The 71,761-nt window shown below is 34.5% G+C and overlaps 7 protein-coding genes across 9 annotated transcripts; 3 read left to right on the top strand and 4 right to left on the bottom strand.

Moving 5' to 3' along the window:
* Window positions 1–3,863: 3,863 nt before the first annotated feature.
* LOC126702152 (transcription factor TCP14-like) lies at window positions 3,864–5,642 on the bottom strand. Its single transcript, XM_050400809.1, has one exon. It carries the CDS (start codon window positions 5,344–5,346, stop codon window positions 4,126–4,128), a length of 1,221 nt encoding a protein of 406 aa, XP_050256766.1. The 5' UTR covers window positions 5,347–5,642; the 3' UTR covers window positions 3,864–4,125.
* Window positions 5,643–16,578: 10,936 nt separating this feature from the next.
* On the top strand, window positions 16,579–18,093 carry LOC126704162 (cytochrome P450 98A2-like). The gene has a single exon (XM_050403188.1). The coding sequence runs from the start codon at window positions 16,579–16,581 to the stop codon at window positions 18,091–18,093; it is 1,515 nt and encodes a 504-aa protein (XP_050259145.1).
* A 525-nt stretch (window positions 18,094–18,618) lies between these two features.
* Window positions 18,619–20,747, bottom strand: LOC126703444 (flavonol synthase/flavanone 3-hydroxylase-like). The gene is made up of 3 exons (XM_050402399.1): window positions 20,261–20,747; window positions 19,237–19,558; window positions 18,619–19,028 (listed from the first exon to the last, which is right to left on the bottom strand). The coding sequence occupies exons 1-3, from the start codon at window positions 20,617–20,619 to the stop codon at window positions 18,756–18,758; spliced, it is 954 nt and encodes a 317-aa protein (XP_050258356.1). The 5' UTR covers window positions 20,620–20,747; the 3' UTR covers window positions 18,619–18,755.
* Window positions 20,748–23,556: 2,809 nt separating this feature from the next.
* Window positions 23,557–30,385, bottom strand: LOC126701491 (NAP1-related protein 2-like). Its single transcript, XM_050399621.1, has 10 exons — window positions 30,105–30,385; window positions 29,221–29,343; window positions 29,075–29,125; window positions 28,822–28,893; window positions 28,551–28,667; window positions 28,401–28,462; window positions 27,622–27,682; window positions 27,402–27,458; window positions 27,226–27,270; window positions 23,557–24,051 (listed from the first exon to the last, which is right to left on the bottom strand). The coding sequence occupies exons 1-10, from the start codon at window positions 30,234–30,236 to the stop codon at window positions 23,959–23,961; spliced, it is 813 nt and encodes a 270-aa protein (XP_050255578.1). The 5' UTR covers window positions 30,237–30,385; the 3' UTR covers window positions 23,557–23,958.
* Window positions 30,386–33,872: 3,487 nt separating this feature from the next.
* LOC126701735 (splicing factor U2AF-associated protein 2) lies at window positions 33,873–46,710 on the bottom strand. 3 transcript variants are annotated; one of them, XM_050400076.1, is made up of 16 exons: window positions 46,508–46,710; window positions 46,054–46,181; window positions 45,830–45,944; window positions 44,707–44,814; window positions 44,279–44,413; window positions 43,968–44,200; window positions 43,165–43,395; window positions 42,927–43,019; window positions 42,814–42,852; window positions 40,300–40,389; window positions 40,113–40,215; window positions 39,939–40,019; window positions 38,289–38,365; window positions 37,218–37,298; window positions 34,999–35,090; window positions 33,873–34,236 (listed from the first exon to the last, which is right to left on the bottom strand). In XM_050400076.1, the coding sequence occupies exons 2-16, from the start codon at window positions 46,156–46,158 to the stop codon at window positions 34,206–34,208; spliced, it is 1,614 nt and encodes a 537-aa protein (XP_050256033.1). In that variant the 5' UTR covers window positions 46,159–46,181; window positions 46,508–46,710; the 3' UTR covers window positions 33,873–34,205. The 3 variants fall into 3 exon arrangements, with proteins under 3 accessions (XP_050256033.1, XP_050256032.1, XP_050256034.1); XM_050400075.1 differs by having other exon boundaries at window positions 33,873–34,217; window positions 46,508–46,709; XM_050400077.1 differs by having other exon boundaries at window positions 33,873–34,217; window positions 44,279–44,507; window positions 45,830–45,939; window positions 46,508–46,709.
* Window positions 46,711–51,284: 4,574 nt separating this feature from the next.
* Window positions 51,285–51,728, top strand: LOC126704161 (uncharacterized mitochondrial protein AtMg00310-like). Its single transcript, XM_050403187.1, has one exon. The coding sequence runs from the start codon at window positions 51,285–51,287 to the stop codon at window positions 51,726–51,728; it is 444 nt and encodes a 147-aa protein (XP_050259144.1).
* Window positions 51,729–54,800: 3,072 nt separating this feature from the next.
* LOC126702999 (uncharacterized) lies at window positions 54,801–55,807 on the top strand. Its single transcript, XM_050401884.1, has one exon. The coding sequence runs from the start codon at window positions 55,018–55,020 to the stop codon at window positions 55,585–55,587; it is 570 nt and encodes a 189-aa protein (XP_050257841.1). The 5' UTR covers window positions 54,801–55,017; the 3' UTR covers window positions 55,588–55,807.
* Window positions 55,808–71,761: the final 15,954 nt, after the last annotated feature.

Here is a 71,761-nt window from a genome sequence, read left to right as displayed (position 1 = left end):
TTTGGTGTAGGCAGAGATCAAACCCCAAATCTCTTATACAACCATCAGAGACTTTACCAGTTGAGCTAACTCTAACCCACATTTTAATACTAATTATTTAAATTAATAAGTTTGGAAACTATTTCAAAATCTAAAATTTTTCTTATAATTATGTTTTGCAAATATGATTTCAAAACATGATTTTATTAAAGATGTTAAATAATACTTAAAATCGTGCCTTAAAAACATGTTTTTTTTTTTTTTTTATGAAAAAAAAAAGATTAGATTCTCAAATAACTTTAAAGTGATACTAATTTATATAATATTAATTTATGAACTATGCTGAATGACTTCTTTGTGCATTAGATGCGTCTGAGTTTCTCTCTATTTTTTTTTAAAAAAAAATAAACAACTCAACAACTCTGTGCCTAGCTATATCACTCACATTTTTTTATTTATTTAAATGTTTATTGGTGAAAGGTAGTCAATGGTTTAGTTACAAATGGGAAAAGGTTTCAATTGGTTGATTTGGCTGAAATAGAGGGACATGTACAGATTAGGGAATCAGTGGACAGTGGGGATGAATTGATGATTGAAATCTCTGCATTATGGGAGGCAAAATATTAAAATATTATCAGATAAATCCAAGAATAATTATAAGAATGGAAAGCAACGGTTGTTAAAGAAGATAAGAATGACGTATTGTCATATCACAACTCACATATATAAAAATAGTTGATTATTGATAGTGCTGAAGAATGTTTCTCATTTTTTTTTAATGGATAAAATATAGTATTTGGACTAATATTAATCGGGTTCAAAATTTTTCAAAATTGATTAATTTAGTGTGTAAACCGGTAAATTCAAACTTGAACTCTAAACCATTACTCATTTTTCTCCTCATTCTTGTGGTGATTAAGAATCAAATTCGTCAATTTTAAACTTGACTGACATTAGCCTAAACTTCAATAATTCTTTAATGTTTCATTCATACCATTTTATTAAAGTTTCTTTCTTCAAAATTAAAAAAATGCTTTTGTTTTTTTTTTTTTTTGGGAAAAGTTTGTTCAGATTTGTCCTCCCAAAAAATTTACGGTCACCAGCGTCACGTAACTGACGCACCTGATGTATTTATTATTTAATGACAAACTTTTTTTTTTTTTTTACCCATAAGTACACTTTTTCAGAAAATTTGTAAACCCTTTTTTTTTTGAAATTTTGTTATACCTCTTAAGTGCACTTCAAAACATCTCTCAGGCTCTTTTACGTGCAGTATCATCATTAAGAAACCCACAGGACTTAGCCACTTTTATGGTTCATTTTCATAGTTTGTTGAAAAAAAAAAAAAAAAAAAAAAAAACAATGGACGACCCACCCATAACTTGAATTTAACTCATACTTGATGGCCACAGACATGTTCTGCGTATTAACACCACACCAGCACATTATTACACTGAAATCAAATCACAATACAAAAAAGAGAGAGACAAAATGACAAGAAAAATTAAGGGTTTGTATATATGTTTGAAATGAAAATGTTAAAGAAAGTCTTATTGTATTAAGTTGTGTAAAATACTGTATAAGGGATTGCATTTATGTATGCAAAATATGAGAGTTATACAAGTAACGAGAGTATGTATGATACAATAGACCTAAAGTATTATAGGCATATATTCTAATGAAAGAGATGAAAAAGGGAGAAAAAAATACTGGAGGGAAAGATGAGCGAAATATATTAATATTTAATACATTCATTACCTTCGTTTCTCTTCTCTCCTCTCTTCTTTGCTCTCCACCCTCCATCCAAACATAGAAATGATAGAATAAGTACTTGATTTCTTTTCTATTTTCACCACCCAAAAAAAAGTATTACGTCCCACATTTCCACTAGTGAGTAGTTGTGACCAAAAATGATTTGAATTGCCTGTGCATCAAGAATTAATGTTCACGTTTTAAGGCAAGTTGGTTAGAATTTTAGAACATACCTTGTGCTACTTTAAATCCCTACTTACCTTTCACTTTATGCATTTGATGGATGCAATCTGGTCCAGGGGTCAGTAACCATCGAAACAATTAATGAGGAGTAGTGATTGCCACTATAAAGTATAAACCAGAAACTCTCTCAACCATGCCATTATAATTATATCAGAGCTCTAATCATGATAAATTCAAACTCGTGTATTGTTTGAGAATTGAGAATTGAGATTTAAAAATACAAGTATATTGACTAAAAAAAATCAAGTATATAACCATTTACATAATTGTGGCTTCTAGTCAAAAGCATTCTCACCAAGTCATCTAAAATAGCATAAAACCCAAAATATAGTCAATTAAGCCCAAAAATCATCAGATTATGATCTAGTTATGCAAATTAGGGTTTTGCTATGGTACTTATGCAAATATACAAGTCATTGTAGCTTATGCCAAACAATTTTTTTGTTATTTTTTTGCATTTTTCAAGGATAAAGAAAAAAAGTCGATGGTAGTTATTGTGTGTAAAGAGAGAAAAAAATGAATAAACAAATAAAATTTTTTTGATATTTTAATGAAATAAAGTAAATAATAGATAATTAGATATGTGTGTTTTGAAAAATAGTTAGCTAAAATAGAAAAAAGTAAGTTTTTATTCTAAAATTAACAGTAATTATTGCATATTTTGATATAAATACTTTTAATTTTATTGGAAAGTCTCTTGTCGTCAAATAATAAGAGTTGATGATCAGGTTGGCAAGAGAGAGAGAAGAGGGGCCTCAGAGAGAAACAAAGGGACTAGAGAGAGAAGAGATGTCTGAGAAAGAATGAGAGGAATGAGAGAGTAGAGAGTAGAGACAAAGAGAAGAGATAAGTCTAAATGAGGAAAAGATAAATGAATAACGGAGGTGTAATGATTTAGGGATTAAGTTGTCTTTAAAACTAAATTAGCCAATTTTAAAATATCTTGAACCTAAATGGCATTAATCCCAACCTCAAAAAATGTTAATGTAATTTACCCAAAAATAAACAATATACAGAAGTATAAAAAGTTGTATAGCCTCAATAGCAATGCCAACTAGAAAGTAATAAAACATGTTGAAGGGGGGAGACAGTAACAACTTGGACCGTGGAACTAGAGATTCCATATCTTTCTCCTCAGCAAGACCCAATCATTCAATGTGCCCATCAAAAGGGAATGGCCCCACAAAAACGAATGAACGGTCTAGATTAATGAGCTGATGGGGTGGGGCCATTTTCTGAGTGGGGTCATTAACACCCACCACTGATCTCTCTCTCTCTCTCTATGGTGCCAGCAACTGCACCATAAAAAAAAAAGATGGAGAATGATCCACCTGTTTGTCAGTGACATTGTACATTGGTTTGGGCAATGACCAGCAGCTGGGTCCCACCCACCTGAGCCAACACCTGGAACTGATAAGGTCTGGGCCCCACCTCTCTCTATTACCCTCTCTCTCTCTCTCTCTCTCTCTCTCTCTCTCTCTCTCTCTCTGAAAAATCTTAATCATTGATGCAGTAAAACAATTGAGAGATTCATGGCAGAGATTTTTTAGAATCAGAATGATCATAAAGCAGTGTAAATTTTAGGTAAAATTTTTTCAATATGCATCAGTAGTTTTTTGTTGTTGTTGTTGTTGTTGTTAGTACATTGCAGTAACACTGTTTTATCCCTTTCACTACACAAACTTTCTGGCTTGTTTGAGATAGGGAGAGATGAGAGAAAAGAAATAAATATATATGCAAAACACAATTGCTAGTTAGGTAGGAGTCTTTACCATTTCATGCAAAGAAGTCATTTTCATCAACATAAAAAAGCGTAAATTACAAAGTTACAGCTTTGGGGGGAAAAAATAAAATAAGAAAAGAGAAAAAGAAAAAGATTGCACAAACAATGATGATAAGATATTGTGTAGTAAAAATAAAAATAAAATATTAAAAAAAAAACCCAAATGAGACTTTCAGCAAAAACCAGCCAATACCCATGTTAAATAGTGTCTTCCCAAACCCTAAAAACCTCAATATTAATCACACAAAAGGGAAAAAAAAATTGGGAAAATAAATAAAAACTCAAATTTTTAAGAGCAATCAATCAGTCCTCACGTGTGTTACACATCAAACTACTACACATGTGGGGATGAGCTTGATGATGATGATTTATGAATGGTGACTAGTTGTGTCGTGCCGATCATCGCTACCACCACCACCACCATGATGTGAGTGAGACCCACTCGCCTCTGAAACACTAGGCCGATAAGGATTGAGTCCCGCAAGCATATTCAAGTGTCCATCACTCATATTATTACCCCCACTGCCACCGCCACCACCACCACCACCACCTATTCCCGACCCCAATTGTTGACTAGGCAATAGGGCCATTGGGGCAGGAAAATTCATAAAATGTAACCCACTAGACATATTTCCCCTATACAAAGCAGCACTATTATTAACCGAAGGAAATGTCCAAATAGGGTCACCACTCATAACTTGGTTATTAGAATTAGCAACCATCCAAAAATTCGCCGGAATCTGACCGTGGCTGGCCGGAATTGCTCCGGCGCTAGACTGCAACAAATAGCTCCCCATTTGTTGCTGCTGCGACTGTGGAGACAAGTCCTGTTCCTGTCTTCTCTTCCTCCCTCCTATACTCTCCTCTGTTGTCTCCGACAAGTCCAAGGATGACGGGGCGTCCCTCAATTCTTGCTTAGCTTGTAACATGGTGTTGAGGTTACTATTTGTTTGGAAATTAAGAAGCGTGGAAGTGCTTTCTGATGATAGCCCAATACCTGGAAACAAGCTTGATGATCTCCTTTGCTGTTGTTGCTGATGATGTTGTTGGATATTGAAGCTTGGATTGAAGTACGAGGATCTTAGTTGAGAAGGTACAGACATGCTTGAACCAGAGCTTCTTAGAGAGATATTTAGAGAAGTGAAATTAGCTGGGATAGTACCGGTACCAGTGGCAGCGATCACAGCAGGCTCAGCTTGTTGAAGTAGCCATTCAATGGTTTCACCATCGGACTTGTGACCCAGTTCACGTGTGAGCTGAAAAACCCTGGCGGCACAGAGTGCCGGCATTCGGATACGGCGGCCGCGGCCATCAACTTTTGTGTGGCGGTCCTTGGTGGAGGTTCGCTTCGGTGGTGGCTTTTTTGAAGCTTCAGCAGCAGCAGCAGCAATAGCTGAAGAAGTAGTAGAATTTGTGGGTTGAAGAGTGGTGGTGAGAGCAGTTGTACAAGTGTTGTTGTTGTTATTGTTGGGGTCTTGGGATATAGCTAAAGAAGGGTAAGGAGAAGTGGAACAAGGTTCGTCTTCTTTCTTTTCTAGCAATTGGAATGGGAAATTTGGACGGTGGAGTTGTTCATCACCTCCATCCATGATCGCATGGAAATAATAGGGTAAGTGTGAGAGAGAGAGAGAGAGACTCTAAAATGCTTTTTTATGAGAGACTGTGAGTGACCCTTATTTAATCTTTTGGTGGGTCTCTCTCACGCTCTCTATAAAACTATAAAGATTGTTTTTTTTTTTTTGGTTGGGTTTTGTTTTTCTTTTTAGGGTTTGTGGGATGGGCTGGAATTTTTGTTTTGAAGAATTGATGTAGGACTAGGGTATAGTAGCTCTATAGAGAAAGAGTGAAGATAAGGAAGGAAGAAGAGCAAGCAAAGCTTTAAGCAACAAAGATAATGAGTGGGAATTATATGGGTGAGCTTTAAAAAGCAATAATAATAATAATAATAATAATAATAATAATAAAATAAAAAGAAATTGCTTTGTTGTTGTTGGGATGAACTTTTGAATTATTTTTTTTAAAAAAATTGAATTTTGAAAAAAAAAAAAATCTGGGATTTTTATTATATATTTGTGAATGAAGAAGAGAGAAGAGGGTTCCTTTTTTAATTTGTGGTTGGACAGGCCCTTTGGTTCAGACTCCACGTGAGGTGCTCTTTTTATCATTCAATCCATAAAGACAATGGTGGCCAAGGTGGGACCCAATCCCAAGTCAAAAAATTGAGAGACTTGGAAAGGAAAGATTATCGGGTGGGTCCCAACCTCATTCAAGTAATCATTTCGTTCTGCCTTTGGCCTTTGCCTTTTGTGCTGCACCTTTGCTGGGGGACTTTGGGATTCCTCAACTTGGCTTTGCACTTTGGTCTTCAACTTGATTATAGGGCATTTTTTATTTTTCAAAACCTTAATTCAAAGTCTATCTCTCTCTTTCTTTGTGTTTGGGATGGGTTTATTATTATGTTTATATAGGCTAATTTGCTTTGCTATATGCATGAGCATGAATGGGTTTTGGAGTTTTTGGAATTGGACATGCATGCTTGGGAATATAAAAAAAAAAAAAAAAAAAAAAAAATGTATGGAAGACACTAGAATGAAATGAACAGAACAATCACCTGCCTTTTGGGGCAGTATAGAGGCTATATTGAATAATTGATTGGCCCATGACACAATCAATATTGTGTGTGTGTGACATGACTCAATTAAAGTGTGTGACTTGACTCAAAAAACATGCAATTATCTTTCACCCCATCCCATGGATCCAGTTTACTGAGTCTCAAAAACAAAACAAAACAAAAAAAGTTCTTTTTTAAAGAGGAAATATAGTCCTTCTTAATCTATTCAAAAAACAAAAAATAAAGAGTTAAAATTGAAATGAGAGAAAACTGTCAATTTGATGGGAAAGAAACAAAGAAGTAAGAGTTAAGAATGCTAGATTTCCCAGCTAATTAAAAACCCAAAAAGATTTCACAAAGATGGAGAGGTTTCTTCCATTAAAATATGCACAACCCTTTTGTAAATATGTCTCTCTCTCTCTCTCTCCAAACTATTATTCATGGTTCAGCCTAATACAGTTGTGTTCCTATAAACGGTCTTTGCTAAATATCATGAATTCATGATGGTTCACGTGATAATTACAATAATTACTCCGTTCCATAAAAGCACAGTTCGATGAATTTTGAATCGACCCAATTGGCAATTTGGTATGGTCAAAATAGTAGGGAAAAACAAAATTCAATTCTAACAATATTTGCAATATTCTGTACAATATATTCTTCCCAAAATAAATATTTAGAAAATAAAATACCACTCACGAAAAATAATTTAAATGGCTCTTTACTCTTTGATTTTGACAATACATCATATCAAGGAATTTGTGAGATTGTGAGATAGAGAAGGAAAAGTTAATAATGTGGTAAGGAAAAGTAGTGGAAGCCAAGAACTCTTTTATACCTACAAATATATGAACCAAATTGTTTATAAGTAATTGAAGTTCAACTCGATAAAAACTAGTTTATTTTGTTAGTTTATTAAATAAACAAGCTTATGCTTGATTTTAAGGTTTGTTTAATTTTAATGACTTAAGCTCGAGCAAGACACTGCTCACCTCTCTTAGGTTTAAGTAAACATGTGTGCTAGTTCATCAACAAGGCTCATAATTCATAAATAAAATAAGGAACATGAAATATTGTGTGATAGAGATATGAAGGGAAGTTCTAAACACTTGTTTATATATGTTTATTTATTTAAGGACAAAACTTAGGTACAGTACTTTAGGTGCTGTTCCTTAGGTTCCCTTCTTAAGATTTAGCCATGTGACTATTTAACTAAAAAATACAATTCCATCGCATAAGAAAAAATCTACATGGCAGGATTTTAAAAAGTGAACCTAAAGAACAACACCTAAATATTGTACCTAAGTCTTGCTCTTTATTTAATTACCAATCAAACAGACTCAGACTGGATTTTAAGGCTAAATGAGTCAAGCTTGAACAAGGCAAACAGTGTGTTGTTCAGGCTTACAAAAATAAATTTTGTAAACTAATTTATAAACAAGGGTGGTGATCATCTAGGCTCATAAGCAACTTGATATTACAAAAATATATCTAAAAAGTATTGATATATTCTTGTTAAACTTCAACTATAATAGTTTGGTTTTCTTAATTCAATTTTTATGTTTAATTTGGCTTTTAATTATGCGCAGTTTGCATAATTGCATACCCCTTTGGGCCATTACTTATCATTGTGTCCAGAATGTTTGGTTTCTTTTTCTTTTCTTTTCTTTTTCTTTTTTTTTTTTTTTTGGAGAAGAAATGTTTGGTTACTTGGTGCTCAAGTGGTGCGTTTTATAAAATTTGTAAACTTGTCAAGCTAGCTTAACAGACTTATATTAAGTAGAAATCAAACTTAGGTTTAAAAGTTCAACATAAGCTTGATCCGAGCTCAAGCTCATTTAATTTTTAACAAACAAAGCCTAAGAAAGTATAATGCTTACTCAACTATTTAACTTGTTTGCAGCTCTAAACTCTTGGACGTAGGGTTATGATTCAAACTCAAGCAACAAACCAAGTCATTCATAAACAATTTGAGCTTGACTTAATAAAAAGTTCGTTCATGCTTGTTTGTTTATAAACAAGCCAAGCTTAAGTCTAAGTTTTAGATTTGTATATTAAATAAGCCGAGCTCAAGCAAAATATTCATGAACAGAATTGTGAACAATAAGGCTTGATAAAAAACAAGTTAAGCCTAGTTATGTGCTTAGTAATAAGCTTGATATGAGCTTGAAAAATAAAATCATATTTTACTAATCCTTTACTTAATTGAGAGTAGGGAGAGTTGGGACCATTTGTCCAAATTAAATAAGCTTGATAATATGCTCATATGAGCTTGATAATATATTTATATTAGATCTTGAACTCAAAAACTTGATATATTACTCGAACTTGATAATAAATCAAGTCAAGCTCAAACTTTTTAACTTTTTGACGATGTTAAGTTCAAACATTATTTTTTATGCTTGGTTCAAGCTTGAGCTTAAGCTTAAACATTTTTTACTTTTATTTTCCAGTCAAATTTAACACGTTCAAAATCTCCACACACACAAAAAAAAAAAAAAAAAAAAAAAACCCCTTGGCTTGTTTATTTGCAGATGAGATTGCTATTAATTACAAGACGTCTAAGGCTTATCCTCTATTTGCTTTTCTTATCGCATTGAAGAGTTTAAATTAGAATGAGTGTTTGTGATTGACTGATTGTGATTTGACATGACTTGTTAAATTAATTTATGCAAAGCTCAAGTGGGAAATCATTGGTTTAACTGTTAAAACTTTGGATCCATTGTAGACACACGATGAGAGGAAATGCATGTGATTCTAATGGTCCAATGAAAAGTATAAAAATGACCAACGGGAACGAAGTCTCGTACGATTGGTGCTTTAAGTAGATGCTACTTACTGCACGTAGCTGGGTCGCCCTTGAGGACAATCAAGAAAAAAGACGACTAATGGCTTCAATAGTCTCCAAATTTTTTTCATGACAATCATAAAACATACAATCATGACCTTACAGTAAGTAGGGAATAGGGATTGATCATATATGGTGCAAGCCATTCTTATCATGCATGTTAATTTGTTAGGTCTCATTTAAGGTTTATTTGTACAATTGTGACATTAATCTTTCATTTACTTTTACACATTTGAGCAGTAAAGTTTCTAAGGGACATCTCTTTTTTACCCCCTTGCCTTTTTCTAAGAGTTTATTTATGATTTGGATATATCTTAAATATATCTTATTTTATTTAAAAATTAGAGCTTATGTGGCTTCGATGACTTTTAGTGGATATGAGTGTTCTGTAGAATACGTGTACTTATACCCATGTCGACAATTAAAATGTTATCCATAATACTTACAACATTGTGTTCCATGAGTACACTAAGCCCATTAAGATTGATTGTCATTTCATCGATCATCATCTTCACTACAGTAGCTTGTATTTGTACTCGGTTTCCTTTAAAGACCAACTTGCTAATATGTTTACTAAGTTTTACCGGCCAGGCCATCTTCATGATCTCATCTTCAAACTCAAGTGAACTTCCTCGATCACCTCAAGTTTGAGGGGAATGTTAATATATTTCACATATCTAGCACATGTTGTACATCATAGTCAGCCATTGATATTATTACTAAAGTCAAAGAATTGTTCTTGATTTTAGTGTAATGAAGGATTCCCAATAGATCAACTTGTGTGTGTATTCACCTTGCATGACACCATTGATACACATAAATACAAAGATTATTGAACCTTTCCACTTTGTTCTTTCTGTATTATTTTTTATTTTAATACAAACAATTCACATTAGGTTTGTAAGTTAGTATTTTCTAAAAGTAACAAATTTCATCACATAATGCTTCATGATAATAATGATTTTTTATTATTATTATCAATGTTGTGGAAAAAAACTATGAATACGTCATGTGATTAAAATGCGTTAGTCTTTAATGGAAAAAATTGTAAAATATTTAATTATAACAAAACTAAAGTGTAGAAGGTTAATTGTATACAAATCAAAAGTCCTAAAAAACTAAATTGACACACACATTAAAACTCCAAGGATGATATTTATTTTTAAAAAATTGTTCCTGAGTTATTGGTGAAAATAAACTTACATTTTAAACCAAAACAAACCAACCCTTACTTAGATATTCAAGTCAATCATTTTACATTATGGATATGAAAGAATAACGACCAAATGGTAGCCTTGAAGTTGAGGATATAAAAGAAAACAAAGTGTTTGTTTGGCAAAAAGTGTTTCTTCTAACTTTTTAAATTATTCGTTTAGGCTTTTTTTTTAAGCCTCACTTTTTCTTGCTAAGATTATATTACTTTAACTAATTTTTAATAAATAAACTTCTAGTAAAAATCTACATCTATATTCTCGTAGTTAATATAACATATAGTGATGATATTTATGTGGGTTTTAGTTAGTTCAACTGGTAAAATCTCTATTAGTTGTATAAGAGATTTAGGATTTAATCCCCGCCTATATCAAAAACTGATCGGTGTCTTAGTCTAATGATAAAAAGTTATCATTAAGAGCAGACTCCATAAGTTGAAATTCTCTCTAAAAAAAAAAAAAAGTTAATAAATTTATGTTTCTCCTAAAAAAAAAAAAATTATGAATCCAATTATATTATATTAAGTACTTATTCTTTTTATTATTATATAATCTAAAATTGTATATTCTTTAACTAACTACTGTTCACACATGAATTTTATCAAGTACTATTTTTTCATTCCTTTTAAATTACACAATGCTTTCCATGGTTTAAGTAATTCTTTTCCAATCAATTAGTACAACAACTTCCTTTAATATGATTAGCTCAAAGATGGGACTCTAAATTGTCAATCTATTTTTTTTTTTTTGTTATATATGAAAATTTTAAATAATTTCTATGTGTCAAAGAAGAGGATCATTTATATGTCCCTAGTCAATAGAGTTCTTGGTGCGTCTATTTTAATTTAGTTTTTACTTTTTACTAGCCTAAAATTAGCTTTAGATAATCTGAGCTGACAGTCATATTAACAGTAAAGCTTTGAGTTAAAACTTAAAGGGCTTCAAATTATTCTCGAACTATTGTCGTTGAAAATCAATCAATAAAAATCAGGGGTCTGCAAAATACTTATGATTCCAAGGATCTGCAAATCAATCAATCAATAAAAGTCAATTTTATAATATCAAGGGTCTGCAAATTCTTACATTTCGGTCGTTTTTCTGTCATGGTAAATAAAGAAGTACGGATATGGACCCAAACACAAGCTTAATAATACTGTCATTTTTTAAAAATAAGATACCGGTGAAAAATACACATATTAACTAATTATTAAATATATTTTTACTTATATTATTAAATATTTATTTTTACATACCATGTTAGACATATATCAATTTAAGAGTAATAATTTATAATAAAGTGAATTTATGACTGATAAATAATGTTTAAAAATTAAAATACAAAGTAACAATAAAATCTAAAATATTAAATAAAAGATTATTAAATAAGTACTCAAGAGTAAAATTAAAAAAGATTAAAAAACAAGTGCACCTTTCGTGTACTTTGTCATATCCTACCATTATTATTATTATTATTTTAAAAAGAAATAGTTGAAATAGTTGTGCAAAAGTGTTATCGACATATCTTATATTTGATACAAATACAGTATCTCAAGTGAAATACTCGTGCTTCCTAACATTTAGGAGTCAATTGTAGAAAGTATAGCGAGAACATCACTTCCCTCCAAAATAAATTAGATTTCGGATAAAAATTATAAGTATTTCCAACAAAACACTTTTTTCCGTTGCAAATATTTCAATATTTAACGAACAATCAACGATGTAAGAGGTTTGTTGTCAAAAAAGTAATTTTTTTCCTATGGATTTTCTTATACAATGGAAAAGTTCCGTTACAAAAAGCAATTTTTTTTTTTTTTTTAATACAAGATAGAAATTCTACTCTAACCTAATTTAAGTGTATATGTGTGTGAAACTCTCTCTTAGAAACTTGAATCTCGACCTTTACCCTCCACACCCAACAAGTACTTATACTTGTGAAGTGACTACTACACTAAGGGTGCCTGGTGATTAAAAATAACAACTTTTTTTTTCTTTTTTTTGTAGTGTATATTGATCATCACAACCATGTATTTGAATTTATTAATTAAATTACAATAGTTAATGAACTGTACCTCATGAATTATATACTATCATTTTGAGGTCTATAATTTTCATAACTATTCTTTTGTCCAGCTAGCCCAATGGATTTTTTCAACCAAACTTAAGTTGAAAGCAAAAACTTTCTTTCCTCAAAAAAAAAAAAAAAAAAAAAGCAAAAACTTTCTGTAATGGTGCCTTTTTTTTTTAAATACCTTTTCGAATATTTTTTCCATGGCATATTCGAATTTTAAAAAGATTTATGATTTTCCTTAAAAAAAAAAAGATTTATGATCAATTTGGATTTTCCATCTTTCTCAGATCATAATATATGTCCTAACCTGCACATATCTTTTTTATCTTTTTCCTCAAGGAATAAAATATAGAAAAATTGGTTTGGAAACTCAAATCATAAAATATATTATTCCATGACTCATTTTCAAAGCGTGTAACAAGTATCAATCTATTTTTTTTAGAGGATCAAAGTGAAGCATATTCACATGTGGGCTTGCTAGGTCTCTGATGGTTTGGATTGGTACGACGATGAGTTAATATTTCATGTTGCATTCTTCGATCTGTACATGACGCTTGTGGGTTGTGGACCTGTGTTGCCGAGAAACATGGACCACATATTAACCATTGCTGCCTTTTGTGAGACCACACATACTTGCCACTTCTGTATACCACTGAAGAAGACATCTTACATATTTAGAGAGTTTTTGCTGAAATCTATAGTAGCTGCTAAATTGCCAGTTTTTTTTTAATTTATTTTTAATTTTTTAATGGGACCCAGAGATTATCCTGGGAAAATTTATGGCCCTAGCTCACCTAATAATATAGAAGATCCATGATTATATATTGTGCACCCAGAGATCTGGTTCTATTTTCATGTACAAAGATCATATTAAGAGAGTTAAAAGTTGGGTGTTTTTCCTAAAGAAGTATAAAGAATTTGACTTCTAGACCAATCCAAAATGGTCTAACATGTTTTTGCATGCCCTATGATATATATATGGGTAAGTCAAGCAACTCTTATTAATCACTTTCAATCATCAGTACTTCTGGGCCATGTTAATGGTTTCTCAATCACAGTGAGAAGTTATCTTCGGCTTCAAAGCTTCCAGCTTTAATATTGCTTGGCAGTTGGCACTACCATGAGCAGGGTGCTTCAATTTGTTGGAGAAATTTGGTTGGAACAGTCCTGCAAATAGACAAATGTGAATATGATTTCTAGGCGCAATACACAGCCATGGAGACACTCCCAAGTTAAAAATATGACTAATATTGATGCTTGACCTGCACCTAAAATCCCACATGGAAATTGAGTTGTTGATAGAACGTTTCGATAATTAGGGAAGATGAGATTTAATTTGAACTTGAAACGCTTATTGTGAATGTCAATATAAGACTTTTCGTGGTTTATAGGATGAGATACAATGCATGTAATTTGCATGTCAATTATATGTTCCACTTGGGGTTGTAGGTCAATTAATGCATCCATCAAGATTATTGTCTCGAATACCTTGACTTTTAGGAGAAAAAAATAAAAATCTTGCATTATTGAGGACAGAGATATATCGAAGCAGCAATATCTGGAAAAAAAGATCCGATAGTGGAAGAAGGCGATCCGGGTTTTCCCAATTCTGGCCAATCCACTTGGTTGTCAAATACAATTACTATAATGTGGATTGGTTGATGTGTCAGTCAGTGGGTGGTGCACCCAGCAACTAGTGAAATAGGTTTGGGCTTGGATTACCCAACCTTCATAAGGAATATTTAGTGTCAATTTGGGTCTAGACCTGGCCTAATTACTCAACCTCGAACCTAAACCCAACCTAGTCAATATTCATTTAGCTTAGGGCCGTCTTTCTTTTTACAGCAATATTAGAGACATAAAAAAATTCACAATTTTTACTATAATTACTCACAAAGTGAGTTATTACTGGTGAAGGTGTTGACTCACCATTTTATATCCACCACTTATAACTTTTCACGTGGTAAAAATTGTGGATTAATTTGTGTTCCTAATATTTTTCTTCTTTTTGTGCTGATTGAAAATATATATCATTTAAACAAAGTTTAGAATAGGCCAGACTCACAATTGATTAATATTATATTCCATCAAAAACTAAAATAAAAATCTACTTCATGCTAGTTTTTAGTATACCACCGACCTTAAATAACCAATCATATTCATATATACTAAATTAATTGGATATGCAAATTTTATAGATCTTGAAAGTTGAATTTGGGCTCAAACAAGAAATACCCAATTTCGAAGTAGATCACATTTTGCTAATTTGCTTTGTTTGATAGGATTGGTTAATTAATTTGTCCTATAATAAAAAAAAATAATAATAATAATAGTGGGGAAGAGAAGAGAAGAGAAAAGAAGACAGCTGGAATCTTTTAGGTCCAAGGAGTCTAAAAGGAGATAGGGTTTGATCATATCATATCACTTCTTTCCCATTGTCATTTTCATTCATTCACCAAGGTGGGCCCCACTAGATCCCTGCTGTGACTCAATTGGATGAAAGGACATTTATATGATCCCACGCTCCTTTCTTCTGTGTGTGCATCACGCTCTGTAATTTTTTTTTTGTATTTTTTGTATTTTTTTGAATTTTGGCTAAAAATAATAAAAATGTCAGGGCTTGCGTCATTTTTGGTTTTTGGTCAGTGGGCTGACGTCGTAAAGCACGTAATAATGTGGAAGATTCCCTCCTCATTGTTTGGATTAGAACGTGATGGGCTCGTTGCAAAACACGTTTTGTTTTTTGGTTATTATTATTATTATTACTACTATTATTATTATTATTTTCCCTCATTTTTACATCCTTGCCCTAACCCTGATTAGTCATGGATTAAAGTTCCAGTTGATTCAGTGAAAAATATTTTCAGAAAAAATCATTTTGGCTTGTAATTTTCAGCATTTAATGCAACAAAAAATCTTGATCAATCAAACACATTTCCTTGTTTTTAATTTTCAGTATTTAGATGAATGTGGCTTCATTGGGTCTCAACAGCAAAATCCAGCTATATTTCCTTGACTTGGCTCTACAGAAATCTCCAATCTTTTCTAAGTAAATTAAATTGGTGACAAAGAAACCTAGTCATTCGGAAAAGTACCATAAGTCAGGACAAATTTTTTGTTACAACTTTTTCCAAATAATTAGTTGAAGTAATTTCAGCGGTTGGTAGAAAATAAATGTATAATTCGTGTAAGAGTAATTGTTAGTCACTCATAATCAAGCGCTTAAACAAATTTTGGCAAAAATTGTGTCCTTAAAACTTATCATTTGAAATATCGCAAAGTTCCTTCGGTTTCTATTTCCTAATAAATTAATAATCTGTTTTAGTCTAATAAGTTTTGGACTTGTACTCGATTCATGCCTTGGACATAAATTTGGAATGAGGTTTTTATTTTTATTTATTTATTTATTTTTTTTGGAAATGAGTTTGGCATGCTTATTGGTAAGGAATCCACAAAGTGTCAAATTACAAGGCTTGGACTGCCAATTAGATGGAACTATCTCAGATCAACAGTCCACCTTGGCTAGGGTTTTTCAAATTCCCATGACTTCTTTTGGGCTTCTAAACAAATAAGAATCTTCTCTTCAAAAAAAAAATAAATAAATAAAATAAGAATCTTGCAAAAATATTAAACATTTCAGTATGAGAACAATTGCATGAATTTTTTTTTTTTTTTTTTTTTTTTTTTTTAAATTGTGATGCATAGTCAATTTCTAAAACGTTTTTACCACTCCATATTTCTCAAATTGTTACAAAAGGAAGTAAAGAGTCAAAAAAATTTCTTAAATAATACTATTTTACCAAAACCTTGTTGCCTCTACTAAGAGAATTTTGAGAAAACGGTTGGGCAATGGAAGCCTTCACATATTCATGTCTTTTAAAATATTAAACATGTAAACAACATGAATGCATTATTTTCATGCGTTTATTCCTCAATCCAGGGTCTTGAGTTTGTCATGAATTGTATGCTTGTGCAAGAAAAACATAAACAAAATATTGATATCACTATCTATATAAATCCCCTTATGACCATTTCTTCAACCATCATAAAACTAAGCTTTTCACCATTTTTTTTGTTTTCATAATGTCTCTCCCTCTTCTACTTGTATCAATCACCTTGATCTTCCTTGTTTTCAAACTCTATAAAGGGATAAGGTTCAAGCTCCCACCAGGTCCATATCCATGGCCCATCCTAGGAAACCTTGCTCACATCAAGCCAGTTGGGTGCCGCAATTTCAATGAATGGTCACAAATTTATGGTCCAATCATGTCTGTGTGGTATGGTTCAGATTTGAGCATAGTTGTGTTAAACTCAAAATTAGCAAAAGAAGTACTCAAAGATAATGATCACCAATTAGCAAGTAGGCCCAGGAGAAGTCTAACTGCTAAGGTTGTCAAAGATGGTAAGGATCTTATTTGGGCTGATTATGGCCCCCACTATGTAAAGGTAAGGAAAGTTTGTACCATGGAGCTCTTCTCTCCTAAGAGCATTGAAGCTCTTAGGCCCATTAGAGAAGATGAAGTTAGAGCTATGGTTGAATCAATTTTTAAGGATTGCACCAATCCTGAAGGTTATGGGAAAAGTCTAATGGTTAGGAAGTATTTGGGGTCAGTGGCATTCAACAATATTACAAGACTAGTATTTGGAGAGAGGTTTGAGAATGAGGGTGTCATGGACCAGCATGGATTGGAATTTAAGGCAATTGTGGAGCAGGAAAGGAAGGTTGGTCAATCACTTATTATAGCTCATTCGATAAAGTTGCTAGGATGGATTTCATGGCTTAAAAAAGGAGAAATTGCCAAGCATTTGGCACACAAAGATGCATTCACTAGGACTATCATGGAAAAGCACATACAATCATGCAATAAAGGTGGTAAACATTTTGTGGATACATTGCTTACTCTTAGAGAAAGAGATGAACTTAGTGAGGATACCATAATGGGACTACTTGGAGACATGATCACAGCAGGCATGGACACCATTGCTATAGTTGCTGAATGGGCCATGGCCGAGTTGATCAAGAACCCGAGGGTCCAACAAAAGGCCCAAGACGAGCTAGACCGCGTAATTGGGCCCAACCGTGTGATGACCGAATCGGACTTGTCAAGTCTCACTTACTTGCAATGTATTGCGAAGGAGGCCCTAAGGTTGCACCCTCCAACACCATTGATGCTACCCCATTTGGCTGATGCCGATGTCAAGATTGGTGGCTATGACATTCCAAAGGGTTCTCATGTTCAAGTCAACGTTTGGGCCATAGGTCGTGACCCAGAGGTTTGGAAAGACCCATTAGAGTTTAGGCCTGAAAGGTTCCTTGAAGAAGATGTTGATATAAAGGGTCATGATTTTAGGTTGCTACCCTTTGGTGCTGGGAGGCGTATGTGTCCTGCTGCACAACTTAGCATCAATTTGGTCATGTCCATATTGGGTCACTTATTGCATCATTTCCACTGGGACCCTCCTGGAGGGGTCCAATTAGAGGAAATTGACATGTTTGAGAGCCCAGGATTGGTCACTTACATGAGGACACCGTTGCAAGCTGTTCCTCGTATTAGGCTATCACCAAACTTGTACAAGCGTAAGGGTGTGTGTGACTAGGGATATGTAATTTTGGGTATTGGGAATTGGTATACGAATCATGCTCTGTTCAGAAACTTGGACAAGCATGTTCCTCGTTTCATGTTGTCATCTCTTTCAAAAACGAAATGCTTCACAAATTTGAATTCAGTTATATGGAATTAGGGATAACTAACTAGGAGAAAATACTGGAGTATTACACACATTTGAAATGCTGAAGTTGTGATTTTTAAGCATATATAAAATTGTGTAATAGGATGTGTATAATAAATACTGGGTCGTGTTAACAATTTACCAACTCTTAGAAAGTGCCTCAAATTCCTAATTGTTTTGGCTTGGTTTAGTTTATTTATTTATTTAATATGATAGAAAACTTTATCCTCATCAAGGATGTAACTTTTTTATTTATAGTTCATCAACGAGTAGATAACTTTTTTTATTTATCAAGCAAAATGCATTAAGATATACTTTGGTTCAAGACTCTCAGATATTGGGAAAGGAAAAGTATCGTCCACTTTGCTTGGTTAACAAGACACAATCAAGACAGGAAAAAAAAATATTAATGCACCTTGCTCACATTAACCAAACCTAGATCATTCCACAACCACACAACACAAGCATACTTTAATTTGAAGCATAAAATACATCCATTTGAAATGGAGAGAATCCTAATGCATTAGGTTCTAGGTGGTGGATATTGCATAGTGAGTAATGTGAACTACGTCTTCAGGTCTGGAAGGTGGATGGGTCTTGTTTCTCATCCTCAACTGCTGGTACTCCTTGTAAAGGAATCCTCTGTACTTGGGTGGCTCTCCAATATCTTTGGTGAACTGTGATAATGGTTCAACGTACTTGTCTCCTTGCAGGTTATAGAAAAAGGCATACGAGTATCGGCTTCTTCCTTCAGTTCTCACTACTCTATGAGTTGCACTCTTAAATCTGTTGTTGCTCAACACCTCCAAAAGTTTCAAAAAAAACAAAACATATTATTTTTTAAATTTATTTCAACATGTTGTTAGTGGGAATATTATAGAAGTACAAATAAATTCTAATTACCTTATAATTGAAGTCATGTCCTTATTATATAATATATAGATACGATAGGATTTGAAACCTATTTTATGACGACTGAGAATTAATGAAAATGTGAATATTGGACTATACCTGAATGACATCGCCTACATTGACAACGATTGTGGCCTCTGCAGGCGTTACCGGAATCCATTCTCCATTTTTGCAAACTTCTAGGCCTCCTGCTTCATCTTGAAACACAAAAGTGATCAAATTCCCGTCTTCATGTTCGGAGAGACCATTATTCTCAATTTTAGTTGCCGGGAAGTAATGCAAAGCCGTCATGAAATCCCAGCTCCTATCATGATTGTATTCCTTGAGGAAGTGGGGAGGGAGACCCAAGCACTCATTTAAGATGCTCTCCACAAGCACACCAGTTCTGGTTAAGTGGGAGAAAATCTCTTCAAATACTTCCCTGTCAAAATCAATATATTTAATAAGCAATGAACAATTCCATCATGTTATCATTTCTCATGCATTTTATCTATATTTTTAGTTAACAAATTGAAATAGTTTCCTGAACATATAAACAAATAACGAATTATTTGATCTAGTGGTTTCCAAAGCCTAATGAGGTCTTAGGTCCAAACCTTCTAACCAGTATCTCTGGTATCCCTATCATTTCCTAGTGTATGTGGGATGGGAAATTACACACCCGCGAAATAATCAGTTGCTAGAAGAGTTCTGGACACCACCATTAACAAATAAGAATAACAATAAGAGATTATTATATAAACTTTTTTTTTTTTTAATAAGTAAGAATCATTTATTATATATCCTCAATCTAGTTCAAATGACAAGCTCGCCTATAACATTGCTAAATCAGCTTTTTGTGTATTATTGAGGGAAATATTCTCATCTTCTCCATCCCTAATCTTTTCCTAGGGAAATAAATTTAGATGGCACTAGTTTCCTTTCTATGTAGTTCCTTTTTCTACTTAATGATAAGTATTATTAAGAATAAATAAATAAATGAGAAAATTTCACTATAAGGATAAAACCTAATCCAAAAATTTTTATACTGATAAGTGATAACAGTCAGTAATCAACATTATCAAAAAATTTATTCTTGGTGTGTGATTTAGTTTGTCGGTGATGCAAATAGTCTTAGACATACCTGAATTCAGGTGGGTTTTTGGGGTACACATTGAAGTTGGACTGGGGTGGAAACAGTAGCAAGTACTCATTCTTGTCCTGCGAGTGTTTAGGCTGCCTACTGTAACCTGCAGGAAGTGGTGCTTCAGACCCAGGACTAGACTTGAGCTTTTCCTCACCAGGGTACTCAAAGAATGTCTTCGAGAGGTGAAGGGCTTGGCTCATTAGATCATGGGGCACACCATGGTTCACAATCTGGAAGAAGCCATACTCAGAACAGGCTTGACCTATTGCCTCCATGGCCTTGTTCTTGTCACCCTGATGATCCCCATCTCTAAAGAAAGGAGATAAATCAACGGTGGGAATGACTGAGCTAACCATTTCTGCAAATTCTGTTTTACTAGATAACTATGTTTTGCGACTCTTGCACCACCATCACTTTTATAAAGTTGATAATTTTCCTAGCTAGCACACTAGCAGTCAAATCATTTTGCCTTCACCGAATGTCCGTTTGTCACCAAACATACTGGGTAAGAGTAATGCTACGAACACAAGATTTTTCATAATAAATTTTACAATTATTGAGTTGACAAGTAGGAGCAGCAAAATCTGACATGACCTGAAAACATGACACTATCCAAAGTTAGCAGGTTATGGGTTAGACTTAACAAGTGTTTCATATATGAGTTGACACAACTGGTCTGTTTAACAAATATGTCATGTTTGTGTCCAACTCACAAAACTCGTTTTACCCGTTTAACTCTCATTTTACCAATATACCCTTCAAAACCTTAAGTATATAAACTTATTAGTTGTTGTGGTAGATAAAAATATTGTAATTGATTATTTGTGATATTGAGATATGTTTTAGTTTTAAATGATTATTTGTAATGCAATTAATATTAACAAATTTTATTTGTTTGGTTTTTCATAGTTCAAATCAATCAGGTTAAAACTTTTTTTTTTCCTTTTCGCTTTGATAAAATTTGATAAATGGGTCAACAAAACTGACCTATTTTATAAACAAATTGTATTAGGGTTAAGGAATTTTGACCTATTTAATAAACATGTCAAGTTAGTGTTGACCCATATAGTCGAATACTCATAAGTCGACACGACATAAACCCGACACACGAAAACGAATTGCCACTGCTATTGACAAGTTATTATTGATCCATCATCAACAACAACTTGTTATCTCATACCGTTGAAAAAAAAAAAATTTAAATATATATATATATATATTATATTCTCAAACACCACTTTATCTATTTTATCAACGCATTTAACAATACACCCAATATCTTTTTTTTTTTTGAGAAATAATACACCCAATATCTTAGTTTTTATTTTTACATACAACCAAAAAAAATAATATAAACTATACAATCAAATGATATATAAAAATTTGTTTCCCTCTTCTCTCCCATCTCTCTTCCTCTGTGTCTCTCTCTCCAATAATATATATATATATATATATATTTATGTTTACAACCCATGATCCTAAAAACATATAGCAATACATTCCCGAATAAAAGAGATTTGAAATGATGGTTGGTAAAATAGCAACCGGGGGTTTTACGCCTATAATGCTAAAGCTAATTGAGCAGCATCTAGCCAAGAGAGGTTTTTTTTTTTTTTTTTTTTTTTTTGTTTTTAAGGAGCCAAGAGAACAATTGATACACGAGTAACACAACATGTCAACATGACAATTGTCATACTTGTGCAGTGTTGTTTCTTGGGAACCTGGATTTACCAGCAGAATAATTGATACACGAGTAAAACCATATGTCAACATGACAAGTTTGGATTTTGGTGTTTTCATCACTCATCACTAATCATTAAGTTTTGATTATCCATCACTCAAAAAATGATGGGTTCCACAGAACAATTACTTGTTTGGATTTGTTTTCAGATTTTGTTTTCATCACACAATTCTCACCAAATTGAATAATGAGAGTTATGCAAATTAGAAAGGCACAAGTTTTAAGTGTTTTATGAGTTATAAAAACGGAGTAACGGTGGCATTTTGGTAATTTTCATCCCACCACAGGGGCTCACGGCAGAGACTTGTCAAATCCAATTCAGACCTTTTCCCACTCCCACACCAACACTCCACCCAACGGCTAAGCACAATACCCTCCCCCTTCACACGAAAAAGCAACAGACCAAAATCACCCAAACATCTCTCTCACCTTTCTTCTCCATCTACCTTCTACCTTCTTCCTTCTTCATCCTTCACCTCCAGACTCCAGTCATGCCTACCGAGCCGACGAGATCATCCAACCCCAAAGGCAGCCACAACCCAGACCGACAACGACCACGGCGAGACCTTGACCATCATCGGCGGCAAGTGGGTGACGCTCGTTGGTGTTGAGGCTGCGAGAGGAAATTGTTGGTGTTGTTGGTAAAGTGAAATTTGGGGTGAGTGGAGTTAATAGGGGCCGGATAGGGGTTCAGGTGCACAATATGTGGGTCCTAATTTTTTTAGCTTCTTATGGAGTGATGAACGATAATATTTCAGTAATGAATGAGCATTTTTTTTCTTCACCCGAACAGCCCCTTAATTTGTGATACTTGTCCAGCGTTGTTTCTTGGGAACCTGGATTTACTAGCAGAAGCCCAAAACTTTCAGTTTCCTTTGAGTATCTCGAGTAGGGAATATTTTTATTTTTCGTATTCTTATATCATCAAATAGTTTAATTTCAAATTTCAAATTTCAAACACCCAATACAATTTCTGGATTTATAACCTTTAATCCAAACCTTAAAATGAATCCATTTAAAAGAAAATTAATAATTTTTTTCTCTGATTTATAAGGAGACAACGGCCCCACTTTAATTTGGTCTATTGAAATATTTCAAAATCCACTGATTTTTTTTTTTAAATGATATTTTTAAAAGTTTTGGAATTTTGAAAATAAAAACAATTAAAAACAGAAGTTATGATAAAATGGTAAATATGTATTATTACTATTTTTCTCATACAAGAAATGCTAAATCTAAAACATTTTCATAACAAATTCAAAGTTATAAGTTGTTATTGATGGTTAAAAAAGTGATGATAGTGTAGGGAGCCAAAAAAATAATAAAAATCAATAACAACTTGACATCTACAATTTATGGTGGTAATGTTGTGAAAATAGAATTACTCATTTTCTCACCATGACAATTATTTCATTACAATTAATATTAATAATCAGGTGGCTAGCCGATACGCAGACCTATTACACCATCCCTTATTGCACCGGGTCTGAGCTAAAAAAAAAAAAAAAAAAAAAAAAAAGATCGCAATAACTATCTATAACATGCTAAAAAATAGCACAATTTGTGGATAATCTGGCATATATAGGATACTCGAACAGCTTTACACCAAGTACCATGATTTACTCCCCACATAAGTTATGATAAAATGTAACATATAAAGCTCATATACCATTTTTTGTCTTAAGAGACTGGATATTAGGGAAGGAACCCACAAAAATAACCCCATAAAATAGCATAATATGGCCTTAAAAAGTACAAAAAGAACAAAGTCAGAAAATTACGGACTGGCCGCGGTGGCAGTCAGTTGCCTACACGATAGAGAGCTATCATAAAGGAGTGAAGATGGTGTCATCCTCACCATCACAGGATACTTCAGCAACTAGTAGAGACCACTTTACACAAAGCTGTTACCAAAGCAGTGAAAGCCACAAGTGAATGCACTAATGAAGCGAGATCACTTGCCATCGTCCTCACCACCATCGTCATCATCATCCTCATCATCTTCTTGGTCATCCTCATCATCTTCAGAGTCGTCGCCTTCCTTTCCCTGCCATAGGGAAGACAATAGTTCATTGGCATTGATTCAGCCTTGAAATATAACAGTCCAATATTCACATTAACATGGTTATAGGCAATACAGAAAGTCCAAAAAGCATTCAACATCAAATATAACTTCAGAAAGCATAGGACTCAAATACAAAAATATAGCTTCCAAACAGGTCTGGAAAATAGAAAAGTGATGGAAAAGAGATAAAGGCAAGCACTGTGTGATTGTATGTATTGTTAAATATTTCAACAGTCAATTTTTAATTTTATACCTACAATTTCAACAGTCAAAATTACTGATGGGATAATTACTATTATAATCAACAGAATTCCTTGCTGGTAAATTAAGAGTTTGCAAATATTCAGAACTAAATATCTGCATTGTGAAGTAAAATCAATTTTGGAATTAGAGGACTTATCAGACATTTCATTGCAAAGTTTTAAACAAACATCCTCACATGACGAATTGAGTAGGTACAATATAATAAACCTTTATAGAGAAACACATTACATAATTGAGAACAATATATAGCAAGAGGGATTACATAGTCCCTCTCTATCCATTTCAAACAGAAATTTATCTCAGTAGATACTACTCCAGATATAATCTTATATCATCTATTAACATCCAAAAAATAGCCTTCCTTTTTCTTTTAAAAAATAATAAAAAGATAGATTATGGTTTCAGGCATGGAAATAAATATTCTAGTGTCAACCCCACAGGTAAACTCTTTCAACCTACATCATCCAAGCATGTTGCAAGTACTGATTCCAGCTTTGACATATCTTTGAAAACTAAATTTTTCATTAACCAACTAAAACCCAGAGTGTTATTTGACCTCCTCATAACACAAGCCTCAAATCTACTACAATTAATACTCTATACCAACTGCCAATGAGTGTAGCTTAACTAGTACTTCCTTATCCAATAGTAATTGATTGGAGGGTTAGGTTGTGGGTTCAAAACCCACTAGGTGCATGTATAACTTATCAATCAAAAAATATTTTATTTCAACAAATAAATTTGATGAACTAAAGAACCAAATTGGAGGAAGTCATGGTGAAAACTGTCTTTGATAAGTAAAATGCCTGCTTTCAATGACCGAAACAAACAAAACCACTCAAGATGCAACTCTTAATGACAAATTTTCATCTTAAATTCATGGAAAAGACTAACTATACTCCATGTGCAGCAATTGCTTCCATTTGATCACCATCTATTCGTTCATTTCCATCAAGAGAACCAGAGAAACTGATTCACCTTGGTTTTTTGTCTACAATGAATAATAACTATGCTCCAAAAATAGTTGCAAGCCATCAATGAGGCAAGTATTCTTTGACTTAAAGCTTACTCTCAGTATAACAATTCATCAAGATATTGCTCATTACCTAACTGATGAAGAGAGGCTGAATTGAACATCTATCTAAAAGCCTCTTAATGATAACTTTACTGTATTCCCACCGGTGAGCCCAAAACTTTCCTCCACAGCTATTCAATATACTTCTAAAGTTGACCTTTTATAATCCACGACCAGCAAGTACTTTAATTTTGTATCACCATTGTCATAAAAAAGTGTATTGTGTGCTAGAAACCTAAGCATATTCTGCTTGTTGTCCTACCTAACAAAATTGATTAGGAGATGACACCTTTTTTTGCTAACATGGGTGTCCAAAGTTTTTCAAGCACCTGACTAATCCCCCCTTAGTGTGTAGAGTTTTGTGCCACATACCAAGTAATTAAAGCAAGAAATCCCTTGGTGGTGGCCCAAAGATGTTGGCTAGGAATTTTGAATCCAAGATCTCATGGTCATGAAGCCTTGGGAACTACTAGACCAACCCCTTAGGGTTGGGTGACAATGCTTACATCCCATTTGAAACAAGGGAAAGGAATGCCAAAAGTGGAAAGGAACTGGATAAAAAGGATCTTTAAGGGATATTCCAACTATTACATTATTTGGGAGTTTGGTGGGCATGAATGGAATGGCTACGAGGGAAATGCCCTTCCATTCCCTCCTAAACATTCCTCCAAAAAGTGGTAGGAACAGTCATTCCTTTAATAAAGCTCGTGTGATTTGAAAAGGCACTATAAAAATGTTTAAGCTTGAAAGTTTGCATGATAAGAAATCTCTCAGATTGACAAAAGAATCTGTTTTACCTACTCCAATCTCTATCATAGAAGAATAACAAATCACTAAATTATGATAAATTCATACTATCCAATTTTTTTTGTTTGGGTAAGCCATTATGAAAATCTTGTTGCCATATAAACTGTTCATTAAATGGAGTCAACTCACCTTGATTTCCTCAGCCATATACCCCTTCAAGAGAGAGAGGAAAAAGCCAAGATCCCACAAACATACAATGGAACCTAGATCACAGACCCTCTTTTTCAAGGAAATATATGAAGCTAAACCAGAACCCCATAAATCCGGTTCAAATGATAGTGGATTTTATAAAATTACTAGAGTAGTTTTAGTCAATTCATCTACATCCACACCTCCTCTTGCCATCTTGATATATTTATTCATTTAAGGCTAATAAAGAAAAGCCTAGAAGTATTTAGGAAGTTCATGAACCTTGAATTCACTGCTAAAACTGTTCTAGATCACTTAAATAACTACATTTTTTTTTACGAGGAACCCCCTCAAGGTATGGGCCAGTGGGACTGCCCCTAAGTGGCAAATCCCGGATGCCTACACCCCCCCACCGAGCAAGCATCGGGTAAATCGCGAAATGCCTCAGCTAGGAGTCAAACTAGAGACTTATAGAATTATAGTCTGTCCAGACACTCTCCCTTACCGCTGGTGCTGAGGCACCCCAGGTGGGGGCACCTAACATACTACATGAAACTCAAATGTCAGCTTTAATATATTATCAGACTCGTTTTTTTGGATAGGTCTTAATATCCTATCAGACTCCTAATCTCTTTTCATTAAGCATGTTTCCTAATGATAAGCACCCACATCTTCTCTGAACTAGATGATATATTACCTGAAAAGGTATCAATTGAATCTGCAAGCAATAACAAACTAGGATTGACAAAGCACATAAAAGACAAAACAATAGCTCTTAAACAAATATTAATGAACATGAAACCCTGCAATAGACAACAGCACCAGAATTACAGAAATTATGCCCTCAAATTATTCACATCAAGATCCATATCTTCATTTACCTCTTCACCAGGCTCTTCCTCATCGAAGTCTTCTTCATCAGCTTCCTATGTCAGAGAGGTCATCAATTATTATTAGAATATAATATTATGTAAGTAAAAAGGCCAAGTACTTAATAAAAAACCCATTCATGAGATATGGGATTAAAGGGAAAAAAAACCAGGGAAAAAGAAGTTACATTATTGAAGTAGGTGAGTGGATTCGGCCATAAATCCTCCTTGATGATCTCTGCAATCTGAAATTTTTTGGAAGTGAAAGCTTAGTACAGCAGTGCAATGAGAGTAGTAGTAGTAATAGTAATAATAATAGACATCTCCAGTACCTCCCAGCATTGGAAAAAAAAAAAAAAAAAAAAAAAAACTCTTGCTAGAATTTTTGTAGACTAAAATAGAACTTACCTCATCATGAATGTCATCTAAGTCATCTTTCTCTGGAGTCTCTGAAAACCAGCTAAAGAAGCTGCATCCAACATGGCAAAGCATGAAGTAATAGTGAAAGTGAAGATGTTCAATTGATCTAAAGAATGTCAAGGTATTAATCTTATCCATAGATTGAAAGTTGGAGATAGAAGGAATAAGCGTTAGTAACACTTAATACATGACTCTGGCAACCACTAGTATTCTTCTCCTCTCAATCTAGAGCTCAAACAAGGTAAAAGAACAATAACAATGAGGAAATATTTGACATTTTTTAAAAAAACTTGACGGTAACAATCATCAAAAATCAGAGTACTGACACAAGGCATAAAGGAATCAAATCATGTAAGCAACTATAAGGGAGGGCATGCCACATGCTTTTTCCACCTTGCAATAGCAAATTACCAATGCAATATTGTGGAGCATGTTACTGCAAAAATCAAATACACCTTACATTCCCATAAAAAAAATTTAAAAAAAAAAAAAATACACCCTACATGAGGGATACCAACCAAAAAGATTGACCAGGAGCCAACCGCAACAAACAGAACAAGTTTCAATAATCAGGTTAATCTTAGCACATCGTGACCCCCAAAGCCCATTCGACTAGAATTTCAGAAGTGACTAAAGCTAAATTGTTATTACATCCTTGTTTGCATTATTGTTACAGTTACATTTTTTTTTTTTTTTTGGTTGCACAAAATGGATTATTATGCCAATGGATTGGCTGAAATCCAGTTCACAGGCTGTGGAAAACCAACCTATCTTCAGTGGCAGGCCGCTTGTTCCCTTTCTTCTCATGGTTAACTCCGTTTTGTATGCCCTTCACATACCATTAATGCAATTAATCACCAAACCACAACAAAAGAGACAAGTATAATATGGCTAGTAGTAATATAAGTAGGCCTTACCATGCCCTCTTTCCACTTTATTGATGTGGCTGTAATTTTTGTTGCTCCTTCATCATCAGCATAAGTGAAAGTCTTTGTAAGCTTTGTATCTTCAAAATAAGGGTTTGGGTTAAAGTGCTGCAAATCACAGAAACAAATCCATTACAATTTATTGCTTTCATTAGTTGAAACATTGCATAAAATTGACAACTACATCAAAATGAAGAGTTAAAGGAACTAATTTTCCATATTTTTCTATAAGAGTAAGCATTTAGAAAAGAATTAAACTCACAAATGTGATAGAGTAACCCGATTTGACATCTTTGAAATCCTCCACTTCCAAGGAGCTTAGATGCTTGAATATCTATCAACAACATAGGAAATAAAATAAAGCAAAATCACAATGTAGGCACATTGAGAAACACCAGCTAAATAATAAGATACTTAAGAAGAATCCTTGTGGCATTGCTCATTGATTAAGATTGAAAATTTTTATCATTGATTAAGATTGAAAATTATTATTAATGCAGGTACAATGCCCAAACCTTTTGATCATCTTCTGTCAATAGTTCACTTAGAGCAGGATGACTCAAAAACTGCATGAAGTTGGAAACAGAAAAATTAAATAAAATATATAACAGCAAACATATTGCGTTTTTCATTAAAATAGAGAGAAAGACAGATTACTAACAGCAGTTAACCAGAAGTCTGGAATGGATTTAATAATCTCATTCCGCTTATCATAAACAGGCCCGCGTATTTCATTATACTTCTGCTCCACTTCTAGGACCTTATCACTGGCCTCTTCATTGATCTAGAACATTTTATAACCCATGTTAGAACATTTTAGATTCAAGTGATGAACAACGAATCAAAAACAACTCAAACAAGAACCAATTGAAATAAAAAAAAAAAAAAACAAAAACAAAAAACAAATCATGTGCAATATAGAGCATATCCATGGGCTGCCCCTCGGTCCTATCCAAATTCAATTGCCATCTCGTGCAAAATGAACGAAATTGATTTGTTTTCAATGTTTGGGAAGGGGGGATTTGAACGCTGGATGTCTCCCTTGGAAACACCAGAAAGTTTCAGTTGAGCTACAAGGCTCTTGGTGATAGAAATCGATTTGGATTGGCGTGAATTGCGTGAATCCAAGCAAAATTTAAGCATCCACCATCCACGAAAAACTCAACACACCCAGATATTCCAATGTGCAAATTGTTAGTGTAGAAACCCACAACATACAAAACACATAAAAATCAACACTATTCATTTTGCTAGGAATCCAACTAGCAAATTAATTCCTGAATTAGCTTAATTACCTTCACCCAGATTAACAAAAATCAAACCTTTAAGTTTGTGCACTTCACTCATGCACTTACTAGAACCAAATTAGTCATTACAATTAGGAATCCACTGCAATTAATTAAAACATTACCAGGGCAAAAAAAAAAAACCCAGATAGTCAGTACTCAATTACACAATCCTGTTTGGTTTCCGAGAAAATTTAGAAATGCGAAAAACACGGAAACACAAACAAAAAAAGAGTAAAAACCCAATTGAGTAAAAAACCTTTTCGAGCTCGTCTTGGATCTCCTGGAGCTTTTCGATGGAGAGGACGAGCTTCTCATCGATGGTCTCAGAGTTGTTTTCCTCTTCGCCTTTCTCTGTTGTCTTTAGCTTCTTCCCTTTGTCGGCCACCATTGTCGCTCTCTCTTCTCTCTCTCTCTCTCTCTCTTTAGCTTATTACCAAAACCCTAGCGCTCTCTCTCTCTCTCTCTCTCTCTCTCTCTCTCTAAAGCTCTTGCTTTTGATATTTTGCCTAAAACCCTAGTGGGTCTCTTTGTCTCTTGCTCTCTCGCTTTTGTAGGTGTGTGTGATAGAACAAAAGGGTTAGGGTTTTGGGAGTTTATATCTCCTCTAAGAATCTGGATTTAGGGTTTAGTAGCTAGACCAATAGGTGATGTACAAGTGTCAGTATTAGGGGTATTTTAGTCTTTTTGTATTTCATATTGTGGGTAGTTTGGGGATTCAGTACAATGTTCTTTACCAAAGTGTTGAACGACAAGTCGACAACCAAGGACTAAGGTTGGATTCGATGTAGGGGATCAACGCACCAACGGTCCAGATTAATGTTGCTTTTTTTGAAGTATCAGACTGACTATCAGTGATCGTCGAATGAAAAAATCTTCGGTCCGTATTAATGTTTCTTTTAGAAGGTTCCTAATCTTCCCATGAATGAAAATCTTCGGTAAAGTCTTTTGCGTGGAATAAGGTTTCCGTTTATATCAAAAAAATTAATTGATGTTTTGATTTGAAAATAAAAAGTAATTATCATGAATCAACGGCATAATTTTGAAAGAAAAAATAAATAAATTTTGGGGTCATTGGGCTAGATATAAACCCTATAAATCTCTAATACAATCCACCTCGTCAGCGGTTGATGAGATTTTCTAAATGTTTTAGTAAAGAGTAAAACAGACACCATTTTCTTATAATAAAAAAAACAAAATAAACTTCGTTATAAATTTTTTTTTTGAGAAACAACTTTGTTATAAACTTTGAAGTGTTGTCCTTCCAATTTATGGTTTATGCCTTTACTAGTATGTTACTAATATGATTTTTTTCAACAAGAAAAAAGAAGTGATATATACCGGAGGATTTCAACCTATAATGTAGGTTGCATGATGACTCTTTCAATTTTTAAACTGCATTTGTAAGTGTAAGGCAAAAAACCATGTAACAAATTATGATTAATAAAGCATAAAATACAACATGTGGCATAAAGCATTTTTTATTCACTAATTAGTAATCATATAAGACATAAGTCATTTTCTCAAAAAAAAACATAAGACATAAGTCATGATTTTTCTTTGGAGAGCTTGCTCTGAGGCTTTACCAACAAAGGAAATCTGAAGAATAGGAAAATCCTGGAGAATGCAGATTGCAGCTTGTGTTCAACAACTCAAGAGTCCACATTTCATGCTATACACAACGAGCAATTATCTTTATGAATTTCAGCAAAGACCTCAGGTATCTATAGCAAAGACAAGACAGAAGGAAATCAAATGGAAGCCTCTAGCCAGCGACGAGATTAAAACTAGTTATGATGGGGCAACCTTTGAAGATACAAGTGAAGCATGGATTGTAGTGGTAGTTTGGCTTGACAGTGGAGAAATTTTAGCTGCCCATTATGAATAAACTCCATTACCTTCTTCAGTAGAGGTTTTGGAGGCTTTAACAGCGCGAAGGGCAACTCAGTTTGTTGTTGAATTAGGCTTACATCACTCGGTTTTTTAAGGAGATTCAGAGTTGGTTCACAAGGCTCTCACAGATGGTCCCTCTCCCCGCTTAGTTATCGGTCATATTGTTAAACACACATTGTCTATTGCGAGTTCTTTTAAAACTCATTCATTCTCTTATATTAAGAGATAAGGTAACTCTGTAGCCTATGCCTTAACTAGGAGAGCTAAGTTTTCTTATCCTTTGTTAATTTGGATGGAGGATATTCCACCATACATTTCTCATTATGTTGTTGTTGATTTTCTTTCTGATTGAATAATAATACTTAGTTTCTTTCATTAAAAAAAGAAAAAAGAAAAAAAACCATAAGACATAAAGCCAAAAATTACAAAATATTGTGGAGTAAATTCCTTAAATTATTGCAAACATAGTAAAATGTATTAAAAGAATGAACAACATTCGAAAAGAATATAATATTTTTAAAAATATTTTTTATTTATTAAATTTGTCTCTTCTCTTTTTTCTTTTTTCTTTTTGGCTAGGTGAGAGGCCTTACCTTTTTTCTTTTTTTATTATTATTTTGCAATACTTTTAGACAATTAGATATAATATATTATATTTTAGGAGACCTCCTTACATAGCCGATTGCACTTACACTACTAGCATTCCCTTTAAATAAATAAATAATAGGGGAAATGGGCGTGTTAAGTGGACTTTTGGAGTTTTCCATTGTTACCTCAGTCAATAAGGAGATTCGTTTTTATTTCTTCAAAGATTTTTTTTACTTTAGATTATATTTATTAATTTTTTAGTTATAAGAAAATAGTTTTAAACAGTTAATTGAGTACTTGTACAGAATGATCAACATTGACAATAAACATAAACATTAATTGAAAAAAAAAAAAAAAAAAGGAAACTTTAGAGACCAAATTCACTTTTTGTATAATTTATCTTTTAACCTATTCTTAATCAAATCCAAGGCACACGAAAATTGCTCAATTTAAAAATCATGCACTATTATGTTGAAGATGTTTCCTCGTTATATAATTTTCGAATACGACTTGTGTTCAATGCATTAGTGTATTAGATATGTTAAGATACAGACATGTGTTTAGTGTTTGGATCCGACACAATCCAAATCCAAATTTCATCATTTCTTTTAATGCTAAAATTTCCATGTCATGTGACTGACCATTGTTAAATATGAGATTCTCAACAACAACAAAACAATTATGGTTAAGATGATGTATTTATTTACCTAGAACAAACATTATCATTGTAGATCTGATAATTAAAAAAAAAAAAATCATAATTGTAATTTGTATTAAATGCTATTCCCCCTCCCCCCCCCCCCCCCCTCAATATTTGAACTAGAACAATAGCAATTAGTAATAATGTCTACTTTTCAGATTTTACTTGGTGTAAATAGCAAAAGAGAATTTTTTTTTTCTCATCATAGAGGATGAACAATTACTATTAAATGGAACAACCATATTTGTCTTGAAAGTTGAAACACAGAATGATTTCCATTAAAAAGAAAATAAAAGGGATGACCTGCAAATTTGATTTTCAACAGGGTCTTGGGTTGTGCTTGTTAGTACAACAAAAAATAAAACCATAAAAATATAAACACAACAACAACAAGAACGAAGCAACTAACTGTAGAACCAAAGCGCCAATTTTTTTATGGTGATAAGACACCAAAAAAAGTGTTTTTGGTGTGGCCAAAAAAATAAAAAGGTTATGAATGTAACTGATCACCAACTGTCATACCTGCTAAATTTTCAACAATATTATCCAGATTATTACCAAATAACTTCCATTGAACAACAAAGCTTACTAAGATTCCTCATCTGTGAAATGATCAAAATTCAAATGCAAAGAGGTATGTCGGTAATTGACAAACAAAAGGATCATGAAAATTTGCCAATGTTGGTGTATCAAGGTCTAGGAAAAGATGGCACAGTGGGATAAATAATAGTTCTAAGTAGCTTACTAAAATTCATCAGTGAACAGCTTTGGTTCCCAAATAAACGATAACTATCATTCAGCACAACCAAAAAAAAAAAAAAAGAAGAAAAGAAAAGAAAGAAAGGGTAACTATCAAACTTCAACATTTCATAGCTCACTAAAAAAGTGCCAAATATCAACACTTTCTTTACAGATGGTCATTTTTTTTATCGTAAAACCTATATTAACAGAGGTCATAGGATAATGTGGATCTTAAAGCACCATTATCATCCTCAAGTTATAGATTTCTACACAACAAGAATTAGTCCTTCGCGAATACATAGTAAATTTGCAGCACTGATACCAACTTATTCAGCTTCAAGCTCAGCACCAAACTGCTCCAGCCGTACAGCATCCTCATCCAAATTCCGCACCAGAGCATGGTTGACCAAACCATCATCCTCACTGGCATGTATCTGTCTACCACCAAACCTGAAGAGAAAAAAGAGCCCTATACAAAATGAAAAAATAGAAAAGAAAAGGAAAACGAAAACAAGTTGAAATAATAACACTATTAGCAAAAAATGCCAGCCAACATACATCTTTAAATTTCAAGCCAAGCTACAGGGATTTCAGGAACAGATGCAGGGAAGCAAAGCTTCTCAGTATCTCAGGGAGCACATGGTTTACTTTATGATATCTTCTGTGTTAGCTAATACAATGTCCCAAGTTTACTTGATGATATTTTCCATGCCAGCTAAAAAAATGACCCAATTTCAAGTATAACAGCAGCAAATAATATGGCAGTTGATCCTTTCCCAAGGAAGTTCTATCACGCTCAAGGTAATATACCCACAAACCTAATGAACCCATTCTAGACATTGGGAGTGTGAAAAAGACCTTCAACGCCATATCAGATAGGAGGATATATACTGACACAAGTTGATGCCATTACATCTAAAGAATCCTATGGTGACACACCAGCAAGACCCATATAGATTGGACAACAGTTACTGCGAGGAAAAAACTTAATATCATAAACCAAATAAAAGGATCTTCCCCCCACCACCCTGGGGGCCCCCACCCATGCATGGGGCCAAAAACTATCTTAGCATGAAAAAAAAATCCATGTCATTCCATTTTGTGATATAGAAAGATGCAGTTAGCTACCAGACTTTAAGTGAGGCAAGGAGCACAGTAACTGCACTCACATCATAAAATTTTTGAAGGGGTTTTATTTATTTATTTGGGTGAGTAGGTTCTTATCAATTACCATCTTCCATTCATTGTTTCAATGCACTTTTGAGCGTCCTTCCTATCCTTGAATTTTACCAAAACAACACCTTGTGGATGATTCTCGCAAACCTGCAAGCAAAATCCAAAATGAGCATGAGAAAAAATAAATAAGAAAGAATTTCAAAGAAATGAAAATGGACAAAACCAAACCATCACTCAAGATAAAAATCCAAAGCTATAAAGCCAAAAAAAAAAAAAAGAGTAAAGAGAAGCTTGGCTCGTTGTGATTAAAAAATGTGAAAAATGACAATAAATTTTTTTAAAAAAAAATTAGAAAAATGACAAAAGAATATAAAAATACTAACATAAGAAAATCCATTTTCAATAAATTTATTTTTATCTTATTCTTCACAAATGCCAAAGCAGAAAGTACAGAGGAAAGAAACTGAAATCTAGACATGGTTAAGTGAACACTAAGAAGGGCATAAAGAAATCCTATGGTCACAAATTAGTAAAATGGAGAAGGAATAGAGGATTTAGCCAATAAAAACTTATAAACATAAAAACACAAGGTGATTCTTTGTCACCCATTCTGTTTCTTTTGACCATGGAAGTCTTGAGCTGAATTTTAAAGAAAAACTGAGGAGAGTGACTTAATTTGTGGCTTTCATGTGGGGCTCAACAACTCTAGGGTGAGAATTTCACACCTCCTTTTTGCAGACAATACTATTTATTTTGCAATGCTTCTACGGAGCAGTTACTTTGCATCAGGCTGGCTTTGTCATGTTTTGATACTGGTTTGAAGGTTAATGTGGGGAAAAGTGAAATTGTTCTATTGGGGATGTGAGTAATTTTGGAGAGTTTAGCTGACGTTCTTCAATGTAGGGTGGATTGTTTGGCTATGAAATACTTGGGCATGCCTCTGGGTTCCCCTTTCAAGAAATCTTCTATTTGGAATCCCATATTAGAGAAGATGGAACAGAAACTTTTGGGTTGGAAATGTCTTTACCTTTCAAAGGGAGGCAGACTCACTTTGTTGAAGAGCACTCTGTCTAGTCTTCCTACATACCATTTATCCTTGTTTACCAGCCCTAAATCTGTGGCTGATAGATTGGAAAGAATTCAAAGGAATTTCTTGAGGGGGGCTTCGGATGAGGGGTTCAAATATCCTTTGGTGGCATGGGATAAAATTTGTTCACCTATTGAGGTGGGTGGATTGGGGATTAGGAGGGTTATTTGTTTTAATCAAGCTTTGTTGGGGAAACGGCTTTGGAGGTTTGGTAGGAGTTGGAATTTGAGGTTTCACAGAAATCTTCACGATTGGGAAACAGAGACAGCAGTCTCTTTTCTTGATCATATTTACTCTCAGGTTCCAAGGGGTGAGGGCAATGACAGGATGCCTTGGTATCTTAAAGGAAGTGGTAAGTTTGATACCCAAACTTATTATCAAGTGATTACGGGTGTTAACAACTTCTCATTTCCTTGGAAGGGTATTTGGACTTCTAAGATTCCTAGAAGGGTTGTATTCTTTTTGTGGACAGTAGCTTGGAGTTGGATTCTTACGCTGGATAACCTTATGGGGATGGGTTTACTTTTAGTGAATTGGGGTTGTACGTGTCGTAGGACGAGAGAATCAGTAGATCATCTCTTACTGCATTGTGATGTTGCCCATGCTTTGTGGGGAGCTGTGCTTCAGTTATTTGGAATTTCTTGGGTCATGCCCGAGTCAATTAAGTGCTTACTACTTTGCTGGAGGAATGGGCTAGGGAAGCATTGTTTGAATATTTGGAATTTAATTATGGGGTGTTTGATGTGGATTGTTTGGAAGGAACAGAATCGTTCGCTCGTTTGAGAATTGAAAGAGTTACTTGAATCAGTTAAAAATTGTGTTACATTGCACTCTTTTTGATTGGTCCAGATGTTGGGGTTTCACGGATTGTCCATCCACTTTTGATTTTCTAGCTTCTCTTAGACTTCCCATATGATTTTTTGAATTCTCTATTCCTTTGTGTTCATTATAATGAACTCAAAAGATTCATTTTTTATATGATTAATAAAATTGCATCACTTAATTATCAAAAAATAAAAAATAAAAGTCTTTTAATAACTAATCATCTTACAGACCTGAGCAGTCAGCACTGGAAATAAGCTGGTGGAATTGTCAATTAAATAGCTAATTCAACATATGTCTCAAGAAAGAGCATATTTATAAAGAGGAAAGAGAGTGAAAACCCCTGATTATGAGAGTTAGATTACCTTGACCAAGTCCAATGGACCAAGCTTTGTGCATTCCTCCTTAACATCTGTCTCTAAATCTAAATGCAAATTTTCATCAGCCTGTGAACATTTGGAAAAAGTCAAACTCAGAGAATCCACAAGTCTAATTTGTTACTACTTGCTAGTAATAGCATATATCCTATCAGAGAGGAGCATGCATTGTAATATCAACTATTTATAGATGGAAATCAGAAACAACTGTCCTATTGTTCTAAAATTTTAAGTTGGAACGTTCATGTTTAAAGAAAAAAACCATAATTGAATAATAAAGCTGATGCAGGACAATGAACTCTAAAAAAATTGGGATTCAGTGTTTGGGAACCAAAGATAAGAACCTATAAATCAGCACCTAGGGTTTGTTCGGAATCAGCACTAAGCTGTTAAAACAGAAAAATATACCCAAGGGTGCAAGCATGAGAGAATGATACGAACCCAAGAACCAACACCTGGACTTATTAGAATGGCATATTGTTTCTAGTAATGACAATGGCATGTAGTTTAGAATGAGAGGGTATGGGTGGAAGCAGGACAAAAATGAGAGGAATAGGAAAGGTTGAGGTAGAACAAGTGATGAGGGGAGGAGAGAAGTAAAGGACAACCGCAATTTGGTTAAATGGCCTAAGGTGTTCAGGGAAAGCTAGTGTATGGGTTTCAAGACCTAAATGGCATGAGTTTGAGAAAATTAGAGAGAGCTGAAACAAACTGTAGGAACCATCAGACCTGCTTACAGTTCACCAGTTGTTATGCTTAGACTGGCAGTTTGATGGTTTTAGGTGGATTCTACTAAGTACAAATTTGAAGTATTAATTGGACCATTACAGAGACCAGTTCATGGTCAGATCAATCCAACCAATCTGTCTGGTCTGGTTTTTAAAACACAGGTCAATAACAGTAACATTAAATTCACAATCTGTGATTTATAAAATTGGATTCCAATGTCATTATCCAGATAGGGGCAGGACAGGCAAGGCCACAGATGTTGTAACAAGTTCCCATCACGATAATCACAGGGAGAAGTGTCCTACAAACCATGGGAGGTTCAAAACTTACCCTCATTTCAGCAGGAGTGAACATGTAACGAAGAATAACAGTAGCAGGAATTGAGACCTTTGCATCATCACGACCAGCTGTGCCACATAAAAGAAAGATCATGTTATTGTCAGGATACACAGAACAAACAATTATCAAAGCTGAGATTTCAGATCAATTCCTCCAACAGATAAAAATGAGCTTTAGAATTTATTGTAAGAGTATGACATGTAATTTCTTGATTTCATCCTCATTAGATTCACAAAGAGATCAGCTATATGTTCACTTAACCAAGAAAATCTTACATATAGATCTGAAAATACGAAGAAAATGATTTATCATGCATATACAGAATCAACAGCATTTCATTTTCAATTTTAGGAAGATAAAAACAGTCCACACGCAGTAAGTTGAGAGAGAGAGAGAGAGAGAGGGGGGGGGGGGGGGGGAGAATTGTGGACTCCATCCTTCTTGGGTTTTTCAAAGTGGTTAATTACTTAGGAATGGAGAGTATAAGGCCAGTAGGTCATAAAAACAATCTTTTCTTCATAAACTTCTTCCACTTATAAATAAACTTCATCCTTTTTTTTATTAGAAGTTTACACACAAAAGCAGTGGGTTTTGAACCTACACCCTTATGCTCCACCCTTTCTTGTGGGGGGAGGAGGTATCATTTAAGCTAGAGGTCACTGGCAATAAACTTCATCGATTTCTTGAAAGATGAAAAAACTCCATCCACTAATCTTTTTTTTGGATAGGTAATGTAAAAACTTTTATTAGAAAAATAAAACAGCCCAAGTATGCAGGAAATGTACTATAGGGGCATCAACATCAAGAAACCAAATTACAATGATCAAACAAAACAGGAAGGGAAAAACAAGAAAAGGTCAATAAAACTAAACATCATTCAAGAAGAGTCATCCACTAATTCATTCTACTCATAAGAGAATTGTCTCTAAACCATAATTTCTTAAATTTACCAACAAAAAAAAAAGGAAAAAAAATATGGGGGAAAAAAACCAGTTATAAGATTATAAAATACTGAAAAGGAGGTTATTGGCACCTCTAAAAACGAGGATTATAAACCAGAGTGACTTTCTTTTATGTGGAAACTGTAACATTTGAATGGTTCATCTCTCCAGCCATAAATAAAAGGTGCTTAATTTCTTTGGATAGTTTTAATTCGAAAGTGATCATCAAGATCAGCACACCAAGCACTTCTCCATATTCTAATTCCCAGTATATGGACCCAAATATGTGAAAAGATAAGAAGATTCTAGGTTGCATAGTCCACAATCAAAACATCAACAAGTGCTGCAGCAATAATCACAAAGCTAAATGTCATGGCAGAATCATGACATATACTTAGACATCATTTCAAAAGGCGAAAAAGATACAGTGTTCAGTACCCACACCTACTAGATCTAGCAAACTAGGTATAATGCATCAAAACACAACAATTAATTAATCAATAATACAAGACACAAGCTCAGGGGGAAAAAAGCAATAGCAAAAAACAGAAAAAGAAAATCAACAAAATTAAATTAAAAAATTTAGATTAATAATGTGAGATACTGATACTACTAAGAACCAATCAGCACTCAATTAAAAGGATTTATATCGTATATTATTGATGTACTAAGGAGTTCAAGATGCGAGATAAGAACCCACCCCAGCCAAGCATCCTCTCTTCTGCCTTCTTCAGCTTCTTCTTCTTCTTGTTGTCAACTTGTTTGGCACGAAATTTATCCCCTGAATGAAGCAACACAAAAGCTCATAAATTAATCTTTCTTAGTGAAATCAATAACAACTAAAAGTATATATTATCACCGATACACATAATACCTTTCTGCTCAAACTTAGCCAGGGTGACTGACATAGGGACCTTGCCATCAGGACGTAGAGGCGCTCCATCCAAAATTTGGACAGCTAGAGCAACAGATGGTTCCTAGAGTAAACATACAAATATAAATGCCCAAATACAAGGACTGAAAATGTCACGTCACAAGCACAGCAACATGGAGAACATTACCTTCAGATACGTAACTAGTGCGTCTCCCTTTTTCCTTCCTGTCTCCTTGTCAACATATAGCTTCACACGTGGTCTTTTTGTTTCAGGATCCTACAATTTTTATTTTTAGATAATTAATAAAATTAAAAGAGTGCATAAAGGGATGCAACCTAATACATGAGATGAATACAGTAAAGCGACTGAAAAAAAAAAAACTTATAGAAGATCCATAAATTCCAACAAATTGAAAAAAGAGAAGCAATTAGTGGAAGTCGTCATGATACATGCAATATGAAATGCTAGAAAACAAGATATTATTTAATATCCATGGATACATTATCTATGTGTATGTGTCTGATCTACAATAAACATAACATAAAGTTAGAATCTTTACAAGGTTTACGGTAGGTACCATGATTTATAAATATCACATAGTATTTAAGACCAAGTTATAGAAATAAATGAGATTAAAAAAAAACATGAGAGTAATTCCATACACCAATATGAGCTTACCCAACAGACCGATTAAGTATTTAAATCATATTTCATGATGAGGATTGTAGCAAAAACAGTGGCCCTTCTTATAGACTAAAAAGATCGTAAAATATATGCAAGCATGACAAAAGCATATTCAAACTCATCAAATTTGTCCACTATGGATACCAAGACACAAATAAATGGTGATGCATAGGGCTGTCAATGTTCGAACCAACCCACGAACACGACACAAACCCGACACAGGTTTTTGTGGGTTAAGGCTGGGCCTTAACAGGTTTGGGTCATAAACGGGTCGACCCAAACGCAACACGATAAGAAACGTGTTATAAGCAGGTCAACCTGCGTGACCCACAATAAACATGTTTGACACGCCAATTTATTCGTGTCAATCCAAAATGACACATTTAACATAACCAATTTTAACTCATATAACAAATATATATTCCTTTTATTTTAGACTTGTTAAATAACTTTTATATACAACCTATATTTTAAACTTAAAAAGAAAAGAGAGTAATTACAAAAACTTACAAGGGATATAATTGGAAATTGAAATGGGTTGAGGACTTTAAGTGTATGCACTACTTTTGGGATTTAAAAAAAAAAAATTATTTATAAATGGATGTTATATTTAATATTAAGCAAGTTGAAGTGGATTGTGTCACATTCGCATCAACCTAGTGTCAAGTGAGTTGGGTCAGGTCACCCGTCTTATTAACAAGTCGGGTTAGAGTTGAAGGATCATGACACGATTACTAAATGGATTAGGTTCAGGTTGTGTCATTTAATCGAATGCCTTTACCTTGACACGACACAAACCTGACACATTGACCCGAATTGACATCCCTAGTGATGCAGGAGCAGCAAGTTATTAATGCATAAATAATGAAATAATCGTACTGTTCATGCAAATGTAGTGGTTTCACAATTAGCAGTTCACTTTCAATTGTAGTATGCAATTTTATCATAAAAAGCACCTGCTACAATAACTCTGATCTAAGTAATTATGCTCAGTATTTGGCCAAAATTTGTCCACACAAATAATAAAAAATGTGTAAGAAGGCATAAAAGTGTGCAGGAGATGGGGAAAATCCATGCCACAATTTTCCAAAAAAGTCATAACTTCAGGTTCAAATCCAACTTACCAAACCTAAGATCTTTTTTCACAGCATTTTAAGGTAAAATTCTAATGATCTGGCTAATAATAAGCATACTACATGTATAAAGATTTAAAACCTTGTTGGATTGGATGTCAGTTTTGCATAACTGTTCTTTATATTCTGTTACTGATTTAGTAGATTCATGTAATTTGCTTGATTGATTGTATGGTTCCCAGCTGTTACTTTCTATATACTTGGGTGATTCTGTTTTTTTATTTCAATAAGAATTACTTATCCAAAAAAATAATAAACATACTACAAGTATAGGTTTAACCTTTTAAAATTTGGGTTATTATAGAATCAAGAGAAAAGCCTTGATACACTACAGTTTTTTATTTTGTTATACCTCATTTTTTCAGGAATTCTATACAGGGTGTTCACCTGCAACGGTCCCCCTTATTATATTTATACGACTTAAATAATAGATCAAAATGATATCATAATCAGAAGAAACTATAAATCTTGAAACAATTAACTGTAAAATTACAACTTAAAGAATAGATCAAAACGATAATCTGAAGAAACTAGAAATCTTGAGCAATTAACCGTAATGCTAAATACTTTTTTTCTTTTCTTTTCTTTTCTTTTTTTTTTGGGGGGGGATAAGTAATAAAACTTTTATTGAAATAACAAAGAGTGGGGTCCCATTGTACACAGGCAGTTTACTTGGGAGGCAACAAAAAGTCAGCTAAAATGCTAATTTTTTACATTCTGTAGAGTATGATTTTAATGGTGTCAAGTTTCTTGCCTCCATATAAAAGCAGAGCTTTAATTATAAGATGATTTAAAACAAGTAACATTAATTGGGGCCCTGACTCATTCTCAGATCTTATGAAATTATATCACATAATTAAATTATGAAGGACTGAAATGCTACCTCCTTTATTATCCCACACTTGGAAAATACCTCCACTACCTGCAATGGATTCCAAATTAGTTTCCTGCAATGAGAAATTCTTAGACAAGATAAACAAAATGACCATGACTTACTTCATCAATGGTAACATCTTCAGGAAGCCCAGTCACATAAACATGTGTATTCACTTTTAATTCAAACCAGCTATCGGGAGGTTTATTAGCTTCCTGGATGGTTATAACGATACGAAAGGAAATATTAGGCAACATGTTCAGTTTCAATATAATTCCAATCAGGACTAGTAAAAAAGTAGCTAGAATAATTAAATTTAGAAATCGAGAGAGAGATGCTGGAAAATTTAAGATGAAAAACCTTTTTCTCTGCTTCCTTGTCTGGTAATTTTCTCTTGCCATTTTGCATTGTTCCCAATATCTCACTGGCATCATCAACTTCTTCCTTTCCAGGGGCATCAGAAGTGATTACTGTTTCATTAACTTCTTTCACCGGGGCATCAGAAACACTAAAATTTGGAAAGACTTCCTCTTCTTGCAAAAAGGTCATCTCTTCTGGTCCATATAGCTCGCTTCTGCTGAGTGTGTCATCCTATCAAGCATTAAAACAGAAAAAAAGATGCACTTACAATTAATAGAAGGCATGTAACAAATAAGAAGACATCATAAATGACAATGCAAAGCATTTATATAATAACAACATAAATTTGAATTCTGTTAAATTATAAAGGCTAAATTTTCTTCCTAGGTGTTTCTCTTTGATGATAATAACAAAAAAAAAAAAAAAAAAGTGAAGATATGAAAATTAAACCAAAATAAGGAACTTGAAGTGTGCTTGAGCTCAAAAGGCCAATGTCACATGAAGCTGTATGATGCAGGGTAAAATCATTATGATACTTAGGGCATCAAATCATCAACAAAAACAAAGTGAAGATATGCAAATTACACCAAAATAAGGAACTTGAAGCGTGCTTGAGCTCCAAAGGCCAATGTCACATGAAGCCATACGATGCAAGGTAAAATCATTATGATTCTCAGGGTATTCACAATATTCCCATGCTAGGTTATCCAACCGAATATTAATAAGGTATTATTAAGTGAATTAACAGGCTGGTAATTACAAGTTTTAACATAGAAGGTAATGCTTATGCCAAAAGCACCAACCTGAGGAACCCATGCTCTAAGACCCCGATCCCACTTGTACACGGTCCCATCATCATCAGTGAACTCTTCCTCACCCTCTGGTGGCGTCGAAGGTCTATCAAGATCAAATTCCCCTGAGTCACCACCAACATTGCCAGAAAGAAATTCGCTCTTTAACTCATCCGCCTCTGCTGCTGCTTCTGCCTCTCTAACCACCTCCTGCCATTTCTCATACTCATCATCGTTGGAATGCACTGCACAATACATAATATGGTAAGATCTCTAATTCAGGAGATGAAGTACTGAAACATAAAATAGAAAGAAGACTTCACATGTCGTTGAATAACCAGCTCCCTGCTGAGAAATTCCAGTCAGCAACCCAGGGATTGAAGACAATGGTTGCCATTCACTTCTTCCGTCTGCCCAGACAAGTGTACTTTCGGAGAGGTACCCGTTTACGAAATGCTCTGTCAATAGATGTTTCAATAGCTCGTTATACCAATTCAACATGATAGAGATGGAACAATTTTCCTGAAACCGTGCAATTTTTTACTGGTAGAACTGAAATTCAAGAGAGAAGATAAATAAAATTAAAACACTAAAGATAAATTGTTTACAAAATGAACCGGAGACCCTTTATTTTAGACAGTAAGCCAATCCAATTCATGTTTGCACTAGTTTTAAGACAACTGATCCATATTTCACCTAGTTGGCCATTTTTAACAAGAACAATAAAATTATCTACTAATACAACACTCACCACGCAACTCTGAAAAGGCATAAGGGCCAACATTTTGTTGATTATCACCAAGAATATACCATCCAACTTCAGTAATAGTCTCATAGTCCCCATCATTGTGTTCCACATCTGTTTTCAAAATCCAAGGAAAAAAAATCTTATTATTCTTGCTTGTCTGCCCAAAAGGCCCCTCTTTTACTCTATTGCAGCCAATGCAAAGAGTGGAGACATGATTCAAAGTAAAAAGAGTATTAAAATAATTGCTATCATGGTAAAGCACACAATATAGAGCCAAAATGTGAACCCAAAAAAATCTCCTAAACCATGGAAATTCATAAGATCACTCACAAACACATTTCCCATTTATTTTTATCTTTCTTTTCTCCCCCTTGTGTAATGAACCAAACCCAAAACCCCAACACAACCTGTTAGGGTGCAGCCTAGTGGTTGGATGGAGGCTCGGGATGAGCTCTAGACCCAAACATCCTGGGTTTGATCACCACTAGGAGTTCCCCTGGACTGCCTGATACACGGTTTTGGCGGGTAGGGTTGTGTATCTGTGATTTTCTCCCTAGGGGTGGGTCCAAAGGGCCCCCCGCCTTGGTGAGGTTCCATGTCATCCAAAAAAAAAAAAAAAAAAACCAAGGACAATCACACTTACCAGTATACAATGAAAGCAATATTTAACCAAAATGGGTACCCAAAAAATTCCCCAAAACACTTAAATCAATAAAATTACTTACCAACCCATATCCTGACTCACTTCTAAGTTCTATCTTCTTCTCTTTATATTCACATGAACTAAACCAAGCTCAACCCTAGCCAAATTACACTCACCATTACATAAAGGAAACAATATCGAACCAAACCATGTACTTTATCATTTCTCTAAAACATGAAAATTCATAAAATTACTCACCAACCCACTTGCTAATATTCACTTTCATCTTCTTTTTTTCTTTATTTCAATTATATGAAGCAAGCAATATAAACACAAAATGGGTATAAATTTATTTTTCCTCTAAAACACTAAAGTTCCAACACTAACCCTATTCCCACCTTTAGATTAAGAACCACTGAAATCAAATATATAAAAATAATTAAATCTTTGACAAATCAGATTGCAGAGAATAAGAGCATGTACCAGGTGGTTGTTGTTGTTGCTGTTGAGTCTCAAGGTCGTTATGAGACGACATTGTTTTTGGCGGTGAATTCTCTGAAAGGTGTTGGTTTGGTTGTGTATCAGGTATCCTTCTGTTCTGTGGAAAATTTAGAAAGAGTTAGAAGAAGAGGTTCACTATATTTATTACATATCTATAACTAGTTTTTTTTTTTTTGTTATTGTTTTTGTTTTTTCCCATCTTTCACCTCTTCAGTTACATGATCCCGTGCCGGATCATGTGATGAATTATTAGCATTAGACCCGGTTGTAGAAGCGTGTTCATTAGACGGTGCGGCGGAGGCAGACTCCATTCCGCTCAATCAACAATTTCAGACTGGCAGCAGCAGCAAACCATTTTTTATTAACAAATAAAAATAATAATACAAGTGTATTACAACTACGAACACAGCTTTGTCACATACATTTCAATTGTATATATACGACACTGTGACACAAGCAATTTCAGAAAAATTATAATTTGACACGAATACGACATGGATATGGCAGCCTAAATGAAGTGTCCGTGCTTCCTAGATAATAAATTTATAATGGTATGTAAGCTAAACTAAACTCAGCTACATGTCACAAACATTTGAATGTATAATTAATTGATTAATTAATTAGTGATTATTGAAAAGAATAATTGAAGATAGAAGTTACCCAGTTGACTGATTGAAAGCAGAGAACCAAAGGGTCGAAACAAGAACCTTCAGTAAGAGAGTCCTAGTCAGAGAGAGAGAGAGAGAGTTTACCGAACAGGGAGAAAAGAAGATGAAGAGGGGGCGAGAGACCGAGAGAGAGAAGAAGAAGAAGAAAAGGAGCCCACCGAACAGAGAAGAAGAGAGGATTTACTTTCAAGGGCTAGGTTGGGCAAAAGGTCCAAAACGGCGTTGTTTTGGGGCCGGTTTTCGATTTCCCCTTTTTTTTTTCTTTTTTTTTTTTCTTTTTTCACTAAGGCTGTGTTTGGTTGCTGGAAAACGTTTTCCGGAAAATACATATTTTCCGGAAATGCTAATTTCCGGAAAAAGAAAATGTATTCGGGTGTTTGGTTGTCTCGGAAATCGTTTTACGGAAAATCAATTCCGGTGTTTGATTCGTCCAAATATTTTACGGAAATCGTTTTACGGAAAATTAATTCCGGTGTTTGGTTCGTCCAAATATTTTACGGAAAATACTTTACGGAAAACGTTTTCCCATGTTTGGTTCGGAAAATACTTTACGGAAAATAATTTGGATCATTTTACGGAAAATGATCTAGAATCTGGCCCTAAAAAATCGTCCATCCTTGAATGAAGTTTTGGAGGAATTGGAGAAGATCAATGCTATATTTTGCTCTTATAGATAAAATTCAAGAACCTGCATTCCCTATACATATCTGTAACAATACAAAAATTATGGTCATTTGGTTCAACATCAAACATAATCATTCGAATATACCCATAATATTTATATAAAAACAGCCACATCAATCGTTCACCATTGGCATTACACCTCAATGGCATACAAAAATGATACCTATTTGTGGTATCTGAACAGTACAAATACATAATTTGGGCAATTGTATCGTCCCAATAATACAAAAGAGTACATATATAATACATTGATAGGTCAATATTAATACTACAACAAAAGTTAATTCCTAAATCTACCATCACAGTCAGCATGAAATAAGCAAATCAAATTTGTGAGAAAAAATAACCATCTAACCACAGCTTCCTCAACCTAGCATTCTTGGCTAAAAATCCACGTGTCGTCTTCTCATTCTCACAAAGATGGTCGAAGGCAGTAGCGAGCATATCTTCGCTATATCCATCCGCCATCATAGCCATTACCTCATTATACAAAGTTGTGTAATCTACCGGGCCTCGATTAATTTCTTTCAGAGCGACAGCTATTTCCTTCAGCTGATCAGACAGATCAGTCAGCACACTATCATCAGCATTAGAAGCTGCACGCCCTCTTTTGCGGGACTTGGAAATTTCCGACCCAGTGGTGGATGATTCATTTTCGTTCTTCCCCTTTTCAACCACACATTCATCCACATTATCTGTAACAAACTCTGCACTATCCCCATTATCCCCATTATCTGGCTCATTTTCGATATCCACTCCGGACTTAGCAAAGGCACTTGTGGCTGTGTCCTTCCCCACCACAATCGCTAATTCATCGTAAAACTCAATTTTTTTGTTCAGATACTCGGCATGCTTCCGATGTGCCTGTAAGGGAGAAAATAACGTATATAATAATGCAATAATAACTTCACTCATAAATTCAATATAAAATACTATGCAATAACAATTAAAGCAAATACTTCATACTTTTTCCTACATTTTCTCAGTAATCAAACAAGTAATGCAAAAAAACTCTCAAATAAGGATGAAACAAGTCAATACATTATGCTACTATTATGCACACTTCACTGCTAAGAGAGCCCAATTAAAAAAAAAAAGAAAAAAAAATTAGAACAGCAAGCACAAATCTTTTGGTTAAAAACTTTGTTTTCTTTCATTCACTTCTTCCTAGCAACCAAATAGAAAGATCAAAGAAAACAGTGGATCCTTAATTTCCTATTATTCCCAAGTCATAGCTGAAAAAAAACCCATTAAAAGAATCACCTTAAAAAGAAAGTATCAATCTTTTCTTTACTTTCCCAACATTTTATTAGCAACCAAACCGAGAACCAAATAAAATTGTAGCTCAGACACATATACACATATAGATAGATGAAAACGCATAGATATGTATAGATATAATTCATAGGTAAGGTGACATGAAAGTTATGTTTGGAAAACCTTATAAAAGCAATGGAATCCTAAAAAGAATGACACTATAAATTTCATATAAAAGGCAAAAACATATATTATTATCTATATTAAGAAAATATAGTTGGAAGCCATACCATATGCAAACAAGTATGCTATTGATTACACCATAAATAAAATCAGCCACAAACATATAACATCCAAACCATCACATTGCATTCTATTTACACTATAACAATACCATCACATTGATAACTGCACATTGATATAGCACAATACCATCACATTACATTCTATTTATAATCACCTATATACCCAAAGCACCTTCAATGAAGGTTTAAACACACACATATTGGTCTGCAAGAACATAATAACACCAAGCATGGGTGAAGCCCCAAAATTTCTACACATAACCCAACTAACCAAATTCTAATAAAAATCACAGCAAAAACCAATCATGCATAACCAGTCAAGCCCCAAAATTCTAAAAAAAAAATTCAGACCACAAACCAATTGGGAATAACCTGCAATCAGAAAAGCCCCAAAATTGATATATGCATCACCCATAAATACACAGTTTCATAAACAATGGATAATTAAAAAAATTGATAAATAACCTGCAATCAGAAAAGCCCCAAAATTTCATATGCATAATCCACAAATACACAGTTTAATCGACAATGAATAATTGAAAAAATTAATAAATAACCTGCAATCAGAAAAGTCCCAAAATTTTGATATACATTACCGACAAATACACAGTTATAAACAATGTATAATACAAAAATTAATAAATAAAAACATGTAAATAATTATATAAATATTTATATAAATAAACAACTAAATAAATATATATATATATATATATATATTTCAGAGATCGGATCAGGAGGATGGGCTGGACCGGTGAGGTGAGTGGATCGGAGGTGAGTGAGTGTGTGGATCGGACGTGTGGGTCGGAGGTGAGGTGAGTGTGTGGCGGATCGGTGTGAGTTTGAGCAGGTCATTTTCTCACCGTGGGTCTGCGGCGTTTGGCACGGTGGTCGTCTGGCAGAGCTCGGCGTGACCGGTGTGAGGTAGATCGGTGTCGGTTCGTGGATCGTTGGCTCTCGTTCTTTCTGTGTTTGGTTGGCCGGATCGGAGCTCTGGGTGGCTGGATCGATCGGAGCTCTCGCACTTCGTTGGCTTCGATCTCGCTCGTTGGCTTCGATCTCGTTCGTTGGATCGTTGGATCGTTGGCTTCGATCTATTCCGCACTTGGATCGTTGGATCGTTGGCTTCGATCTCGTTCGTTGGATCGTTGGCTTCGATCTCGCTCGTTGGCTTCGATCTCGCTCGTTGGATCGTTGTGTTCTTCGATTGTTTTTTTTTTTGTTCTTTCTCTCTCGCTCTCGTGTTGTGTTCTCTGTTTTTTCTCTCTCTCTCTGCGTTTTGCAAGCCACGGAAATGAATTGAAGTGAAAATGAAGGCAGAAATTCATTTCCGTGGTCAAGGGTGAAAATTTCGGTCAACAGAAATCATTTTCCGGAAAATAATATTTTCCGTGACAGCTAAACGCATCAATTTTCCGGAAATTGATTTCTGGAATTGGTTTGAAGCCGATTCAAACGCACCCTAAGTATTAAAATACACAAATAGAGGGAAGAAGGTTTTTTTTAAAAAAAAATTTATGGTTGTGTATATCCAAAAGGGTTTGATTTTTCCATTTAAACCGGCATGTCCCTGTCACTATTTTTTTTAATATTTATAATATATTAGTCTTGTTACATGCGCTTCGTGCATTCAAAAATATTTTTTTTTCTAGTATCATAATTTTTCTTTTAAAAAAAACTTGGATATGTTTTTTTTTTTTTTTTTAAGAATATTAAGTATTTTTAACACACACAAGAAGAGAGGGGAAATTTTTTTTTTTAAAGAGATTTACAATGGTGTATATCTAAAATAGACTAATTTTTGGATATGTTTATTTTAAAGACATTAATTAGTAGGAGAATGTCATATTTTGTAGGCATTTGAAGTGGAGTTGAAGATATATTTTTACTGGGTTGTCCTAAAAATTTTTCCTTACTAAACTAAAGTTTAAGGTATTTCTAAACCACATAAAATACCTTCTAAAGACGGAAATTCTTTTTAGATAATATAGATATTTTCGATTTTTAGGCATAAGTAAGATGTTCCCCTTTTGTTGTTTAAAAAAAAAAAAAAAAAAAAAAAGCCAGTTCCATTTTAAAACCAAGGTGATAAATTAATAGTAGAGAATAGTTTTTTTATTTTTTATGATTTTCAATTTTCAATTTCTAATTCACAGTAGGACAAGTGAGAAGACATGAATAACATAGTGGTAAGAAGTAAGAATTGATATACACAATCATCGCACATATGAACAAGCTTCGGGACAACAGATCAACCGTGGTAAAACTCAATTGTTTTTTAGCTCAAACACAAAGCAGCCCACCCGCAACAAAATTTCAGATTTGTTTGGTGTTCCGGCGGTTTCCCAATATGAAAAATATTTGGATCTTCCATCCTTTGTTGGGAGAGCAAAAAAGAAAAGTTTTAGTTACATCAGGGAGAGAGTTTGGAGTAAAATCAAAGGGTGGAAAGAAAAACTTTTGTCCCAAGCCAGTCGTGAAGTCCTCATCAAATCTGTCCTTCAAGCAATGCCAACATTCACTATGGGGTGTTTCAAGCTTCCCAAGAGCCTTTGTAAGGATATTGAATCATTGATCCGAAAGTTTTGGTGGGGTTATACGGGGGAGGCCAGAAAAATCCACTGGGTAGCTTGGAACAAGCTTTGCTTACCAAAATCTCAAGGAGGTTTGGGGTTTAGAGACATTGAAAATTTCAACCTGGCTTTATTGGGCAAACAAGTTTGGCGCCTCCTTTATAACACCGACTCTTTGGTTTATAAAGTCTTCAAAGCTAAATTCTTCCCTAACTGCTCCATATTAGACACTGATGTGAAGCTTTCTGGGTCCTTTGCTTGGCAAAGCATCCTTAAAGCAAGGGAAATTGTCAAAAGTGGTTCAATTTGGCGTATTGGCGATGGGAGGCAGGTTCGTATTCGTGGTGACAAGTGGCTGCTTGACAAGTGTGCAAGCAGAGTGCTATCTCCTTAGAAAAATTTGCCCATCAATGCTCGGGTTTGTGCAATCATTGACGAAGATGGCCATTGCTGGGATGAAGATCGTGTATGTGCCGAATTCTCCCCCTAAGAAGCTCAAACCATTTTGGGGATTCTCCTCAGCTCTCGCCAAGTCCCTGACACACTTATTTGGGCAAGTTCTACATCTAGGAAGTACACGACAAAGAGTGCATATAAATTGCTCTCTAGGACTCTGACTGTTGGACCATCAAACCCCTCAGCTCACAGTAGTTCCTGGAACCATATTTGGGATTTGGAAGTTCCAAATAAAATTAAACATTTTATTTGGTGAGCATGCTGTGAATCTCTCCCCACAAAGAAAAATCTGTTCATCAAGAAAGTTACTCGAAACGCTGTCTGTGATCTTTGCCATGTTGGTGTTGAGGATGTGATTCACGCGTTGTAGGGCTGTCAAGTCCTAAAAGAAGTTTGGTGGGAAGAACCATATCTCAGGAATCAGTTGGCTGCGCAATTCGTGGATTTCAGGGACTTATGGCTTGGGATTATAAGCAACAATGATCATTCCTTGGCAGAACAGTTTGCATATGTTTCATGGAGTATATGGCACAATCGTAATGCTCTTAGATTGAAGATTTCATGCATTCCAAATAAAAAAATCTATGCTGACATGCAAGATCGATTCAAGGAGTTTCATTCAGCCAAAATCTCAACAAAGTTAGTGAGCCAAGATTCAATGGTTCAACCCACAAACTCTGAACCCATTCTTTGGAAGCCACCTCGGAGCCCTTTTTGCAAAATTAACTTTGATGGTGCTTTGTTCTAGGACCAAAAAACAGCGGGTATTGGAGTGGTGATAAGGAATTCTGGTGGCCATGTCATTGGTGCACTTTCAGACAGGATTTTCCTCCCTGCAACAGTGGACGACGTTGAGGCTCTAGCCTGCAGAAAAGCAATTTCCTTTGCTTTGGAGCTTGGCGTTGAGAAAGTAGTTCTTGAAGGTGATTCTGATATTATTATTCAGGCTCTCAACGCAGACTCAATCTGTGCCAACTCTTTCGACCATATTATTGAAAACATTAGAGTTCTAGCTCTAAATTTTGCTTCTATTTGTTTTTCTCATGTAAAAAGACAGGGGAATACTGTTGCTGATAGATTGGCAAAGTTAGCTAAATATTCCCTTTGTCCTAGCTTTTGGGCTGATGGCTTTCCCAGGGACGTCCATAATCTTGTAGTTGCTGACAGGTGTTTCTGTTGATTTATTAGAATCTTGGTCTTGTTTCTCAAAAAAAAAAAAAAAAAAAAAAAAAAAAAAAAAAAATCTAAAGAACACTTTTTATTTATTTTTTTTTTTTTGGGATAAACTAAAGAGCACATTTTTAACGCATAATAATTGATAAACATATATATAATGTAAACAGTAGCACAAACGATAGTGAAACTTCATGGACTAATTTGACAGTTACGGTACGGTAAAAGTGAATGGATTTTTAGCCTGAATTTTTTTGAAACATATTAAAAAAAAAAAAACCTAATAATTCAAAAGATAATTGAATTTCCTTAATATTTAATTCAATTTATTGATTATTATGGAGCTAAAATGATTTTTTTTAAACATAATAAGAAATGAAAATTAGAACAAATGTTGCTTAAGGAAATAATTCAAATTATAATTTTTTTTTCACTTCAAAAGAATCATTTCACTTTCTTGAAAAATTCTATAACTATACTGTTTTTTTCTCTTAATAATTTGAAATTGTAATAACAATAAATGACAGGGATTTGAAATTATGAATCCTAATTCTTTTCATAAAGAATAACAAACTTGTAAAATTCTAGGCCTCTAACTAAAGTGATAGAGGATTTATCATTTTTTTTAATTGTTTACAATTATGATAACCATCATACTCATTTTATTTTTGAAAAGTCAAGCATATCAACAACTGTCATAAGCTCTTCTTTAAGACCTATTAATATCTACTCCCTTCGTCCCACTTTGTTTGTCCTCTATTCCATTTTGGGATGTCCCAAAATATTGTCCTGTTTCTAAAAATAAAAGTCATTAGTTTACTAATATTCCTATTATACCCCTAAGCCTTATTAAGAATAACTCCTTTTAAAAAAAGTTGATAAATTTATTTAAGGGTAGTTTTGTAAACTTATACATTTTTATAAGACAGATAAGATAATAAATGATGTTCCCTTAAAATGTTTGACTTTTTAAAAAGGACAAACAAAGTGGGACAGAGAAAGTAACTTTTTTTTTTTAATAAGATAAACAACAATCTGAGATGAGGGATGGAGTTAGGAGGGGCCTGGGCCCTTCTGGCCCCCCCAAAAAAAAAAAATAGCTATATTTTGTATTTTTCTTTAGTTGAATTCCCTCCATTCCAAAACTTTAGCCCATGTTAGTTAGCCCAACGTAACCTAACCCAACCCAACCTAAATAGCCTAATCCAAATTATTTTAATATTATATGAATGCTTATTTTATTTTTTTATTTTTAGAGTTTCAACCTTTTTTAATCTTTAATTTTTTTTTCTTATGCTTTGGCTTCTCTAACTTGAAATTTTGAGTTTGTACCTATCTAAAATTGCCAATAATTTATAACCTTTTTTTTCTTTTTTTCGCTGCAATGTCAAGGCCATCTGGAATAATTTGGAAACCTAAATAAGTTTGGAATATTGACGTGAAATCAAAACCAGCATTCATGTGACACATTCTTTCAAAAAAAAAAAAAAAAACAGTATTCATTCATGTGACTCATCTACAGTCCCCAGTTGATTCTCCAAAAAAAAAAAATCTAAAATCCCCAGTTCTTCATCAAGGAATCTGAACCGTCTGATCTGCTTACTTCAATCTTCATTTTACCTAATACATTGGCATCAAACGTACAATTCAAAATCCAACAATCCGAATCAAATGAATGTTATCTATATATCAGTATCACAACACATACAAAAGCTCCAAAAAAACGAATAACAATAATAATAAAAGCAAAGCTAGCCGTTACAATTTGTCTTGTGGGGTCCTTTGACTTTGTACCTCTCAGCTCTCTCACTCTATATCTTCACCCTTTCCACTCCTCATTTTTCTCCAAACAAATCCACCATTTCTGAGCTTCCAAAATTCAATTCCTCACCTACCCATTTCCCTAAAACCTCTCCAAACACTTTCAATTTATTGAATTCTGCTGAATTTTGAAAAGAAAAAAAAAATCCCCCCCATTTCTGAGCTTCAAAACATCTCCAAATCACCATCAATTTATTGAATTCAGCTGATTATTTTTTTTCAAAAATCCTCAAATGGGCATGAACACCATTACCATGGGCTCAGTGACTCAATCCCATTACCACACCCATAAGGTCTTCCTCTTCTGCAACTACATTCTCCTTGGTGCAGCCTCCAGTTGCATCTTCCTCACTCTCTCTCTCCGGCTCTTCCCGTCTATATGCGGCTTCTTCCTAATCCTCCTCCACATTTTCACCATATCCGGAGCAGTCTCCGGCTGTGCAGTGGCCGGCTCATCGGGGAATAGCAGCTGGTATGCAGCTCACATGGTGGCAACAGTGCTCACAGCGATTTTCCAAGGGTCGGTTTCCGTGCTGATCTTCACGAGAACCGGGGATTTCCTCGGCCAGTTGAAGTCCTATGTGAGGGAAGAGGATGGTGCTGTGATACTAAAGTTGGCTGGTGGGCTGTGTGTGTTGATATTTTGCTTGGAATGGGTGGTCTTGACACTTGCATTTTTCTTGAAGTACTATGCTTATGTTGAAGGTGATAATGTTGGGGCTAATAGCCATGCTATGAGGAAGAGTGCCAAGGTGGGACAAGAGGAGGACTTGAAGGATTGGCCATGGCCTTTCCAAGTCTAAATATTGATACTTTGGCTATGGAATTGTCGTGCCACCACTGTGTGCCATCTCTACTTTGCGGCATAATATTTCATTATTGTTGATTCATTGGAGTGATTATGATAATGTGTTTATATATATATTTGTGTGTATGTGTGTTTTTGCAATATTGATGTAGTAAAAATTTATCTTCAAAGTCTTTTCAGACTTCCTTCCCCGGGGATTTTTAAGTCTTCTTTTAGCACATTTTTGCAATTTACTTATTTGTATATTCACTTTGTATATATATATATGATTACTTTGCAGGTTGAAAATTAGTAATCTTTAGAAGAATTATTATTATTATTATTATTATTTTTTGTTTTGAAAACCCTCTGAACATGTTTGAGCGTGCTCAGAGAGGCTAGTGTGTATATATATATATACACGTGGGATTTGCCTGTATTTCGTATTGTTCTTGTTACATTGATGGGTCTTTGTTGTTTTCCTGGGCTATGTGGCTAAGTTTTGCAAAGAATCTGGAGTGGGTTTCTTCTACATGGCTCAGGCCTACTACTGTTACATAATATTTTGTGTTTTGCAATTAATAATGCTTAACGACTACACACCTCAGTAAATTGTGAAACCAAAAACTTTAAGCTCCTGTTTGTTTCAGCTTTTAGAAGTTGAAACGCACTTTTTGAAACTAAAAAAATAAAATGTGCGTTTGGTAAAGTTTTAAAAGTTACTTTTTCTAAAAAGCTGCATTTTCATTTGTGAATGAAAAGCCCAAATCGCGAAAGGAGAAGGAGCTCCATTGCAAAAAAGTGCTAAAGCGTGTTTCAAATTACCGTTGGAAGTTACGCAAATTTCCCAAATTGCCCACTAGTTATTCTTAAAAACCCAATTTTATCCCTTTGCTTATAACACAATTTTACAAAGAATCCCAATAAATTAAAAAAAAAAATGATCTGACCAATTTCTACCGCATGTTGTTGGCAGTGGGGAAGAGATCAAGCAGCAGTAGGGAGGAAGACAGGTGGTGATGAAGGCAGAGCAGATCAGCAAACGACGGAGGTGATTTTCCTCCCTTGGTGATTTCCCCCTCTCTCTATGTTCATTTGATGAGAATCAAATGGTGTGGTTGTGTGTGACATTTAAGTTTGTGTGTGACATTTAAGTTTGTGTGTTTTGATGGGATAGAGGGAAAGAAACTTGCAGACGAAGTGGTAAGAGAAAAGAGAGAAAGGAAGAAAGAAAATAAAAAAAGAAAGAGAAAGAGAGAGAGCTCTGTGGAATGTTCTGGAGTTTGGAGGAAGTGGTAGGGAAAAAAGAGGAAAGAAGGAAAAAAAGAAAAGAGTAAGGGCACGTGTGTGGAGGAGAAAAAAAGAGGAAAAAAAGAAGAAGAATAAAATATGGACGGAAAAATAAAATAAATAATAAGAAATTAAAATTGAGAAATGCTATTATAATATTTTCATAATAAATCTTAAATAGTAGGTTATTATTAGCTAATATTGGTGAGAAAAAAATATTTTTTTTTTATAAAGAGAAGAAAAATAATTTTAATAATATGTTCAAATTAAAATCAATATCAATTTATTACAAATAATTTTTTGTGAAAGTGTTGTAAAAATATTGTGAATGTAGTTTTTAGAAATGAATGAAGAAAAATTGATTTAAGTATTATGAAATAGTTGATTTAAGTATGTAATAAACTCTTTTATATATATTGTCATTTTTGGTAATTTGCCACTCAAATCGCCACTTTTATAAGTGCTAGCTAAACACTCAGTTTTTTCAAAAAATATTTTTTAACATCTTTTGCTAAACACTTAGTTTTTTTAAAAAACATAGTTTCATACCACACTTTTTAAAACCTCCACTTTTTCAAAAAGCACAATATTAAAAAGTTGAACCACACTCACCCTAACTACTGTAAAAGTATTGCCTCAATCATTGAGGAAAGGACATTGCTCATTTTTGCCCATGTGTTAGTGAGTTAGTAAATTGGGGTTTCAAGCACTTTTCATTTTTTTTTTTTTTTTTTTTTTTTTTTTTATAAAAATTGTCTTTTTAATTTGTTAGTGGAAAAATGAAATTACAAGTGTGTTATTATGAATTTATTGGAGATAGAACATGCTATTTCTAATTAACTGAACGGGCTATCTAATGGACTAATAGGCCAAGAATGTATTGACCCCTTTAGTAAATTAATCAACTAATTAGATAAGTGAATTAATTAGATTCAATTACATACAATAAGTGTGGTAGTACAAACAAATCACCAATTATGCTAAATGCAGCGGAGAATAAGTTTGACACGGGTGATTTGTTTACGAATGGAGAAAACCACCGAGACAAAACCCCACCGGGTGAATTTAAGGTCACCACTCCCGAGAATTCACTATTATCAAAACAAGCGGTTACAAGTAAAAGGAATCTCAGTACCTAATACCAACCTACAATTGAACCTTTACCCCAATACCCAATTGGACTTGTAATGTAGTTGCAATCTCTCCTTTCAATGCACAGATCCCAATACGTGACTAACTACCAGTACGTGACTAACTCCACAGCAACCCTTTGATTGTTATAGTTGATTTGCAGCAGCTTCACATAGAAACACCAATAAAATCTTCAATGTTGGTGTAAGAGACTTTACTTGGTTACAGAACCCAAAGGCGTACAAGAACGCAACAAGAAGTCTTTCTTCTGTAGGAGTAGGCTAGGATTTCAAAAAGAAAACCTTATGAAGCTCTCTAGGGTTAAGTTTTTCTTTTTCCGCCTCCTTTAAATAAGAGTTTAATGGGCTCTCCTCTTCCAAATAGGTTTACACAAACCTTGGGTTTTCCTAATCCTATAAGGATTATACAAACTCATAAACAAATTATCTTTTAGAATAAAAACGTTACTGACTATAGTCTGAATCTCATAAGTTCGATAGATTGAAACATGTGTCAAGCTTTAGTGAATCTCGACAAATCGAGCTTCTGTCGAGAAGGTATCGATACCTGCAGATTGTACTTTTCTTGAGTAGTTCTTGAGTAATCTTCATATCTTCAATTTAACCACTTGTAATGATCATCTTGAACATTCTTAGATTTACTCAAACACAAGTAAAGTGCATTTTGTCAAATGATATGCCAATTATATAAAAATATGTCCTTAACAATCTCTCCCTTTGGCAATCCGTGACAAAACCACAAGAGTACATTGAATGTCCTAGAATACATTCTACTCAAAATTACAGAATTAATAAGCCTAGTCTAAAAGATGTGAACTTTGGAAGTTGCTACAAGAAGAAGGTTCGAAATCTTGATTTGGCTTTAACTTGTCTTTTTTGAAAGGCACTAAACAAAACACATCAAGGTATCATGTGGAAAATAATGACAAGTTAAATAAACAAGAAACATGTGTATAAAGAGTTAAAAAAAAAAAACAACACGTGTGAGATAAAGAGAGAAACACATACATCATCATCAAATATAGAAACAACACATAATGTATGTAAATGGTTACAAAACCAAAAGATACACAACACAAAAAATATATCAATATCAATGTGTATCAAACTAACTCTCCCCCTAAGTTAGTTACATCAAAAACATTCTTCCCTTTAACATGAAGTTTTTCCCTTAGATTTATTACTCCCCCTGAGGAAAGACATTCAATTCTCAAATTTCTCCTCCTTTTTGACACGATTGTTAAAGGGCATAAAAAGCCAAAAGACTTGACCTACAGTAAAAAGAAAAACAAAAGCATAGCAGGAAGAGGTTCAGGAAATAAAGAAAAAAAAAAGAAAAAAAAGAATAATGCATGGCAATGTTATAATGACCATAGAATGCAATGCATGAACATATAAAATCAAATAAACAACACCCATCCCAAAAATTTTTGCAAGACAAAAAAAACCAAAATTTTCCCTAAAAAGAATGAAAACCTAGATCTAAATGCATGAAATGCATGAGAGAAGAGAGAGAGAAGAGATAGGTATCAATAGCAAAAAGATCTCGATAGATCGAAGCATTTGTCGAGGATGTGTCGAAAAGAAGCCCAAACACTTCGATGGATCGAGAAACTGTCGAGAATCTATCGGCTAAATAGAAAGTTTCTTGATGAATCGAGAAGCTGTCGAGAAGCTATCGAGATGAAATTCAAAAAGCTTCAATGGATCGAAAATGCAATAAGATTTGTTGAGAAAAGCAGTCCAAGGGTCTCGATAGATAGCTATTTGTTGATAGCTATCCAGAAGCTATCGAGATGGGCAAAAACAATTTTTCAAAGAAAATAAAAACACAAACATGAATGCAATCAAGCATGCTACCCAACCAAAGATTCAACCAACATATTTAAGCTTCCAAAATCATCTCTCAACAAGGAAAAAATTCAAGCATTTAGATCCAAAACACACATACACACACACTAAACAAGTCTAACCAATTTTATATTTAAAAAACAAGTCAAGACAGTTTAGTGAGCATATGATAACACATGTATTCCTTGTAATGGCCAAACCAAATTGTACCTACATATGTATCAAAAGTAGCAAAGAACTTTGCGTGTTGTGTGTGAAAAAACATCGCAAGATTGCACAAGTGTCTACATGTTATGACGATTTGAGATATGAGAAAATCAATTTAACTTACACAAAATCATAACCGCTTGATGAGGATTATCACCTTCGAGGTACATCCTATAACTCTTACATCTCTTAGAAACACGCTTGCAATCATATATAAATCATTTTGATTCTTTTTGCTTTTATTTTTCTTTGCATATTTTTATTTTGTTAAACATATCATGCATGGGTATATAAGAGAGAGAAGAAAATACCCAATTATGTTAAGCTTTTGACATTGTACTTTTACTATGTCGAAGCATACAGATATCATTTCATGATTGGTGGGCAACAATGATGAGATGGTTATTTATGCATTTCTCTTAGAATTTTCTAATCCTTCCTATCAAAAAGAGTGATATGAGTGTTAAGTATAAAAGATTGCTTAATCTTACTCATCACAAACACGAACCACAAAACTCACTTGCTTAGTTATGCATGGAGATGCTCATCTAAGCCACAAAAGATACAAAATTTAAAAATTTTTGTTTCAATGGTCATCCAAGGTACACAAGTACCAATGTACACATACACACACTATTTTTGTATTTTTCTGATTTTTCAATTTTTTTTTATTTGAAAAACAAGTAAAATAAAACTGAAAACAAACAAACAAAAACAAGCAAACAACTAAAAAGAAAGTATAAAATAAGATGCATGTGCATAAAAGCATGATTCCAAAAAGATAAGAAATCAAGCAAGAGGGAGTCCTACTCCAGATAGAAAGAATTAAAGCAAATGACAAACAAAAATACAATTAAGTCTTAGGCTCCTTTTATCACCCACATAGCACGAGTCTTTGGCCGTGAAGATGAAAAGGCATGTGTCCTAGTATGACTACTAAAGGACATAGAGGAATTAGAATTCCCTTGAAATTGAGTTAAAAAGCTCAAAACTTTTAATAACTCACCAAGAATAGGTACAGAGCCTTTAGACAAAGGATAAGACCTATTGGACATTTGCTTATGAGGAAACAACTTGAAACAATTAGGATGAGTGTGACCTGAAACACCACAATGGTGACAAACATGAGTAGTTTTAGAACTACTCGGTTTCCTAGAAGGAGGTCTAACCTTGGGGGTTGACAGAGACCTTAACTTAGGACAATTTGGCCTAATATGACCAACAATACGACAATGATGACAAGTGGGGACAAAAACAGAATTTTTATTCAACCTAGGAGGAGTTTTAGACATAGTTTTAGAAACTTCAGCGTTTACATCATATATTTTACCTTTGTCTATCCTAGCAAAATTAGCCTTCAACTCTTCATTATTCCTTTTAAATGGAGGAATATAAAAATCCTTTTCTTTTGAGTTAGGCTCAACAAGAAGTTTGACACTAGTTAATTTTTCAACTTCGGTTTTAAATTCAACTAGTTGCTCTTCCAAAGTTTTAATTTTGTCCACCTGAGATGAAATTTGATTTTTAAATTACTCATTCAAATTCTTAGCTTCATCCAATTTTGCAATCAATTCATCTCTTTCAAGTTTGACCTTTTTAAAAATTAGCTTTTAATTTTGTTGAACATTCAAGAGATTTCATACAAAAATTATAAAGCTTGCAATAGGCATCTTGAATATCATCATCATGATTTAACACAAGATCATGCAAATCAAAACAATTAAGAGTTTCCATGACAACGGGGGTCAATGGATCACACAGCAAATATTAAAACCTAATCAAAGTGTGTCTGCTCTTATTAGGCCTGTCCACGGGTCGGGTCGGTTCGGGTTTGGGTCTGAACTGAACTCGACTCGTTTGAATCGGGTGGATGAATCTTAGACCCATATTCGACCGAATAGTCGGGTCGGATCCGGTGCTTCGGGTCACCGGATGGGCGGGTCGGAGTTATCGGTTAGGTGGGTTGGGCCATTAATATGGGCCCAGTTTTTGAACTTCTATGAAATTTTTGTTGGTAAAATTTTATCAGCCCTTTTAGCCCACTTTTAGCCCAAATTAAGGAGTTGGCAGTTTTAAAAATTATTTGGGTGTCATAATTTTTGAACTTTCCATATAAAACAGATTGGGCCTCCATTTTCCCTAATTTTTTTTAAAAAATGGGGCTTTCAACTAAACTTAAATTAAGCAACTTCACTTCCAAATATATTGGGCCTTCAGAACAAAACTTCCTGGAAAAATAACCTCACCAAAGGTCACAAAATAAGCCAATTTCTACCACCTGTTAAGCATTAAATATCCTGAACAAAATACCCCACAACAACACAAAATAAACCTATTTTTACAACATCCGTTCAACCTCCACACATGGACCAGAAAAACTAAACTCATCAATATATATTGTAAAACCTAAACAAAGAGCACAACACAAGTAACACACAAAATCCTATTTTCACCACCTGTGACTTGTTAAAGAGCCACATTGACTACCCAAAAATTACCACAACAAATAACTTGGACAAAATAGCAAAACAATACACAAAACGTGTATTTCCATTCCAACAACCACACAACAAGTGATTAATTATAAGACAGTAAAATCAATGTTTCCACAAGACAGTAAATCATAAGGCAGCAACCTTGCTGGCTATACAATGTTCCCAGCAATATAATTAATTACAAATTATAAAATATCACAGGTATTTCCAAAAAAAATAGCTTTTCCCAAACATTAAATGACAAATTCTCAAGCTTATAACTAATAGAAAAGAAAACCTATATGATTCCTAGGATTTCTTTCCTATAAGCATTAAGACTAGTATTGTTAGAAAAGCAATTTACAAAAAAGCTTCCAAAATGTTCCCAAAAGGTTCTGCCTCCTTTACAAAATAAGTGATTCCACCTACAAAAGACAAAAAAATATTTAACAAATAATACATTACTACCAAATACAAGACCAAATATAAAGGGCAACAAGCCAGCAAGCTTATAACAGTAAGAGGCCAAAGGCAGTAACATACCAAGTCAATTATCAATCTTCAACACTAATTATGGGTTGTTTGCCTAAGCTAGAACCCAATTTGGAGCTGGTACTTGTTGATGCACTTGATGATGACTGTTGATTTAAAACTAGAAAAGAAAAGGAAATAAATACAACATATTAAATTTTGTTTGAACATGAGACATAGGCTATAGGTTCTAGAATTTAAACATATTACCTAAATCATGAAATTCCTCCTCCAATGCCTCAACCTCATCCCTTGATTGGCGATGAGAAATTGGTACTGTGGCTTGAAGCTAATTTTGTGCACATACAAGGTTTTGAACCATAAGAGGAGAGAGAGAACTTCGAAATGGATCAACAATGCGGCCTCCGGTGCTGAATGCTGACTCAGATGCAACAGTCGAAACTGGTACAGCCAGCACATCCTTAGCCACTTTGGACAACATTGGGTACCTACTAGAATTGTCCTTCCACCACCCCAACACCTCAAAATTCTCATCACAATTTTCAGCTAAATACTTGTCAACCTCATTACTACAACCTATAGATTGCTCAGCTTCTAAGAAAAGCTCATATCGAGAGTGAACCATCACATATGGATCACTTGCATCACCTACCATTGGTGTCCTCTCACCCCCACTTGGTTCTTGCACATTTGGGGAATTAACAGAATAGAAAAAAGTATACAACTTCATCAAAAGAGCTTTCACCTTATCAACCATCACATTCCCCACTTCATTCCCATAAATTTCAGAAAAAGAGAACTTCAAAAACCTCAATTTTTTTTGTGGACCAAGAACAACAGCCACATACAAAAGAGGATTAATTTTATCACCTTCCTCCCAGTACTTCTCAAATTTAGTTTGCATGTTTGTGGTTGTGTTTTTCAAGAGGGTGTTTTGGGATTTAACTAAATAAGAAATACTCTCCTGAATAACAAAGATCTCATCAAAAAAGGCATTTGAGGTCACATACAAAGAGCCAAAGAACTTCTTTATTGCATTGTAAAAAAGCCTCAAAAAAGTCACAAATGCCCTACAATTTTGGAAATTACTCATACAAGGAGATCCCAAACCACCACTATCTTCCTTGCTCCTAAAATATGATAAATAACCATCATCTTCAAAGTCCATCCTAAGGAATACTTTCTCAAATTTTTCAGCAGTTTCTAACATAATGTAAGTTGAGTTTCACCTAGTAGGTACATCTAAACAAAGAAGACTCTTGGACTCCATACCTAACCTCTCCATAAAATTCCTAAAGGTTTGATTTCTATTGGGCGAGGACTTCACATACCTCACAGCTTCACGCACCCTAGCAACAGATGCATTAATTTCTTTCAAACCCTCCCCAACAATGAGATTTAGGATATGGGCACAACACCTCATGTGCATTAACTCATTTTCTAAAACTGTCCCATTCCAATCTTTTGTTACCATTTGTAAAAATTTAATTGTGGTTAAATTGGAACTAGCATTATCCACTGTCAAAGTGAATATGCCATCAATACCCCACTCACGCAAAGACATCTCAATCTTTCTACCTATAGTCTCCCCCTTATGATCTTCAACTTGACAAAAATTTTAAATTCTCTTATGCAACTTCCAAGCATCATCAATAAAGTGACATGTGAGACACATATAATTCAAATTTTGTAGAGAAGTCCATGTGTCCGTAGTAAGACACACCCTATAACCCTTCAAGGATTTCCTTAGCTTCTCTCTCTCACTATTATAATTTCCAATCACATCTCTAGCCACAGTTTGTCGAGATGGAATATCTTTTAGACGAAACTTAGGTTGTAAGGTAGTTACATATTTCTTAAACCCATAACCCTCAACAGACCTAAAAGGCAACTCATCAATTATTATCATTTCAGCTAGTGCCTTTCTAGAAGCCTCAACAGAAAAATTTGTTGACACAAGTTTGAACCCTTCATCTCCATCATTTTTGGGTTCAAAAGCTAAGGTTTTCTGCCCTTTATCTTCTTTATTAGGGTTTTTAGGACAGATTGTCACATGAGCTAACAAATTACTAGTACCACAACTCTTACTATCAGCCAGATATGATTTTTTACAATAATTACATACAGCCATAGTGACACCCTTGTCTACCTTTACTTTTTCAAAATGATTCCAAGCTAAAGACTTTTTCCTACCACTACCAGTACCAGTCTTACTCACTACACTAGGTGGAACTAGGGGCAACTCACCATCAGTAGCTTCAGCTTGGGTTGCAGCAGCAGCCTCTTGGGTGGCAGTGGTAGTAGCACCATCCGCTTGGGTGGTAGTAGCACCATCCGCTTGTGTAGAAACAAAGGGAGTATTAGTGGAGGAATCCATGACCTAAAAAATCAAACATAGAAATTAGCAAACTAACAATTAATAATAATAATCAAACAAACCAAAAAGGAAAATCTTTGATGCTTGAATCTAGATAACAGCATTCTACATAAAACTCTAACAAAAAAAAAGAACAAAATCCCAACTTTTAACACAAAACACAAAGGGAAACAAAAATCATACCTTAAAGAAACTAGGGGTGTTGGAGTTATGAATTTGAAGACTGAAAACCCCACTTGGACAACTTTCAATTCCTGAGTAAAATTAAAATAGGAACATAATTAATCAAACAAATAAACAAAGAACAAAAAACTTGGGAGTTTATTTGATTTTTAACAGTATAAATTTTACTAAATAATAAAAGCTGAAACATTGAACACATCCACAACAACTTAAGTTACATGCATCAACTCTACGTCTTTAACAAAAAAAGAACAAAATCCCAACTTTGAACACAAAAAACAAAGGGAAACAAAAATCATACCTTAAAAAACCGTGGGTGTTAATTTCAAGTTTGAAGACTGAAAACCCCACATGTACAACTTTCAATTCCTGAATAAAATTTAAATAGGAACAAAATTAATCAAACAACTGAAGTTACTGAACAAAGAACAAAGAACAAAAGTAAATGGTTAAGGTTTCAACTATTTCTAGTTAGGGTTTCAAATTATAAAACTTAGGGTTTATTTGATTTTAACAGTAGATTTTCATAACATATATAATCAATGAGAGATTGAAAAAAAGAGAGATGAGAAAAGGAGAACACATACCCTAGGTTCAACCCATATGATCGACGGCAGGGAGAGGAGTGGCTGCTGGTGGCGGCGGCGGCGGCGGCTAGGTGTGAAGAACTTGTAGTGAGAAGCTAGGGTTTGGACCTTGGAGTAGAGAGAGGCAAAGTGAGAACTGAGAGTTTGAGAGTGTGGTCTGTTCATTGGTGAGAAGACCGAAGATGAAAGCTTTTAAAGAGTGAAGATTGAAGACTGATGAAGATTTGAGATTTCGTATGAAATTGGTGAAGGGACTGTAGAGATTAGAGAGTGAGAGACAGAGAGCATTCGTGTGAGACTAGAGGATTTGGTGAAGAGATTCCAAGTTTTGAGGATTTGAGATTGAGATAGAGAGAGAGAGAGAGATACAGAGAACGTTACTTTGAGAGTGAGAAATATGAGATTGCGATTAGAGAGAGAGAGTGAGTGAGGTCTGAGGCCGTGGATATGGTGAGAGAGTGATTAGGTGAAGAATGAAGAGAGATTGAGGCCGTTGATGACATGTTGATCACTTGATCTTGATTCGGTGAAGACTGAACTCTAAAGAGTGAGAAAGAGTGTTAGGATATGAGATTAAGATTGAGATATCTAATCAAATATTTCATCTTTAATTGTGACCGTTAGATTTTGATATTAGTTTAATTTTAACCGTTGATTTTGATATCTCTGACTCTCTGTGCTGTGCTAGGGGGTTGTACTGCTGTAGAGTAGACTGAGTAGTATTATAACTGTTGATCTTAAACAGCTATTTCTTAAAAAAAAAAAAAAAAAAAAAAAAAGAAGATTTAAATGGTTGGATTTGAAATTGGGAAGTTGTGCCCAAAAATGGTTGATCAGCAGTTCAGCACGTTACCCACTAACCAGCTCATGACATGACTTATATTAGACTGAGTGGACTGTGGTGGAGAGTGGTTTATTATTTTATTTTACCAAATATTCGGTCGGGTCGGGTTATTCGGATTTTTTATTGTGTAACCCGAAACCCGAACCGATTATTCGGTTCCTCTTAAAACAACAACCGTATTCGACCCGTATATGCACTTGGATTCACCCGTGGACCTTCGGGTCGGGCAGATATGGTCGGGCGGGTCGGATTACACGGGTCGCTGGACAGACCTAGCTCTGATATCACTTGATAAGCCAAGAATGTATTGATCCATTTGGTAAATTAATCAATTAATTAGCCGAGTGAATTAATTAGATTCAATTACATGCAATAAGCATGGTAATACAAACAAATCACCAATTATACTAAATGCAGTGGAAAATAAGTTTGACACGGGTGATTTGTTTACGAATGAGGAAAATCACCGAGACAAAATCTCACCGAGTGAATTTAAGATTATCACTTCTGAGAATCCATTATTAGCAAAATAAGCAGTTACAATTAAAAAGAATTCTAGTACCTAATACCAACCTATATTTGAACCCTTACCCCAATACCCAATCAGACTTGTAATGTAGCGGCAATCTCTCCTTTCAATGCACGGCTTCTAGTACGTGACTAACCAATGATACATGGATCCCAGTATGTGACTAACTCCACAGCAACCCTTTGATTGTTTTAGTTGATTTGCAACAGCTTCACATAGAAACACTAATAAAATCTTCAATGTTGGTGCAAAAGACTTTGCTTGGTTATAAAACTCAAAGGCATACAAGAAATGCAGTAAGGACTCTTTCTTCTGTAGGAGGAGGCTAGGGTTTGAAAAAGAAAATCTTACGAAGCTCTCTAGGGTTAGTTTTTTTTTTTTTCACCTCCTTTAAATAGGAGCTTAATGGGCTCTCCTATTCCAAATAGGTTTACACAAACCTTGGGCTTTCTTAGTCCAATAAAGATTATACAAACCCACAAACCTTGGATTTTCCTAGTCCTATAAGAATTATACAAACCCATAAACAAATAGCCTTTTAGAATAAAAACGTTGCTGACTATAGTCTGAATCTCGTAAGCTCGATAGATCGAAACATGTGTTGAGCTTTAATGAATCTTGACAGATCGAACTTCTGTTGAGGAGGTATCGAGACCTGCAGATTGCACTTTTCTTGAGCAGTTCTTAAATAATCTTCATGTCTTCAATTTATCCGCTTGTAATGATCATCTTGAACCTTCTTAGATTTACTCAAATACAAGTAAAGTGCGTTTTGTCAAAGGATATACCAATTACATAAAAATATGTCCATAACATGAACCATTGTTGGGAGCGAGAAGAAAGCAAAATATTTTTTTTGCTAAAAAAGCAAAATAACATAAGAAGATTGTTTTTCTCTTGATCCTTGAATCCCAAAACTCTATTTCAGATCAATCTTTGGCTATAGTGGCTGGTTTATAATTTGACTCACAAACCATCTTGCATCCTTAACCTTCACAACATCACTTGGCCCAATCATATGCACGATACAAGTGAATTTGACCCTTCAAAAATTTTCTTTAATGTCCAATCTTGACTCAAGTTTGTCAAATTCTCCATGAAATTTAAAATTTTCCATCAGAAGGATTGATCAAATGAATTCATCCTATTCTCAACGTTTTTTTTTTTTTTTTTTTAATTTTTTTTTATAGTATATGGGTTGTAACTTGTGAGGAATAATATGAAGTTCCAAAATAGCCAAGTTGACTCCATTGCTCTTACCAAGGAAATAAAAATGCTACTTTTTTTTTTTTTTTTTTCATAATTTAGTTGAATTTTGATGAAACTATTAGAAACCAAAAAGTCGTGGTAGTTATGGTGAGTGAAATGATAATTCAAGTTTGGACTATTATTGTAGTAAAAGTGAGACTTTGGGTATGTTTAGAATCCGTTTATTTTGCTGAAATTGAAAACTTTTTATTGAAACTACTGTAAATAAAGGTAAAAATTAGCTGAAATAATACAATGAGACTCATAAAATAAACCGATTTTTTAATTTAGAGTCAAACGTACACTTTGTCTAGTTATTTTTTAGCTAAAATATAAGTGAGATTCACACCTTTTGAGGGGGGTTCAAGTTGCTCAAAACCGGTAAAAGAGTAAATGAAAAATTGACTTTCTCATCAAAAAAAAGAAAAAGAAAATTTGACTTAAAAATGCCTACTTTTGGTAGTGAACCCAAAAAATTGCTTTTAAGAAAGAGGAACTACCCAAATGGACACCTCACTTTTGGTAGGTTTATATACAGCGGTGTTGGTTATTAGTTTGGGACCAAATGGACACCTCACTTTTGGTCACTTTTGGTAGGTTTATATCCAGCGGTGGGGGTTATTAGTTTGGGACCAAATGGACGGCAAAAATGGCCCATTACCATCAATTTTCAAAATAATTTGCCCAGAAACACTGTTTCCAAACTATATAGCAATGTACCACTTTTTTGGGTACTCGAGCTTGGTGAGCTCGAGTACCATGTTTTTTTAATCCACTGTCGCCCCATATTCAGGGAGCCCTATAGTGGCGTTTTTAAGCCCTATAGTGACGTTTTCGGGCCCTATAGCGGCGTTTTTAAGCCCCAATACCAGGTTAAGGGGCCCTATAGCGACGTTTTCGGGCCCTATAGCGGCGTTTTCCTGCAAATTTTTTTTTATAAGTCCCCATAACAGGTTCAAGGGGCCCTATAGTGGCGTTTTTAAGCCCTATAGTGACGTTTTTGGGCCCTATAGCGGCGTTTTCCTGCAAAATTTTTTTATAAGTCCCCATAACAGGTTCAAGGGGCCCTATAGTGGCGTTTTTTGGCCCGAAAACGTCACTATAGGGCTTAAAAACGCCACTATAGGGCTCCTTGAATATGGGGCGATAGTGGATTAAAAAAACATGGTACTCGAGCTTGCCAAGCTCGAGTACCTAAAAAAGTGGTATATTGCTATATAGTTTGGAAACAGTGTTTCTGGGCAAATTATTTTGAAAATTGATGGTAATGGGCCATTTTTGCCCCAAATGGACACCTAACTTTTAAGAAAGAGGAACTACCCAATTGGGCTTCTACCCACACGTATTTGCACATTACCTACCCACATCGAACTGGGTTAGGTTGAACTTGGTCTGGCGTGGGTGTGTGTGGGCTACACATGTCCATGTTTTTACTGTAACAGTGTCTATTATCTTGCACTTGTTCTAAACTAGTTCAATTATTTCAATAAATAGCGCATACTGGTCACTTTTCATTCTCATTTTTCGTGCAAAAATCATCCAAAGTGAGACACAATTTTTTTTTTTGCTCTTTAGGCACACGGACTGTTGTGTTTTTTGTGTGTCCAGCAAATCATTATATTCTAGTATATAGACGTCCAAAAGTCTCAAAGTATCACTACGAGGGATAGCCAGTATTAAAAAATAAAAACTTAATGTAAAACACTAGTGTTATTTAGATTCAAATTTTCCATTATGTTTTATTCTGATCTAAAAATTCTACGTGTTCATATCACACATTAGAGGAGGGATTATTTAGTTTGTTGTTTGTTTACAAGATCACAAGTGGTAAATATTTTATGCATTATGTTAATGTATATTATGGGCTTTAGGCCCAGTTACTTTACTTGTATAGCACATTTATACTTGTACTACACTTTACTTATACCGCACACTTACGCCTCCTATATAAGGCTCTGATGTATATTCTCTCATGAAGAAATACAATACAATCTTCTAGTATTTCTATCATGGTATCAGAGCCACTGCTCTGACCTTTTCTTAGCAGTCTTGTCTGTATTGGTGTTACTTCACTCTCAACATCGCTTCCGCTATCACAACAGTCGCCGCAGCCTCTTGCCGTTGAAACTCCGACGTCTTCCAGCCGTCGTCCTTGGTTTTCGGACCTGCAGCCGCTGTCGTTGAGGAGTCCAACACCGCACAGAACACTGCACGTGTCATCGCTGCCACAAATATTGCTCCAATAAAATTTCTGGAGATATCACTGTGTTCATCTTCAACCGATCTACCCGGCGGTGAAAGCCTCGCAGTCATTAGAGACCGAACGCGCCGTCACGCGCCGCTTGAAGTTTCTGCGTCAGAGACCCACGCGCCACACGCGCCGTCATCAGTTCCAGCTGACGTCACCTGTGACGTCATCAGTGCCACGTCAGCCCTAGCTGCGTCAGCATCCACTCATCTGCTGACGTCAGCGCCACGTCATCCTGTGACGTCATCTGCTGACCGTTGACCTGCCGTTGACCGTTGACTTTGACTGGTCGTTGACTTTGACCGTTGACTTTTCTACAGGGTTGACTTTTGCAGTCCAGGTTCTCCTTACCCAGTTTTTAGCGTAGATTTCATTTTTGCATTCTGTTTTTGCATATTGTGTCTCTAAATGGATAAAAAGGATGGTTTTCTTCCTTGCCCCATCAATACTGTATTGGAGGGGAACAAGAATTACTTATCTTGGTCTCAAGCTATGCGCAGTTTTCTTAAGGGTCGCATGCTCTGGCATTACTGTACTGGTGCAGTCGCCATTCCTGTCAAAGGAGCAAGTGAAGAAGATACTGCCTTCCTTGGTCGTATGATTGAATGGGATAGTCACAACCACATGATCCTCACATGGATTCGGAACACTTCCATTCCCTCTATTTCCAACCTGTTGGGCAGCTATGATGATGCCAAGTCAGCGTGGG

The sequence above is a fragment of the Quercus robur genome, chromosome 10, assembly GCF_932294415.1.
Source record: "Quercus robur chromosome 10, dhQueRobu3.1, whole genome shotgun sequence".
In the NCBI taxonomy this organism is placed as follows: domain Eukaryota; kingdom Viridiplantae; phylum Streptophyta; class Magnoliopsida; order Fagales; family Fagaceae; genus Quercus; species Quercus robur.
The sequence above is the reverse complement of the archived record's forward strand: the minus strand, read 5'-3'. Positions and strand labels throughout refer to the sequence as shown.

Bases quoted from the DNA above. Each gene is read 5' to 3' on its own strand.
- LOC126702152 (XM_050400809.1), bottom strand. From the start codon at position 5,346: ATGGATGGAGGTGATGAACAACTCCACCGTCCAAATTTCCCATTCCAA.
- LOC126704162 (XM_050403188.1), top strand. From the start codon at position 16,579: ATGTCTCTCCCTCTTCTACTTGTATCAATCACCTTGATCTTCCTTGTT.
- LOC126703444 (XM_050402399.1), bottom strand. From the start codon at position 20,619: ATGGTTAGCTCAGTCATTCCCACCGTTGATTTATCTCCTTTCTTTAGA. The intron at 19,559-20,260 runs GTATGTCTAAGA...TGATTTTGACAG, and splicing joins AAAAACCCACCTGAATTCAG to GGAAGTATTTGAAGAGATTT. The intron at 19,029-19,236 runs GTATAGTCCAAT...AAACTTTTGGAG, and splicing joins ATGTAGGCGATGTCATTCAG to GTGTTGAGCAACAACAGATT.
- LOC126701491 (XM_050399621.1), bottom strand. From the start codon at position 30,236: ATGGTGGCCGACAAAGGGAAGAAGCTAAAGACAACAGAGAAAGGCGAA. The intron at 28,894-29,074 runs GTTTGGGCATTG...TGTTGTTGATAG, and splicing joins TGACAGAAGATGATCAAAAG to ATATTCAAGCATCTAAGCTC. The intron at 27,459-27,621 runs GTAAGTTCTATT...AAAAAATTTCAG, and splicing joins TAGATGACATTCATGATGAG to ATTGCAGAGATCATCAAGGA.
- LOC126701735 (XM_050400075.1), bottom strand. From the start codon at position 46,158: ATGGAGTCTGCCTCCGCCGCACCGTCTAATGAACACGCTTCTACAACC. The intron at 37,299-38,288 runs GTAAGTTTTGAA...AAATGTTCACAG, and splicing joins TCACTCCTGCTGAAATGAGG to GCTGATGAAAATTTGCATTT. The intron at 34,218-34,998 runs GTAATTGATAAG...TTTTCTCTTCAG, and splicing joins GAAACAATGAATGGAAGATG to GTTTGGTGGTAGACAGATAC.
- LOC126704161 (XM_050403187.1), top strand. From the start codon at position 51,285: ATGGGGTGTTTCAAGCTTCCCAAGAGCCTTTGTAAGGATATTGAATCA.
- LOC126702999 (XM_050401884.1), top strand. From the start codon at position 55,018: ATGGGCATGAACACCATTACCATGGGCTCAGTGACTCAATCCCATTAC.